The sequence below is a fragment of the Triticum urartu genome, chromosome 1A (genome assembly GCF_056163025.1).
Source record: "Triticum urartu cultivar PI428250 chromosome 1A, HENAU_Tu73, whole genome shotgun sequence".
Taxonomy (NCBI): Eukaryota; Viridiplantae; Streptophyta; class Magnoliopsida; order Poales; family Poaceae; genus Triticum; species Triticum urartu.
The window spans coordinates 319127068-319199156 of record NC_141873.1 but is presented as its reverse complement, the minus strand read 5'-3'; the positions used below and the strand labels follow the sequence as shown (position 1 = coordinate 319199156).

The 72089-nt window shown below is 45.9% G+C and overlaps 1 protein-coding gene across 2 annotated transcripts; it reads right to left on the bottom strand.

The window, feature by feature from the left end:
• Positions 1–51626: 51626 nt before the first annotated feature.
• On the bottom strand, positions 51627–57336 carry LOC125509273 (uncharacterized). Of its 2 annotated transcripts, XM_048674204.2 has the most exons (8): positions 56532–57336; positions 56223–56420; positions 56023–56148; positions 55850–55905; positions 55447–55570; positions 53061–55121; positions 52353–52462; positions 51627–52233 (listed from the first exon to the last, which is right to left on the bottom strand). In XM_048674204.2, the coding sequence occupies exons 1-8, from the start codon at positions 56604–56606 to the stop codon at positions 52050–52052; spliced, it is 2934 nt and encodes a 977-aa protein (XP_048530161.1). In that variant the 5' UTR covers positions 56607–57336; the 3' UTR covers positions 51627–52049. The 2 variants fall into 2 exon arrangements, with proteins under 2 accessions (XP_048530161.1, XP_048530166.1); XM_048674209.2 differs by lacking the exons at positions 55850–55905; positions 56023–56148; positions 56223–56420; positions 56532–57336 and adding an exon at positions 55657–55806.
• Positions 57337–72089: the final 14753 nt, after the last annotated feature.

Sequence of the window (72089 nt, the reverse complement as noted above, 5' to 3'; positions counted from 1 at the left end):
AGTTAGTAGCTAGATGGCTTCTTCTCTCTTTTTGCATCTCAATACAAAGTTATCCCCCTCTCTTGTGGAGATCTATTTGATGTAATCTTCTTTTTGCGGTGTGTTTGTTGAGACCGATGAATTGTGGGTTTATGATCAAGTCTATCTATGAATAATATTTGAATCTTCTCTGAATTCTTTTATGTATGACTGGATATCTTTGCAAGTCTCTTCGAATTATTCGTTTGGTTTGGCCAACTAGATTGGTAGTTCTTGCCATGGGAGAAGTGCTTAGCTTTGGGTTCGATCTTGCGGTGTCCTTACCCAGTGACAGAAGGGGCAGCAAGGCACGTATTGTATCATTTCCATCGAGGATAACAAGATGGGGTTTATTTCATATTGCATGAATTTATCTCTCTACATCATGTCATCTTGCTTAAGGCGTTACTCTGTTTTTAACTTAATACTCTAGATGCATGCTGGATAGCGGTCGATGAGTGGAGTAATAGTAGTAGATGCAGAATCGTTTCGATCTACTTGTCATGGACGTGATGCCTATATACATGATCATGCCTAGATATTCTCATAACTATGCTCAATTATGTCAATTGCTCAACAGTAATTTGTTCACCCACCGTAGAATACTTATGCTCTTGAGAGAAGCCACTAGTGAAACCTATGGCCTCCGGGTCTATTCTCATCATATCAATCTCCATCACTTTAATCTTGCTTTGCTTTTTTTACTTTTCTTTTGCTTTTTACTTTGCATCTTTATACCAAAAATACCAAAAATATTATATCTATCAGATCTCACTCTCGTAAGTGACCGTGAAGGGATTGACAACCCCTAATCGCGTTGGTTGCGAGTAGCTATCGTTTTGTGCAGGTACGAGGGACTTGAGTGTGGCCTCCTACTGGATTGATACCTTGGTTCTCAAAAACTAAGGAAAATACTTACGCTACTCTGCTGCATCATCCCTTCCTCTTCGGGGAAAACCAACGCAAGCTCAAGACGTAGCATACTTCAAGGCCTTTGGAGCTCCTTCATGTGGATCTTTTTGGGCCTCCTTCATGGGATAGTCTTGGTGGGAAAAAAGTATGGACTTGTCATTGTGGATGATTACTCAAGGTATACATGGGTTTTCTTCCTCAAATCCAAGGACGAGACAAAGATCACCTTCATTGACTTTGCCAAGCAAGCACAACGCAAGTTTGACAAAGAAATTTTGGCAATAAGAAGTGATAATGGATCCGAGTTCAAGAACTGCACCTTGGAAGAGTTCCTTAGTGATGAAGGGATTGAGCATCAATATTCAGCTCCATACACTCCCCAACAAAATGGTGTTGCATAAAGGAAGAACCGCACCCTTGTGGAGATGGCAAGGTCCATGTTGGATGAATACAAGTCGCCACATAGTTTTTGGGTCGAGGCCGTCAACACTGCATGTCATGCATCAAACCGGCTCTTCTCCGCACGATATTGGAAAAGACTCCATATGAGCTCCTAACCGAGAACAAGCCAAATGTCAAGTACTTTCATGTATTTGGGTGTAAATGCTTCATCCTCAACAAAAGAGAGCGGTTAGGAAAATTTCAATCTAAAACCATTGAGGGCACATTTGTTGGCTATGGATCAAACTCTCACGCCTATAGAGTCTACAACAAATCCAATGGATGTGTTGTAGAAACTTGTGATGTGGTGTTTGATGAATTTAATGGCTCCCATGGGGAGCAAGTTGATCTAAGTGATGTAGGTGAAGATGATTCTTCTCAAGATATCTTGACAATGGGTGTTGGTGCACTTATTCCAATGGAACAAGACCCTCATGATGATGAAGAAGAAGATGAAGGCCTCACACATCATCAAACTACTTCAACACCCATACCATCACAAGCCCCTATTACTCAATCAATGCCCATAGTCCATGTACAAGATGATGATCAAGTTCCTCTTCATGATAATCATCAAGAACAAGATCATCCTCAAGGGCAAGAACAAGAAAGTGGAATCATTGACAATGAACTTCAAATGCAAGAAGAAGAAGAAGATTTTCCACCACACATTAATGATCCATATGTTGAGGACGTGGATGATGGACATGAAGTTGAACCTCGCGAAACCTTAACCTCCATCATGCCTCGAGTGGCCGGTCATGTTGATGTTGATAAAATCCTCACTGGCATATTGAAAGGTAGAGTCACTCGTAAACAATTAACAAACTTTTGTGCTCACTTCTCTTTTGTGTCTAGTGTTGAGCCTCTCAAGATACAAGATGCGTTGATAGACAACGATTGGCTCATTGCTATGCAAGAAGAGTTAAATAGTTTTGAGCGCAATCAAGTGTGGTCATTAGTCAAGAGGCCAACTACGGAACACAACATCCTTGGAACAAAGTGGATTTTCAAGAACAAGCAAGATGAGAATGGCGTAATCATCCGCAACAAGGCAAGGTTAGTGGCACAAGGGTACTCACAAGTTGAAGGTTTGTACTTTGGTGAGACCTTTGCCCCCGTTGCCCGTCTTGAATCCATTCGCATCTTACTTGCTTATGCTGCTTTCAATGGCTTTACATTACATCAAATGGATGTGAAGAGTGCTTTCCTTAATGGTCCTCTACAAGAAGAAGTATATGTATCACAACCACCTGGGTTCATTGACCCCGATCACAAAGACTATGTGTATAAACTTCATAAGGCTTTGTATGGCCTCAAACAAGCACCTCGTGCTTGGTATGATCATCTTAAGAAGTTTCTACTCGATGATGGTTTTGTGAGAGGGGTGATCGATCCCACTCTTTTTACTAAGAGGGACAAAGGTGATTTGATATTGTGCCAAATCTATGTAGATGATATCATTTTTGGTTCTCCTAACATTCATTTATGCAAGAAGTTTGTGGCATCAATGACCAAGAATTTTGAAATGTCACTCAATGCGGATCTGAAGTTCTTCCTCGGCTTTCAAATCCAATAATTTCAAGCAGGAATTTTCTTGTCTCAAGCCAAATACCTCAAGGATATCCTAGCAAAATTTGGTATGACTGATGCTAGCCCATGTAAGACCCCCATGCCAACCAAAATTGTACTCACTGAAGACTCAAACGGTATCCCCTTCGACCCGTCTAAATACCGCTCTATGATTGGTTCATTGCTTTATCTTTGTGCATCTAGACAAGACATCATGTTTAGTGTATGCATGTGTGCTAGATTTCAAGCTTCCCCTAGGGAAAGCCATCATAAGGCGGTTAAGCATATTCTTAGATATCTTGTTCACACCCCAAAGTTGGGTCTATGGTACCCCAAGGATGCTAAGTTTGATCTCATTGGCTACACGGATGCGGATTGGGCTGGAGACAAAGTGGATCATAAATCCACCTCCGGTGCATGTCAATTTCTTGGATGCTCCTTGGTAAGTTGGTCCTCGAAGAAGCAAAATTGTGTTGCCCTCTCCACCGCCGAAGCTGAATATATTGCAACCGCCAGTTGTGCAACTCAGTTACTATGGATGAGGCAAACTTTGAAGGATTACGGTATCACCTATAGACATGTGCCTCTTCTATGTAACAATGGAAGTGCCATTAATATTGCTGAGAACCCCAAAGATCATACCCGCACCAAGCACATTGACATTAGGTACCACTTCTTGAGAGATCATGTGGAGAAGGGTGATGTTTACATTGCTCATGTTGGCACAGATATGCAACTTGCAGATATTTTCACCAAGCCATTGGATGAAGCAAGGTTTTGTCAACTTAGGCGTGAACTTGGTATCTTGGAGCTTGACAACATTATGTGAAATCTAGTACTCATTCATGCATAAACATTATGTCTTGTCTTGATGTAGGCATATATTTAGGGGGAGACATTCAATTCATGAATATTCTCACCCTACATAATGCATAAATAGAACAAACACTCTCAAAGTTTCATGGTTCTCGAACTATGGGCTTTAATATGATGGAGTGGTGACCATGTGCTCAAAGTCTACATCTTTGTGGTCCTATAGTCCATATGCTCAAACATGGTGACCTCGATCACTGCTTGTACCTTGCATGTATGGATCTTTCATTACTTATTTAAGTTGGGTGGTTATTTTTATCTTAGTATGACCATAGCTGACTCGGACTTCTACCCATATAAATCGCTAAAAACTCCTTGGTGGAGTCTATATTCAAGTCTTTGTGTTGTCTCCTTGAAAATCCATTCCCCATCCTTCTCTCTGTCCAGTGGCCGGACCTATTTCTTCTGCTCCCTGACCTCCAACTGCTGGATATTCGGGCCATGCCCCGGGTGTCCAGCCTGTTGCCACACCGTATAACAGAGGAGGGGCTCGGGCTTTACGGGGAGTTACTCACTCACTCCCGTTTCCTCTCCCCATCTCACCACACAGCCCGTCGCCGCTGGGGTGTGCTCCGGCGCTGACCTGGCCAGTCTCCGTCGATCTCCGGCCCCGATCTCCTGCCCTCGGACTCTCCTCCTCCCGATCTACGACTCTATCCAATCCATCTCTTGAGTCTCTCGGGAGGGCCTGGTGTTCGGAGGGATTCACCACCGAAGTTCTTCATGGCTCGCACCAAGAACTGCGGTCCCACGCGTCCCGAGGTGTCTTCTCGGGGTAAGAATGTTGCCTCTCTCCATCTCCCTTTTGCTTGTGACCAAAATATGATTAGGGTTGCATTAGTCTCCATGTACATCTTGCCATATCTATTGCTCTCGCGTTTTGGTACTGAATACCTAAGCCTATAATCACCTCTATATGTACTCGGATACTCAACTTAACCATGGGCATGTAAAAAAATTTGATCTACCATTTGGACTTGTCCTATGGTCATAATCAAAAAAATGTTCATCCCATGGTTTAATTTGGCATATCCCTGTTCATATCCTTTGGCTTCTTCTTATTGGAATCTGCTCATTATCCATTTCAGTTGATCGCCGGCAAGGCTCAACCGACTCCGATGAGCATGCTCGGCCTAATAAGAAGAAGACCGCCACCAAGAAGAAGAAGTGGGCACCATCCACCAGTCCGTCGGCCTTGGATCTAGATGATGCGGACTATGTTGGAGAGTAAGAGGATGACAGTGCACCAAGACAGTCTGTTGGACAGTCCAAGCCCGGTACTAGGAGGGTGCTGGTGCCTCAAGTTTGTGGTTCTGCCATGCCCATTACCCATGGTCGTCGCATCTCCATGGAGCTTCCTGACAGTGGAGGTCGCCCCACTCACGACTTCACAACTGTGGGGGCGGGGCAATATCTTCAGTTCCATCGGGATGTCAATCAATATGAGATGGTGGCTGATGCCGAAGATCCTCGGTTACAGACTCGTATGCAGCAGGATCTCTATTCCAGTTTTGTCCATAGGCGTGGCCTTGCTCCTCACTCATACTTGGATCTCAACTTCCTGTGTGATAATCCTGCCATGTTCCTTAACGATCCGGTCAAGATCATTGATGATATGACTCTTGGTCCTGCAATGACCTTCAGGTGTGATTGGAGTGAAGCCGCCATCCTACAGTTCTATGCCACCTATTTCTTTGGTTCAGACAACACTCTCACTTGGATGACCGATGACACCACACTGAGCATCACCTATGACAGGTTTGTTCAGATTTTGGGTCTCTCCGGTGTTGGCCATTGCATCCACAGTATGGATCCAGAGTACAAGCCCAAAGGGATTGATGCTTGCATGCCTCTTGTAAAACCTCCCTCTCAGCTCACTGATGATGAGAAAGCATATCCAGTCAATGAAGTATCCATCTTTCGTGCTCCCTTCTTCATCCTCTATCAATGTGTGCTTCGCACACTCTACCCTAAGAAGGGAGATCGCTCGAGGGCTCGCAACTATTGCATTGACTTGATGGTTCGTATGCATGAGAAACCCACTGAGCCTCTGGACACAGCCAACTTCATTTGGCATGAGATCCGTCTTTGCAGCTTCATTCAGACGCGCTAGTTCCCTCATGCTCCATTTATTCAGGCTCTGATTGATCACACTGCTCCCTTTGGAGGTGGTTAAGCCAACTGTGCACTCCATTTGGAAGCCTCCTCCTCATATGCGCGTGGTAGCTCCTGCTCCTACTCAGCCTAGGAGGTCTGCTGGTGGGAGGACAGCTGCTCCCACTCCGCCCACTGGTTTTTCTGTTCCATCTTCCTCGACTGCTCCTCATGCTCGTTTTGCATCATTCTTGGGTAAGGATCAATCTGCTATCATGAAGGCGATCACTTTCAGCTGTCAGCAAAATCATGATGTTTAGAAGCGCCTAGTCATCTCCAAGAATCTGCTCAAACAGCGCCTCCGTGACCATGGGAGTCCCATTAGTGATGATGATCCTCTTCCCGCGGCTCCATACTCGTCCACTTTCAGCTTTCCATCTCGTGCTGAGTACCCCGAGTTCTTTGATGATGATGATGACATCTGTCGGGAGTGATTGAGCCTGTTTAGTTCTTCGCCCCTTTTTACTTGTTGCTGTCAAAGGGGGAGAAGTAGTATCTTAGTAATATGGTCATGCTATGAGATGTTATTTCAACTTTATGTTGCTACCTATGGTACTTGTTCGTTTGAGACTATGTTACTATTCGTGTGCCTTCTTGTTCGTATGAGACTATGTTATGTTTGTGTGTGGCCATGAAATGTTCTTAGTCTATTTGATGTGTTATGATGATTTCATATGTGCTTGTCTCTCTTTTTTTTCTTATCTCTTTGTGTTACATATGCTATCATACGAACTTTTGTGTGGGTCATCCTAATATACTCATCGCATGCACACAATGAGGGCGAGCTAAAAGCAAATTGTAACTAAACATATTTTGTATCCTTTTTGCTCTCATGATTGCCATTGCTAAGATTATTTATTACATTTATGATACTACATGTATGATTGTCATCAACAAACAAAAAGGGGGAGATTGAAAGTGCAATCATGCCCTTATATTATGTTTTGATGTTAATAACAATCTACATGTAGGGGACTAACAATGGTTGTCAAGTGAATCTCAGGTGTTGGTCCCCGGTTCGTCAAATTGTGTGTGGATCAAGAGTATACGAAGTGGGTTCTCTCAAGGATGAAGTGTTAAAATGATGTTACATTTTGTTTCCTTGAGTATAGGATCCCGCACTATTAAGAGGGGATCGATTGGGTTCGTAACAGACTTGCTCGAGTCAAAAATACTCCTTTCCATAGTTCTTTTTATCCCCTCTTAACTTTGAATCATTCTGTCTCTGTGAGTGCCGGATGTCCGGGCCTCGTGCCGGATGTCCGGGCTGCTCCCCGGATGTCCGGGCCTCTCGAGGAATATCCGGGCCTAGCCATTCCAGAATGCACTTTTGTGCAGTGCTGCTGTCGGATGTCCGGCCCTCTACGCCGGATGTCCGGGCTCCCAGTGCTCGCCGGATGTCCGGCCTCCTTGCCGGATATCCGGGCATAGCTGTCCAGAGAACGTTTTTATGCTGGGCTACGCGCCGGATGTCCGGCCACCTGCCGGATGTCCGGGCCTTCCTGTTATGCCGGATGTCCGGGCTTGACCCCCAGATGTCCGGCCCCTCTGTTTCCTGCTTTGTTTCTGCCTTGCTCTTCAAGTGGCTTGCCAGGACGGATGTCCAGCCCCTAGCCCGAATGTCCGGCCTGCCCGTTCACTTGCACTACAACGGCCATATTTAAGCTCACACTATATATAGCCCTTCTCCCCCATGGGATAGGGTTGACCATTCACTTTGAACAAACCCTAGAACACATTTCACTCTCTCTCCCACTCTTCCACACCAAATCATAGATCCCCAAGGGATTTGAGAGCTTTCGAGAGAAGTAGTCCGATCAAGTGATAGATCCACTCCTTCTCCTTCTTTGCACCAAAGGAATTTGTGATTTGAGCAAGTCTTGAGCTTTTCCCCTTCGATCTTGTTACTCTTGGAGGTTGGAGACTCCTAGGCGGTAGGAGTCTTTCGGAGAGGAATCGACCTTTGTGATTACCCCCGGAAAAAGTTTGTGAGGGTTTGGAGACCACCCCAAGGTCTACCACTAGTGGTTGAGAAACGCCTTTGTGGTGTTGTCTCAAAGGGAGAATAGGGTGAGCCTTCGTGGCGTTGGTGTGCCTTCGTGGTAACATCCACCTCTCTAACGATGACGTAGCTTCCCTCCAAGGAAGTGAACATCGGCATACATCCTCGTCTCCCGGAGTTGTGGTTATTCCTAACCCTAACTCTCTACTTGTGGTTACTTGTCTCTTAGCACTTACTTATATCTATTGTGTTTGTTTGTCTACTTACTTGTATTACTTATTTATCTTGCTTAGCACTTAGTACTACACTTACAATTGTTAGGCTCACTTTCATATTCCGCATTTGTGCCTAAAATTGCTAAGTAACAATTAAAATTTGTAATTGTACCTATTCACCCCCCCCCCCCCCCCGCACACACACACACACACCTCTAGGTCCATCTCGATCCTTTCAATAATATGTCCAAGGAATCCAACTTCCTTCAACCAAAACTCACATTTACTGAACTTGGCATATAACTGATGTTCCCTGAGCTTCTCGAGAACTAAACTCAAATGCTCCTTCTGTTCCTCTTCATTCTTTGAGTATACCAAAATATCATCAATGAACACCACAACAAACTTATCCAAAAACTCCATGAACACCTTATTCATCATACTCATGAAATAGGCTGGGGCGTTAGTCAATCCGAATGACATAACCGTGTACTCATATAGCTTGTACCTTGTGGTGAAGGTTGTCTTGGGTATATCATGTTCTCGGATTTTCAGTTGGTGGTATCCTGATCGAAGATTGATCTTGGAAAATACTTTAGCTCCTTGCAGCTGGTCAAACAAATCATTGATCATTGGCAGTGGGTACTTGTTCTTGATCGTCACTTCATTCAATGCACGATAATCAACCACCATTCTCAGAGATTTATCCTTCTTCTCAACCAAAAGCACTGGGGCTCCCCATGGTGACGAGCTTCGTCGAATGTAACCTTTCTCCAATAACTCCTTGATATGTTTCTTAATCTCCTCCAGGGCATCCCGTATGGTCTCTTCGATATTGGTCCGGTGCCTGGCAACAGCTCTATCAAAAACTCAATGTCTCGATCTGGCGGCATGCCTGGTAGTTCCTCTGGAAATACATCCGGGTAATCCTTCACTACAGGCACTTCCTCCTGAACAACTCCCGTGGGGGAATTTACGTGGGTCCTCTTTGGGGTATGCCTGGATACATACTTAATCCTTTTTCCCTCCGGGTGGTGAGTAGAATTGACATACTAGCACAGTCAATGTTTCCTCCATACTTCAATAGCCAATCCATACCCAGTATCACATCCAATCCTTGTGACTCCAGAATTATTAGGTCTGGGGGGAATATGGATGCCAATGTTTAAGGGTATCCAGTTGCACCATCGGCTGGGCATATACTCTGCTCCTGGTGAGCTTACTAACAAGGGTGTCCTAAGGGCTAAGGTGGGTAACTTAAACTTGTCCACAAATCCCCTTGAAATGTATGAATGTGATGCACCAGTATCGAAAAGAACGAGAGCGGTAAATGACTTAACCAAAAACATACCGATAACTGCGTCTGGCTGCTCTTCAACCTCAACCAAAAACATACCGATAACTGCGTCTGGCTGCTCTTCAACCTCCTCCGCGTTCACGTGGTTCACTTGGCCCTTATTGCAAGGGTTGGGCTTCTCCCCAGAGCTTCCATTGCCATTTCCATTCTTGAGTTCAGGATACTCATTGGCATAGTGTCCAGTCTTCCCACACTTGAAACAAGTAACGTGACTTTGGTCCTTCTTGGCGGGTGTGGCTGGGTTAGAGCGGTTCTGATTACTGCCTGCTCCATTCCCGTTTCCATTCTTCGAACCACTGGGGTTATGCGAATTTCCTCCATTGTGGTTATGACCTCCATGGTTATGGGTATATTCTCCCGAGTTCGGGGTAAAACGTGGCTTTTGCTGAGCTCCTGAATTGTACTTCCCTTGTCCATTCTTCCTTTTGCAGCTCTCAGTTTGTTGCTGCTTTCCTTCAATCATAAGAGCCTTATCTACCAACTCTTGGTAGTTGTTAAATGTTGCCACCATCAACTGCACACTCATCTCATCGTTCAGCCCTTCCATAATTTTCTCTTGCTTCGCAGCATCTGTGGCCACATCATCCGGAGCATAGCGAGCTAACATACTAAACTCCTCCATGTACTGCCCCATAGTATGGTTGCCCTGCGTAAGTTGCGAAACTCACACTTCTTCATGCTCATAGCTCCAGTTGAGACATGAGTAGTGTGGAATGCTTGCTGAAACTGCTCCCAAGTAACATTGGCTAAGGGGAAGGTGGTTGTGTAATTCTCCCACCATGAGGCTGCAGGTCCATCCAATTGGTGTGCGGCAAAACGCACCTTCTCAGCATCTGTGCAACCTACAGTGGTTAACTCCCTTCCAATCATGCGTAGCCAGTCATCCGCAACTATGGGCTCGATGCTACTGGAACACCGGCGGTTGTAACCTCAGAAAACGGGCTAAGTTGTCAACTCGAGGTGGTGGCGGTGGGTTATTGTTATTGTTGTTGTTGCCTTGATTCTGAACTAGCAACTGCATCAGTGTATTCTGCTGTTGGATCAACTGAGTGAGCTCCGGTGGGAAAGCAAATCCGAGGTCACGTCTCGAAGGCATCTGATGGGTTTTAGAGGGGAGAGATTAGAATAGAATGAGGTCTAGTGAGAAACACTATCCATATGCACATGAGACAAACACAATCAATATCACTCCAAAACAGTATCAAACAAGGGCCTACAATCGATCTAACTATTGTTATAGTGCTCAGACTACTAATATATACATGGGGGAAATACTACTAATAGCATGGCGGTCTACTAGAAATTTTGATCGGTAGAAGACTCCATGATATCTGTTCCAGCTTCGTCTTCATAATCATCATCACTAGGGTTAGAGTCGGTGTCTTCGATGATGATGTAGTCCTTGGGGTGGCCGTCATCTCCTCCTGGTGCAGGGTCTCCCATGAATACTCCTAGCTTCCTTGTTAGGTCGTTGTTCATCTTCACTAGTACGGTTATTTCCTCCTTGTATCCGTCGTGTGTAGACTTGAGTTCCTCTTCGAGCTCCATGTTCCTCGTCATCAACTTCTTCAGATCTATCATGCTTGCGCACATTTGGTTCTCCTGGCGTTGTATGTGCTGGTTTAACTCCTGGATGTAAGCTGTAATGGACCTGTCTTTCCTGGTGCTGATCATCTCCCATTGCTCATCTCGGCGCCCACATATCTGATAGATGGTGTCCTTAAGATCCTTGTGATAAACTTCGCCGATGCGTCCTATGGCGATGTGGGCTACCATGCTCTTTCCTAGACTCCAGGTTGGTTCATGAAAGGAAAACTCTATGGGCTCAGTTACTGGTGTGAATGTTCTTCCTGGAACTTGAACTTGAATCATCCAACACTCCTCTTCTGGTAAAGTGGAGGTGTAGGTCCCGGTGAAGCTTGGTATTCCAATGTTCAGGTACCTAGTGACTTCCTTCAAGTGTCATCCAAAAGGTGTGTCTTCATCCAGCTGTGCAAACTTGTTCCTCGCGTCCGCCATCCTATAGAGTAGAAAATGGAGAGAAGTCAGAAATGAGTAGAGAAGAGTGACATATGGTTCATATTAGTGGTCGTGTCCTACATTCAGCGTGTGCTCTGATTCCATCTTTTAGCGATCCGACCTCAAACGGCCAAATATCTGTGCATAAGTGTCATCCCTGGATCGGTAATGCTGACACACACATAGTACTTCGAAGGATTTATAACAGAGTAGAAATCACACACTTATTACATTGATAGAGAACTTATTACAATAAATACAGCTTAAGGTCATCTAAGTAAGATAACAACGGAAGGCTTGGAAGATAAAGTGAGTCCATCAACTCCAACGGCATAGCTGAGTGCACGACAACGACCTAGCGCACTTTACTCTTCATCTTAAAAGTCTGCAACATGATATGTTGCAGCCCGAAACGGGTCAGCACATGGAATATGTTGGTAAGATAACACAGTAGAGCAATGAAACAAGTAAAAGCTATCACTACATGCATATATGGCTGGTGGAGGCTCTATGGTTATAATGTTTTTGCGAAAAGCCAACTTTTTTCCTACAACAAAGTAATATATTTTATATAACTATCATGGTAGTTGAAAAACATTGAGAATGGTAAAACCTCATCTCAATCCCAATTAAAATAATTAACATCCCAACAAATTTAATTTAGGGTGATGAGATCCACAGGATAATCCAAGTACGAGATACTCAAGATGTCCATAACCGGGGACACGGCTAACCATGATTAGTTTGTACACTTTGCAGAGGTTTGCGCAGTTTTCCCCACAAGACTCGATCTCCTCCATTGGATTTCTCGCACTACAAGGTGTTTGAGAAACGGATGATCGAGACACAGTCTTTCAGAAGTATTAACTCTAACCCCGGATAGACAGTACCAACCTACATCCTCTACATCTGCTAGCCTACCACTGGAAGAGGTCATGCAACTTACTCCACTATGCTAGAGCCCATAATGGCTTGTGGATGCAAACGGAAGTTTCTAGCATGAATAATCTTATGATCCCTTTGAGCCTGGGTGGCGAACCAAAAAGACAGCACTGGCATATCCCCATGTGCCCGCAACATATCCACCCAGATGTGTGTTTAAGTAGCCACCTTAAGTAAACCATTAATTATTAATCTCACAACTAGCATGGATACACTCAAATCCAATCCATGTCTACGAGCATAGCATGGCAATAAATAGCATAACGTAGAAGTAACTCCCAGGGGTTTGGTAATAAAAGGGCAATAGGTTCTACCTCATCAACTACTTCCCAAAACCCACATGTTAAGAGATCCTACTCATGCAAACTTTGAGGGTTGTAACTAATACATAAAAATCGGGTAATAAAGGGGTATGATCAATGTGTTACTTGCCTTGCTGATGATCCGCAAAACCTAGTGACTCGTAGTAGCACACTGCGCACCCGGAAATTCTATCGCAAACAAACAATGGCATACATAAGCACTCAGGCAAAGATGCAAGGGTAAAACTTCAAATAAGAACACCCAAACTGAAAGTTCAACTGAAGAGGTTCGATTTGCAAAAAGAATCGATCGAATCGAAGCTATGGAACTGAAACTATGGTTAAAAGAACTCTGTAGACAAATCTGCTTGAAACCAAATTTTAAATTTGTCAAAACCTTGTTCAAGTTGGTTAAACATAGAGAGGGGTTTTAGGCGAAGATTTTGGCGTTGGTTTCACTGGATTTGGACAAATGGTTAAGAAACGGCGAGGGTTTGAAGATCAGGAGCTAATTTGCGATAAAAATAATCATGGATAGGTCCCTGACAAAAAATAAAAAGAAAAGACTGATACGTCTCCAACGTATCTATAATTTTTGATTGATCCATGCTATATTATCTAATGTTTTGGACATTATTGGGTTTTATTATCCACTTTTATATTATTTTTGGGACTAACCTATTAACCGGAGGCCCAGCCCAGAATTGCTAATTTTTTGCCTATTTTAGGGTTTCGAAGAAAAGGAATATCAAACGGAGTCCAAACGGAATGAAACCTTCGGGAACGTGATTTTCTCACCAAACATGATCCAGGAGACTTGGACCCTACGTCAAGAAATAAAGGAGGAAGCCACGAGAGAGGGGGGCGCGCCTACCCCCCAGGCGCGCCCTCCACCCTCATGGGCCCCCTGTTGCTCCACCGACGTACTCCTCCCTCCTATATATACCTACGTACCCCCAAACGATCAGATATGAAGCCAAAACCCTAATTCCATCGCCGTAACTTTCTGTATCCACGAGATCCCATCTTGGGGCCTGTTCCGGAGCTCCGCCGGAGGGGGCATCCATCACGGAGGGCTTCTACATCAACACCATAGCCTCTCTGATGAATTGTGAGTAGTTTACCTCAGACCTTCGGGTCCATAGTTATTAGCTAGATGGCTTCTTCTCTCTTTTTGGATCTCAATACAATGTTCTCCCCCTCTCTTGTGGAGATCTATTGGATGTAATCTTCTTTTTGCGGTGTGGTTGTTGAGACCAATGAATTGTGGGTTTATGATCAAGATTATCTATGAACAATATTTGAATCTTCTCTGAATTCTTTTTTTGAGCTTGAATTCTTTTATGTATGATTGGTTATCTTTGCAAGTCTCTTCGAATTATCAGTTTGGTTTGGCCTACTAGATTGATCTTTCTTGCAATGGGAGAAGTGCTTAGCTTTGGGTTCAATCTTGCGGTGTCCTTTCCAAGTGACAGTAGGGGCAGCAAGGCACGTATTGTATTGTTGCCATCGAGGATAACAAGATTGGTTTTTTATCATATTGCATGAATTTATCCCTCTACATCATGTCATCTTGCTTAAGGCGTTACTCTGTTTTCATGAACTTAATACTCTAGATACATGCTGGATAGCGGTCGATGAGTGGAGTAATAGTAGTAGATGCAGGCAGGAGTCGGTCTACTTGTCTCGAACGTGATGCCTATATACATGATCATACCTAGATATTCTCATAACTATGCTTAATTCTGTCAATTGCTCAACAGTAATTCGTTCACCCACTGTTGGGGATATTACTACCAGTATGACCCGCCCAGGAGGGGCCGGGTCAGCCCTAATGGCGGGTTACATAAGAAGCCCGATAAACATTCAAGATGATAGTATTACTAAACACATAGAAGGCCCAAAGGCCTGATACTGTAAACCGCCATATGTAAGGAAAGACTTGTAAAGAAAGGCATGTAAAGGAAGTCACCGAGCCGGACATGATTATGAGCCGGCCGGGACTCTGTAGGCCACTAGGCGTCAACCCGTGTATATAAGGGGACGACCCGGAGGCGGTTTAGGACAAGAAACGACCAAGTCGATAACCAAGCCGGCGAGTTGAGCCTCTTGGAGATCGAAACCTCAGCAATACCAATCCCAACTAGACGTAGGCTTTTACCTTCATCGTAAGGGGCCGAACTAGTATAAAAACTCTCTCGTGTGTCCTTTATCCCGATTAACCCCTTTAAGTTTCCTAGTGCGATGGCCCTACGACTAAGTCCTTGCTCTAGGACATCTGCCATGTCAATTCCACGACAGTTGGCGCCCACCGTGGGGCAAGCGCACGGTGGATTTGAGTTCTTGAAGGGCAACTTCGAAGGGCTCAAGGGATACGCTGTGGGCCGGATGACCAAGAGACGTCACGGCAAACTCTACATCAACGACGAAGGCTGGGGCCCCGAGGCCGGCACGATCGAGTATGGGTACCGGGTCCCCTTCGGCAGAATTCAGGTCTTCATCGGCCGGATCGGCGAGTCAGGCCCTGAGCCGGATGCCCACATCAACCTCATCGAAACGGCTCAGCGCACCGGGTCCGCCCGTGTTCAATCTGTCGTGAAACATGCCTTTGTAGGCTGCATCCATGGCGGTGAATACTCCGAAGGATCGATGGAAGGCGGGGAGACGGCCATCTGCTCTGATACTGCATCATCAACAGGTGAGACGGACTCGTTGTACCAACTGCAAGACGGCATGCTCGGGGGCTGTTCCAATGGCAGCAGTATTCTGGACCCCCTTGAGCCGCCGAATTGGGTCAGAGTCTTCATGGCGGGGACGCAGCCCAGGCAAAACTCCACCGCAGCGGCAGCAGCAGTTACCGGGTCGGCAGCAGCCGGGTCAGGAGACCCCGCGCGCCCCCCGGCTCAGGTTCTAATGGACCTCACGGATAAACTGACGACTCTGTTAACCGCTGCGGTAGAACCGGCGGATAAAGCCCAGCACGACGTAGAAGTGGCACGCGTGCAGGAGGAGATGGTGCAAGCTAAATATAATCTAGCCGCGGAGGAAACCCGGATGGCAGCAGAACGAGCAGCTCTGGATCCTCGTGCTCAGCAGCTTCAAGCAGAAACTTTTCGGCTGTCGGTGGATCTTAATGCATCGAACGAGGTCATGAGGAGGAGGCATCAGAAAACTCAGTCACGTCTGCCTCTAACACTGGATCCAAGGAACTTGTTCCATACACCCGGGGCTGGGGAGAGCAACCCGCCAGAGGCAAACTGGGTCACGACACCCGGTGCACCAGTTCAGCCACGCACCACGGAGCCGCCTCGCATGAATACAGCTCCTCCTCGTTATGTATCGGCACCTCCAGGTCACTTCTCCAACCCTATGGAAAATCTCATCGCAGCGTCGGCTCGTTTGGCAGCTCTCCCAATGGAAGGCGACTCGCCGGCAGCAATTGAAACCCGGAGGGTAAGAGAACTGCTTCAGACAGCTTTGGCCCAGCAGGACGCATACTCCTACAGTCGAGACAGGATTCATTCAACTGCTCGCCCAAGTCGGGGCCCGAGTTACAGTAGGCACATGGAGTCCGCAGAGATATCAAGTAATGATCAACGCCACAACCGGCTGTATAGGCATGAGCCGGTGCGGGCTGGAGCCCTAAACTTGGCGGATCAAGAGAGGATTCGTCAAGAAGCGGAACAGGCGGCTCAGATAGCGGTAGAGCAGGCGGCTCACCAAGCCTTTCCGGCTTATCCAGCAACCTCGGTTGAGGCAGGAGTGGCCACAAGAACCGGAGGCGTACCTTGCATGGTCCCAGCCATACGCAATGAGCAGTTGCCTAAGGATTTCAAGGGGCCTCATAAGGTGCCTAATTACACGGCTGATCTACAGCCGGGGGCTTGGATTGAGAGTTATGAGATGGCTATGGAGCTGTTGGAGGATAGCGATGCTGCAATGGCCAAGTATTTTACCATGATGTTGGATGGAACGGCTCGGACCTGGTTGAAGGGATTGCCACCCAATTCTATCGGATCATGGGCAGAGTTGAAATCACAGTTCATCCAGAACTTCAAGGACATGTGTAAGCAGCCAAATGTTGATTGTGGACCTGACCAATTGCAAGCAAGAGGATGGTGAATCTACAACCCATTGGGTGCGCCGGGTCAAGGAGATAATACATTCATCTGATAAGATGGATGTCGGCTCAGCAGTTTTGATGTTGGAGAAAAATTGCCGCTTTGAACCTCTGAAGCAGAAGTTGGGGCGGCTTAAACGTGACTATAATGACATGGGAACGTTGATGGCAGCTCTTGTCAAGTATGCCGACTCTGATACCACCAAGGACCTGGTGTCTGACGAAGAAAAGGCAACGAAGGGAAAGAAGAACGACAATGGCAAGGGTCACCAGCATAACCCGGCGAATTAGGGAGGTAATAAACGTAAGGCTGATGAATTTGTTGCTAATACTAATGCGCAGGGTGGTAATTAGCGGCGCAAGGGCAGACAACCCCCTCGATCGGGCGGGTCAGGCCCCACCCTTGAGCAGTTGTTGAATGAACCTTGTCCAAAGCACGACACCCGGGAGAAACCAGCCACCCACTTATGGAAGGATTGCACGATCATGAAGGCATTTAAAAATTCAAATGCATTTGATGGGGGTCACGGCCCAGGCGGCGGCTCAGGTGGAGGCGGCTTTCAGGGGCCGGGCGCCGGTTCAAGCGGAGGAGGTTTTCATGGTCAGGGTTATCCCGGTCACCGAGGAGGATATAATCAGCAACACGGCCAAGGGAATCAGCAGCAGCAATCCAGCTATCAGAGCAACCCGAAGCAGTTGAGTAGCGGACAGTATCATGTCTTTACTACCAGTTTATGTAAGAGGGACCAGAAACTCCACAAGAGGGCCATCAATGTCGTTGAGACGGCAATTCCACGTTATTTACGTTGGTCGAAGCAGCCTATTGTGTGGAGCAGAGAGGATCACCCGCCCCGGGTTGATAATCTGGGTCACTTGGCTTTGGTAGTGGCACCTCAGGTTGGTGGGTACAAGTTTACTAAGGAACTCATGGATGGAGGCAGTAGCATCAACATCCTCTACTATGAGACGTTCCGCCGGATGGGATTGACGGATAAAAATCTTAAACAATCCAACACTGTTTTTCACGGTGTGGTACCTAGTAAATCGGCATACCCAGTTGGGAAGATTGAGCTGGAAGTAGCCTTTGGGGATGAGTATGACTCCAGAGCAGAAAAATTAACCTTTGAAGTGGTTAAGATCAAAAGCCCATATCATGCTCTGTTTGGGCGGCCGGCTTATGCCAAGTTCATGGCTCGGCCATGTTACGTATATTTGCAGCTCAAGATGCTGGGTCATAAGGGCACCATTACAGTACACGGGAGCCGGAAGATAGCATTGGAATGTGAAGAAGGTGATGCCGCCTATGCTGAATCTGTTTGTGCAACAAAGGAGTTAAAATTCTACAAGGATCATGTTGACCCGGCGGACATGACGTCATTAAAGAAACCAACAACAGAGCATGAGCCGGAGTTGAAATTCAAATCAGCTGATGACACTAAGATGGTTGACTTTGTACCTGGCGACTCATCCAAACAGTTCATCATCAACGCAAACTTGGATCCGAAATAGGAAAGCGCGCTCATTGAGTTCATCCGTGAGAATCCGGACATCTTTGCATGGAAACCTTCAGACATGCCGGGTGTCCCGAGGGAACTCGCTGAGCACACTCTTAATATCGATCCAAAGTTCAAACCTGTCAGACAGTTTCTCCGACGGTTCAATGAAGAAAGGCGCAAGGCCATCGGAGAAGAGGTGGCCCGGCTCTTGGCAGCCGGGTTCATTGTGGAGGTATTTCACCCTGAATGGTTAGCTAACCCGGTGCTGGTACTCAAGAAGAATGGCACCTGGCGTATGTGTGTGGATTACACATATTTGAACAAGGCTTGTCTGGCTGATCCTTTTGCTCTCCCCCGTATTGATCAGATCATTGATGCTACGGCGGGTTGCACACGGTTGAGTTTCTTAGATGCTTATTCCGGTTATCATCAGATTAAGATGGCAGTCAAGGATCAAGAAAAGACAGCTTTTATAACTCCTTTTGGAGCTTTCTGCTATGTGTCTATGCCTTTTGGGATTAAGAGTGCCCAGGTGACTTACCAGCGGTGTGTGCAGAATTGTCTTCACGATCAAATTGGGCGCAATGTTCATGCTTATCTGGATGATATAGTGGTGAAATCCAGGGAAGAGGAAACCTTGGTCATAGACCTGAAAGAGACTTTTGATAATCTTCAGGTTTACAAGATGATGCTTAACCCGGCCAAGTGTGTTTTTGGAGTGCCATCCGGCAAGCTCTTGGGTATTTTGGTGTCTAACCGAGGTATTGAAGCTAACCTGGAGAAAATCAAGGCAATTACAACTCTAGCCAAACCAACCTGCGTCAATGATGTTCAGTGACTGGTGGGTCGTGTGGCTGCTTTGAGCCGGTTCATAACCCGGTTAGGGGAAAAGGCTATGCGTCTGTATCAGTTGATGAAGAAAACGGATGTTTTTGTTTGGAGCGATGTTGCGAACGTTGTTTTTGAGGATCTGAAGGCACAACTGGCTGAGCCGCCGGTCCTAGCTGCTCCAATTGAGAAAGAGCCGCTATTGTTATACGTGGCTGCCAACTCACGGGCTGTTAGTGTGGCTATGGTGGTAGAGCGCAAGGAGGCCGGCAAAGAGCATCCGGTTCAGCGGCCGGTTTATTATGTCAGTGAAGTGTTAATTGAGTCTAAGCAACGATATCCACATTGGCAGAAGCTTGTTTATGGGGTATTCATGGCAAGCCGGAAGCTTAAGCATTACTTTCAGGGACATCCAATCACTGTGGTTAGCTCTGCTCCTTTGGGAGACATTATTCAAAATAGAGAAGCCACGGGGCGAGTCGCCAAGTGGGCCATTGAGCTTGGGTCTCAAGGGTTGAAGTATGTTCCACATACTGCAATTAAGTCTCAAACCCTGGTTGACTTCATCAATGACTAGACAGAGATGCAGATGCCGGAAGAGAAGCCGAACAACACATATTGGACTATTCATTTTGATGGATCCAGGCAATTGGAAGGCTCGGGGGCTGGAGTCGTGTTAACTTCGCCACGAGGTGATAAATTTTGTTATGTGTTACGGTTGATGTTTCCATGCACTAACAACGCAGCAGAGTATGAAGCCTTGCTCCATGGTCTTCGAGTGGCAAACAAGATGAGCTTGAGCCGGGTCAGATGTCTTGGTGACTCAGATCTAGTGGCTCAACAGGTATCTGGCAAGTGGGATTCCAAAGACCCTCTCATGGCGGCTTATCACCGAGAGGTCGATGCTGTTGCAGGATATTTTAAAGGTTATCAGGTGGAACATATTGACCGTCGAAAGAACGAAGCGGCTGATGCTTTAAGCCGGCTAGGGTCTCGGCGTAAGCCGGTGCCACCCAACACCTTTTTGGATGTTTTGCATAACCCCTCTGTCAAGTTGCCCACAGAAGAAGATTTAGCTGTTCCTGACCCGGAGGCGCAGTTGGTAGCGGCTCTTCATGTCATCCCAGATTGGACGGTGCCGTTCTTGGCTTACATGACCCAGGGAGAGTTGCCAGCAGATGAGACCCTGGCTCGGCAGATAACCCGGCGATCTGAGTCCATGACGATTTCGGATGGAGAGTTATTTCATCGCAGTGTTTCCGGAGCGTTTCAATGATGTGTTTCCCCCGAAGAAGGTCAAGAAATCCTTCGTGAGATCCATGAAGGTGATTGCGGTCATCACGCCGGGTCAAAATCATTAGTGGCCAAGGCATTTCATCACGGTTTTTACTGGTTGACGGCTCACGCTGATGTAGAAGATCTGGTCAGTAGATGTGATGGATGTCAAAAATTTGGACGACGAATGCATGTGCCGGCTCAAGAGCTCCGGATGATTCCAATCACTTGGCCGTTTGCGGTTTGGGGGCTTGACATGGTGGGACCTTTCAAAAGGTCTAAGGATAAAAAGACACATCTCTTAGTGGCAGTTGATAAGTTTACTAAGTGGGTTGAGGCAGAGCCTGTGAGTAAGTGTGATGTAGCCATGACGGTTCAGTTCATGAAAAAAGTAATCTTCCGTTTCGGTTTTCCACACAGTATTATCACAGACAATGGCACTAATCTGTCTCAAGGGGCTATGGAAGAGTTCTGTCAGCGAGAGCACATCCGGCTTGATGTTTCTTCTGTAGCTCATCCTCAATCCAATGGTCAAGCTGAGAGAGCCAATCAGGAAATTCTGAAAGGGCTAAAACCCCGGCTTATGGTTCCTTTACAGCGAACGTCGGGTTGTTGGGTAGAGGAGTTACCCTCAGTGTTATGGAGCATCAATACTACGCCCAACAGGTCTAGGGGTTACACATCCTTCTTCATGGTTTATGGAGCAGAGGCAGTGTTGCCTAGCGACATCCGTCATGACTCGCCCCATGTGGCGGCTTATGTTGAAGCTAACAATGAAAAAGCCAGACAGGATGCGCTTGACTTGTTGGATGAAGAAAGAGACTTAGCAGCGGCACGGTCAGCAATTTATCAACAGGACCTGCGTCGTTATCATAGCCGTCGGGTTAAGTCCGGGACTTTTCAGGAAGGCGACTTGGTGCTCCGGCTCATCCAGGATCTTTCAGATGCACACAAGTTATCCCCGCCTTGGGAAGGACCCTTTGTGGTCAGTAAAAATTTAAACAATGGGTCATACTACCTCATTGACGTTCGAGAGCATGCAGACTCACGTAAGTCGGAAGAGGAGACCCGCCGGCCATGGAACACTGCTCAACTTCGGCCATATTACACCTGAGCCACCGGCTCTCAACATGTACATACGTTCATGTTGTATATACTATGATAAGCAATAAAGTAAGACCATCGGTCTCTTTTCTTTTCACAAACTATACATCTTTATTATTTCTTACTTACAAATGACTATTAAGGAGCTGATCATATTTGAATCAAGTTTAACCTTTTTAGTCCGGCTTATGATCGTATCCGAATCTAGCTGCAAATCTCAAGGTCACTTGGGGGGCTTCCTCTTCAAACATAGGTCGTATTCGAACCAAAGAGAACATAGCTGTCGTAACCCTCTTGATCGGCTCAAGGCCAAACTCACTTGGGGGCTTCTTGATCGTATCTGAATCATAGCTTAACCCCTTTTGAGTCCGACTTGGATCGAATTCGAATCAGGGTTGTTAAAAACCTCTCAAGGTCATTTGGGGGCTTCCTAATCAAACATAGGTCATATTCGAACCAAAGAGAACATAGTTGTCGGTACCCTCTTGATCGGCGCAACGCCAAAGCCACTGGGGCTATATGGTCGTATTCAAACCTTAGCTTAACCCCTTTGGTCCGGTTTACTGATCGTATTCGAATCAGAAACCCCCAGCTTTTTGAATACAAAGTTAAAATTATGTTTATTATCCGTTGCTTGCCTTTTAGCTTTTGTTGTTTCAATATTACAAATAAGATAGCCTGGTTTTCTTCACCGGTTCAATTATTCAACAACACAGCCGCCCGGGTTATTCAAGCCGGTGGCTCAAGGATCCAAAGATACGAGCTACTAAGATATGATGATCATTGAGTATTCAAGAAGTATTAACTTTTCATACATATTGAATTATCAAGTTCACCACCCGGATTATTAAACCCGGCGATCTAAGGATCAACAAGGACAAGTATTTTTCTTGTATTCATAGGAACAAAGTTCAAATATCGCAGAGCCAAACATTAAACGATGCACACATTGACATCTGGAAGCAGATTCACATAGAAGTATATTATGCACGACGGCATAAGCAAACATGCGGTGTTTTAGCAACTAAAGTTATTACAAGGCTTTATAAGCCTATGAAGATGATCATCGTCCCTCCCTCACCGGTTCACCACCTTCTGTTTGCTGGAAGTTGGATTTTGACCAATCAAAGCCTTTCATGGCGACAAATTCGGCTTCGTCGTCAATCAGGCCGACCGGGTCAATTTCCGGGGCAAAGGTATCTTCTCTCACAGGTGGGATCAGATCTGCTACTTTGTATGAAGGAGTGGACATCTTCTTATTTTCACTATCAAAACCCGGCTGGTACTTGTCAACATTGGTGTCATATCCAAGACTAGCGCCTGAGGCCGGACTTCGCGTACACATGCTATGAAATCATCCTGATCAAATGGAGACCCGTCCTCCTTCACACTAGTGTAACCTCTTGCTACGTTCGCCGGGTCTAGGTCTGGCACCCAAGCCTTGGAGCGGCTTAGGGCAGTCAAAGCTCCAGCTCGCGCGCAGGAGCGTTTTACTTCTTGGAATCTAGCCGGAAGGATGGGCAGCTTCTTCAGGACATCGCTAAGCCGGTTGGGTCCTTTATTTGCAGGAGAGATAGCGGCGAGAGCCCGTTGTGCACCAATATACAATTGTTCAACCAAGGTGTATACTGCTTTCTGTTTAATCAACGGGTCTTGGCTCAGATTTTTACTTCGCGGACCTGCATATATTTTTAACAGAGTAAGTTGGCGGATCATATTCCGGTTTGGCAAAAATTATACGAAAGGTCAAATCAGGCAGCTTACCAAAGATAGCAGCGACCATCTGAGACACCCGGCCCTTCAAACTGTTCAGCTCTGTTGAAATTTCTTTCAGAGCTGTTTTGGCTGTCTCAGCTCGTCAGGTCAGGAGTGGTTTCTCATTTTCCCAAGACTTCTCCTTGGTAGCAAAGCTGGTCTTCAAATTTTCCGTTGCAAAAAGGCTCATTTGCAGTTTGGAAGTGGAAGATTTGATTTCGGACTCTTGACTTACTAGCCGGGTCTTTGCGTCCGACAATTGAGAGTTCAGTTCTGACAAGGCATTCTGTGAAACGTACGGTTAAGTCAAGACTTGGTTTCAAATTCAAATATCCAAATTCAAGATTCAAGTCTCAAAGTACTTTATGAGTAAACCACTTTACACTTGGGGGCTAATGTATGTCAAATCAAATTTTTACGACTCTACAAACATATTTAAACTCCCAAGTCCCTTACAAAGTAACAGCACTTGGCACTTGGGGGCTAATGTATGCAGTTCAACACATTTATCAAGGTTAAACCAGAGGATTAAGTATTTTGAACACGATTTTAAATTCTAAAGTACCGAGTCATTGATGGTCAAAATAAACTGGTCCTTGGGGACTATAGGTGAAGTTTTTGTTTCTATCAATATCAGGCAAAGATTCAGAGGTAAAAGTCTTGGACTGTACTTTAAGCCTACAGGTTATTCTGTTTCCCTCATAATCTGAAGACTTGGGGGCTGAAGGAATATTAGTAAACCGGAAACAACGTACCTCATACTTCAACTGAAGCTGCTTGACCATCTCGATCTCAGACTCATGACTGGAGTGTACATGACTGAGATAGCCGGATAAGATATCACTGGCATTGAGACGGTCATAATTGGCAACATCAAAGTGAACCTTCTGCCTCTCCAATGCTTCTTGCTTTGCTGTGCACCGAGCCAACACCGTTGGGTTCCCCGGCTCAACAAAGCGGCTCCAGTAATTTGAACATCTTGAACACGTGGAGACGGCGGGTCGGTTGAGCTTGACGGTCCAGCTGTAGAAGGATTCATAGTGGCTTTGTCAAGGGACGGATCTGGAGGATTTGCTTCATTGACAACAGGCGGGTCTTCTGGGGCGACAGTTAATGGAGAAGGCAGCCTAGCCGGGTCAGATGCTAGTATTGGCGGGTCTTCCGCCGGTTTTGCTGCCTTCGCCTTCTTGGATTTAGCCTGGCCGCTAAGGAAAAAAATATTGCAGGATAGTCAGCATCAAGATACAATTGATCAACCCGGAAGAAAAGAGGATTTCTGATTACCCAGGAGCAGTCTTGAAAGCCAGAAATTGTGTTTGTGATGAGTCGCCTGAGGAACGAGACACCTCCTGAAAAGGTAAAAGAAAGGAGTTAAAAGAAATACAAGGAGCAGGATTCATTAAAACAAGGTAAGGACAGTAATAAGTAAACCTCGGTCGGGCGTATTCGAGGGGTCTGTTGAAGGACGATAGCCGGTTCATCTTCAATCTTAACTTCACGGCGGCTTTCATGTTGCTACTTTTTCAAATTAAAGTTGGGATCCAAGTGAGCTAAGGGGCTAGAAAACCTTACTTTACGGATCACTCGTCGAACTTTGTGTCTCGGTAAGGGCTCTGAGTTGGAGGAAATGATAGTTACCTCTGCTTCCCCGGTCTGACTGGCCCCAGTGTCATCCTGGTAAGGATCAGTGTCAATAAGATTGTTAAAAAGTTGGCCAAGGGAATCAAGGGCTACCTCCGAGTCAGACGTGTCATCAAGTTTCATTAAATCTTCAACAGTGGTTTTCTTCTTCTTCTTCGTTCTCCGGGTCGATTTCTTGGCGTTCATGGCGGCAAGTTTCGCCTTCTTGACAGCTTCGTGATCATATTTCACTTTCCAAAAGTCAGAGTTGGCCTACAAAGACAAGAGGAAGGATCAGTGATAATCAATACGGCTGGACAAAATACAAAGGAAAAAAGATCAGAATATCCTTACTTCTGGTACCGGGTTAAATTTACAGAAGGGATTTAACCCAACAACACTGCAATCTTCATACTTCGCATTCACCAGAACATTTGACATTGTGACAACATCCTCCTCGGTTAGTTGAACCGGGGTATGATGGAGAGAGTCGTCCGGGTCTCCACCATATTCATACATCAACTTTGAACGACGGCTTAATGGAATAATCCTCCATGAGATCCAGCAGCGGGTTAGATCGACTCCGGTTAAACCGTTCCCCAACAAACCATTGATTCTTATGATAGACGGAAGCAGCTTCTTGCGTTCAGCAATGGTAAGTTTATCTGGTAGGGCGAACTTGGTGTCAAGATGATTGGGGCGGTAACCCGGCAGTGGCTTCTCATTGGCGGGTGAGATGTCCTGACAGTAAAACCAAGTTTGGTTCCAGTCCTTTGGGTGACTTGTTAAAACTATGAGAGGGAAAACTGCACCCTGCCAGCGCTGAATTGAGATACCTCCAAGTTCTAAGCTAAGGCCATTGGTGCACTCGTTCTGCCAGTTCAGATAGAAGTACTCTCTAAATAGTTCCACAGTCGGCTCTTGCTGAAGATATACCTCACAGAGCACTTGGAAGTTACAAATATTGGATATGGAATTGGGCCCAATATCCTAAGGATGGAGTTTGAAAATGTGAAGAACTTCTCTGAAAAACTTTGAGCCGGGCGGTGAGAAGCCCCAGTTCATGTGATCAGTAAAGATGATCACTTCGTCGTCTTTTGGATTGGGTCGTTCTTCTTCCGGGTCAGGAGCACGATAAGACATGATGTTTCTTGAAGGCATAAACCCAATGAGGAAGAACTCTTTCAGACGCTCCTCAGTTATGGTTGAGAGGACCCAATTGCAGATGGTGGGTGTCTTTGACGGCATGATGTGCAAGGGACTGGAAAAGGAAAAACAACATGCCGGTTCAATTTACGGCAAAAGGTTGAAGTTATAAAACAAGTAACGGCGGCTTAAACTAAGGGCTAATGACATATAAGGAAAAGAAAGCCGGAGTGGTAAGCCGCCATGACTACAGACTTTCTTAGAAAGCAGATTCAGCTAAGTGTTGGCATAAACAAGTTTCACCAAGCTATCATCATTATTTTTGATCAAAAAGCTGTCCCAAAAAGAAAATATTCTAGACCTAAAAGTCCAGTACAAATGAGTTTATCATCTAACAAACCATCTATACAGGAAAAAGGGATCTACTGCTATCAAAAATGAATGCAAGACAGCTACCGCAGTAGTTCTACATTATCTGACGATCAGGAAAGGGCATCGAAGGTGAAATCTATCAAGAGTCTGTAACAGGCAGGGACGAACACCGACAAACTCGAGAAGCCGTAATGTAGATCTAAGGCAGAGAAGGAAAGGGACTTACAGATGCAGGGCTACTGCGGAGGTTCATCGCGTTTCTCTGGTTAAATCAGGTCAATGCAGCGGCCTAAGGTGGAGAAGACGAGGAGATCTGTGGCGGCACCGGCGGCAGAGCTCGATCAGCAGCAAAACAGTGAGAGGGGGAAGACGACCGAAGGGGGAGAATGAAAAAGACCTAGGTCATGCCTATTTATAAGGGAGTATGCGAATAGGCGGGCGCGAAAATCAAGGAGACCTGAATAATGATTATCCAACTAAACGGACGCCTCGATTCTCGAAAGGCATTAAAAAATAAAAAGATCCGTTGGAAGATGACGTCATGAAAGTTTTTTGTGTTTTTAGAAGATGACGTCACGGTGGGTTACAGAAGTTTTCAGACAGAGGATGAATTCCATCTAAGTATTGAAGATCGACAAAGAACAAAGTTCAAAGTCAACCTGGGGCCTAATGTTGGGGATATTACTACCAGTATGACCCGCCCAGGAGGGGCCGGGTCAGCCCTAATGGCGGGTTACATAAGAAGCCCGATAAACATTCAAATGATAGTATTACTAAACGCATAGAAGGCCCAAAGGCCTGGGGCCGGCTTAAGGCCTGATACTGTAAACCGATGTATGTAAGGAAAGACTTGTAAAGAAAGGCATGTAAAGGAAGTCACCGAGCCGGACACGATTATGAGTCGGCCGGGACTCTGTAGGCCACCAGGCGTCAACCCGTGTATATAAGGGGACGACCCGGAGGCGGTTTAGGACAAGAAACGACCAAGTCGATAACCAAGCCGGCGAGTTGAGCCTCTTGGAGATCGAAACCTCAGCAATACCAATCCCAACTAGACTTTTACCTTCATCGTAAGGGGCCGAACTAGTATAAAAACTCTGCCGTGTGTCCTTTGTCCCGATTAACCCCTTTAAGTTTCCTAGTGCGATGGCCCTACGACTAAGTCCTTTCTCTAGGACATCTGCCGTGTCAATTCCACGACACCCACCGTAAAATACTTATGCTCTTGAGAGAAGCCACTAGTGAAACCTATGGCCCCCGGGTCTATCTTCATCATATTAATCTTCCAATACTTAGTTATTTCTTTTGCTTTTTACTTTGCATCTTTATCATAAAAATAACAAAAATATTATCTTATCATATCTATCAGATCTCACTCTCGTAAGTGACCGTGAAGGCATTTACAACCCCTTATCGCGTTGGTTGTGAGGAGTTATTTGTTTTGTGTAGGTACAAGGGACTTGCGTGCAGCCTCCTACTGGATTGATACCTTGGTTCTCAAAAACTGAGGGAAATACTTACGCTACTTTGCTGCATCATCCTTTCCTCTTCAAGGAAATCGAACACAGTGCTCAAGAGGTAGCAAGAAGAATTTCTGGCGCTGTTGCCGAGGAGGTTCGCGCAAGTCAAGATTTGACTCCCGACAACGAGCCATTTCTGGCGCCGTTGTCGGGGAGTCTACGCAAAAGTCAATATACCAAGTACCCATCACAACCCTTATCTCCCGCATTACATTATTTGCCATTTGCCTCTCATTTTCCTCTCCCCCACTTCACCCTTGCCATTTTATTCGCCCTCTCTCTCTATCCTCCCTCTCTTTCTCTATTTGCCTCTTTTTGCCCGCTTGCTTTTGGTTTACTTGTGTGTCGGATTTCTTGCTTGTCACGATGGCTCAAGATAACACTAAATTGTGTGACTTTACCCATACCAACAACAATGATTTTATTAGCACTCCGATTGCTCCTCTTACCGATGCTGAATCTTGTGAAATTAATGCCGCTTTGCTGAATCTTTTCATGAAAGATCCATTTTCCGGCCTTCCTAGTGAAGATGCCGCTACCCATCTAAATAGCTTCGTTGATTTGTGTGATATGCAAAAGAAGAAACATGTGGACAACGATATTGTTAAGTTGAAGCTATTTCCTTTTTCGCTTAGAGATCGTGCTAAAGCTTGGTTTTCGTCTTTGCCTAAAAGTGGTATTGATTCTTGGAACAAGTGCAAAGATGCTTTTATCTCTAAGTATTTTCATCCCGCTAAGATCATCTCCCTTAGAAACGATATTATGAATTTTAAGCAACTTGATCATGAACATGTTGCACAAGCTTGGGAGAGGATGAAATTAATGATACGTAATTGCCCTACTCATGGTTTGAATTTGTGGATGATTATACAAAAATTTTATGCCAGATTGAATTTTGCTTCTAGAAATATTTTAGATTCGGCCGCGGGAGGCACTTTTATGGAAATCACTTTAGGAGAAGCTACTAAACTCCTAGATAATATTATGGTTAATTATTCTCAATGGCATACTGAAAGATCTACTAATAAAAAGGTGCATGCGATAGAAGAAATTAATGTTTTGAGTGGAAAGATGGATGAACTTATGAAATTATTTGCTAGTAAGAGTGTTTCTTATGATCCTAATGATATGCCCTTGTCTACTTTGATTGAGAACAATAATGAAAATATGGATGTGAATTTTCTTGGTAACAACGCGTATAGAGGAAATTTTAATCCTAGGCCTTATCCTAGTAATCCATCTAATAATTATGGTAATTACTACAACAATTTTTATGGAAATTATAATAATATGCCCTCTGATTTTGAATCTAATATTAAGAATTTATTACTTTGCAAAAGAATTTCAATGCTTTGATTGAAGAAAAATTGCTTAAGATTGATGAGTTGGCTAGGAATGTTGATAGAATTTCTCTTGATGTTGATTCTTTAAAACATAGATCTATTCCTCCTAAGAATGATATCAATGAGTTTCTCAAAGCCATGAGAATTTCCATTGATGAGTGCAAAGAAAGAATCGCTAGGATGCATGCTAGGAAAGATGCCTTTATAAGAGCGTGTTCTTCTAGTTCATATGAAAATAAAGATGAAGATCTAAAAGTTATTGATGTGTCGCCTATTAAATCTTTGTTTTTCCATATGAATCTTGATAATTATGGGACTGAATATGATCCACCTTTACCTAGAAGGCATTCCAAAAATTCGGAGTTTTTAGATCTTGATGCTAAATTTGATGAAAGTGGGACTGAAGAAATTAAAACCCTAGATGTTATTAAACCCACTATTTTGGATTTCAAGAAATTTAATTATGAAAATTTCTCTTTGATTGATTGTATTTCCTTGTTGCAATCCGTGCTAAATTCTCCTCATGCTTATAGTCAAAATAAAGTGTTTACTAAACATATCGTTGATGCCTTGATGCAATCTTATGAAGAAAAACTTGAGTTGGAAGTTTCTATCCCTAGAAAACTTTATGATGAGTGGGAACCAACTATTAAAATTAAGATTAAAGATCATGAGTTCTATGCTTTATGTGATTTGGGTGCTAGTGTTTCCACGATTCCAAAGACTTTGTGTGATTTGTTAGGTTTCCGTGATTTTGATGATTGCTCTTTAAACTTGCACCTTGCGGATTCCACTATTAAGAAACCAATGGGAAGAATCAATAATGTTCTTATTGTCGCAAATAGGAATTATGTGCCCGTAGATTTTATTGTTCTTGACATAGATTGCAATCCTTCATGTCCTATTATTCTTGGTAGACCTTTCCTTAGAACGATTGGTTCAATTATTGATATGAAGAAAATATTAGATTCCAATTTCCGTTAAGGAAAGGCATGGAACACTTCCCTAGAAAGAAAATTAAATTACCTTATGAATCTATTATGAGAGCCACTTATGGATTGCCTACCAAAGATGGCAATACCTAGATTTATCCTTGCTTTTTATGCCTGGCTAGGGGCGTTAAACGATAGCGCTTGTTGGGAGGCAACTCAATTTTATTTGTATTCCTTGATTTTTGCTCCTGTTTAGTAATAAATAATTTACCTAGCCTCTGTTTTGGTTGTGTTTTTTGTGTTTAATTAGTGTTTGTGCCAAGTAGAACCGTTTGGAATACTTGGGGAAAGTCTTGATATCTTGCTGTAAAAAACAGAAACTTTAGCGCTCACGAGAACTGCTGCCATTTTTACTTGGAAAGTGATATTTAGTTAATTATTTTTACAGATGATTAATAGATAAATTCCTCACGTCCAGAAATTTATTTTAGAATTTTTGGGGTTCCAGATCTTGCGCTAGTTACAGATCACTACAGACTGTTCTGTTTTTAACAGATTCTGTTTTTCGTGTGTTGTTGGCTTATTTTGATGAATCTATGGCTAGTAAAATAGTTTATAAACTATAGGTAAGTTGGAATACAGTAGGTTTAACACCAATATAAATAAAGAATGAGTTCATTATAGTACCTTGAAGTGGTCTTTTGTTTTCTTTCGCTAACGGAGCTCACGAGATTTTCTACTTTAAGTTTTGTGTTGTGAAGTTTTCAAGTTTTGGGTAAAGATTTGATGGATTATGGAACAAGGAGTGGAAAGAGCCTAATCTTGGGGATGCCCATGGCACCCCCAAGATAATCTAAGGACACCTAAAATCCAAAGCTTGGGGATGCCCCGGAAGGCATCCCCTCTTTCGTCTACTTCCATCGGTAACTTTACTTGGAGCTATATTTTTATTCACCACATGATATGTGTTTTGCTTGGAGCGTCTTGTATGATTTGGGTCTTTGCTTTTTAGTTTACCACAATCATCCTTGCTGTACACAACTTTTGAGAGAGCCATACATCATTTGGAATTTGTTAGAATACTCTATGTGCTTCACTTATATCTTTTGAGTTATATAGTTTTGCTCTAGTACTTCACTTATACCTTTTAGAGCACGGTGGTGGATTTGTTTTATAGAAACTATTGATCTCTCATGCTTCACTTAGATTATTTTGAGAGTCTTAAATAGCATGGTAATTTGCTTAAATAATCCTAATATGCTAGGTATTCAAGATTAGTAAAAATCTTCTTATGAGTGTTTTGAATACTAAGAGAAGTTTGATGCTTGATGATTGTTTTGAGATATGGAGGTAATAATATCAAAGTCGTGCTAGTGGAGTAGTTGTGAATTTGAGAAATGCTTGTGTTGAAGTTTGCAAGTCCCGTAGCATGCACGTATGGTAAACGCTATGTAACAAATTTGAAACATGAGGTATTCTTTGATTGTCCTCCTTATGAGTGGCAGCCGGGGACGAGCGATGGTCTTTTCCTACCAATCTATCCCCCTAGGAGCATGCGTGTAGTGCTTGGTTTTTGATGACTTGTAGATTTTTGCAATAAGTATGTGAGTTCTTTATGACTAATGTTGAGTCCATGGATTATACGCACTCTAACTCTTCCATCATTTCTAGCCTCTTCGGTACCGTGCATTGCCCTTTCTCACATTGAGAGTTGGTGCAAACTTCGCCGGTGCATCCAAACCCCGTGATATGATACGCTCTTTCACACATAAACCTCCTTATATCTTCCTCAAAACAGCCACCATACCTACCTATTATGGCATTTCCATAGCCATTCCGAGATATATTGCCATGCAACTTTCCACCATTCCGTTTATCATGACACATTCATCATTGTCATATTGCTTAGCATGATCATGTAGTTGACATAGTATTTGTGGCAAAGCCACCCTTCATAGTTCTTTCATACATGTCACTCTTGGTTCATTGCATATCCTGGTACACCGCCGGAGGCATTCATATAGAGTCATCTTTTGTTCTAGCATCGAGTTGTAATCATTGAGTTGTAAATAAATAGAAGTGTGATGTCCCAAGTGAGGAATTAAAAAAAATAGAAAGGCCATAAAAAAGAAGAGAAGGTCCAAAAAAGAGAGAGAAAAAGAGAGAAGGGACAATGCTACTATCCTTTGCCACACTTGTGCTTCAAAGTAGCACCATAATCTTCATGATAGAGAGTCTTTTGTTTTGTCACTTTCATATACTAGTGGGAATTTTTCATTATCGAACTTGGCTTGTATATTCCAACAATGGGCCTCCTCAAGTGCCCTAGGTCTTCATCAGCAAGAAAGTTGGATGCACACCCACTTAGTTTATTTTGTTGAGATTTCATACATTTATAGCTCTAGTGCATCCGTTGCATAGCAATCCCTACTCCTTGCATTAACATCAATCGATGGGCATCTCCATAGCCCATTGATTAGCCTCGTTGATGTGAGACTTTCTCCTTTTTTGTCTTCTCCACATAACTCCCATCATCATATTCTATTCCACCCATAGTGCTATGTCCATGGCTCGCACTCATATATTGCATGAAAGTTTATAGGTTTGAGATTACTAAACTATGAAACAATTCCTTGGCTTGTCATCGGGGTTGTGCATGATGAGAGCATTCTTGTGCGACGAAAATGGAGCATGACTAAAGTATATGATTTTGTAGGGATGAACTTTCTTTGGCCATGTTATTTTGAGAAGACATAATTGCTTAGTTAGTATGCTTGAAGCATTATTTTTATGTCAATATGAACTTTTATCTTGAATCTTTCGGATCTGAATATTCATACCACAATTAAGAAGAATTACATTAAAATTATGCCAAGTAGCATTCCACATCAAAAATTATGTTTTTATCATTTACCTACTCGAGGACGGGCAGGAATTAAGCTTGGGGATGCTTGATACGTCTCCAACGTATCTATAAGTTTTGATTGCTCCATGCAATATTATCTACTTTTTGGAAATTACTGGGCTTTATTATCCACTTTTATATTTTTTCTGGGACTAACCTATTAACCGGAGGCCCAGCCCAGAATTGATGTTTTTTTGCCTATTTTAGGGTTTCGAAGAAAATGAATGTCAAACGGAGTCCAAACGGAATGAAACCTTCGGGAACGTGATTTTCTCACCGAACATGATCCAGGAGACTTGGACCCTACGTCAAGAAATAAAGGAGGAAGCCACGAGGTAGGGGGGCGCGCCTACCCCCCCAGGCGCGCCCTCCACCCTCGTGAGCCCCCTGTTGCTCCACCGACGTACTCCTTCCTCCTATATATACCTACGTACCCCCAAACGATCAGATACGGAGCCAAAACCCTAATTCCACCAACGTAACTTTCTGTATCCACGAGATCCCATCTTGGGGCCTGTTCCAGAGCTCCGCCGGAGGGGGCATCCATCACAGAGGGCTTCTACATCAACACCATAGCCTCTCCGATGAAGTGTGAGTAGTTTACCTCAGACCTTCGGGTCCATAGTTATTAGCTAGATGGCTTCTTCTCTCTTTTTGGATCTCAATACAATGTTCTCCCCCTCTCTTGTGGAGATCTATTCGATGCAATCTTCTTTTTGCGGTGTGTTTGTTGAGACCGATGAATTGTGGGTTTATGATCAAGATTATCTATGAACAATATTTGAATCTTCTCTAAATTCTTTTATGTATGATTGGTTATCTTTGCAAGTCTCTTCGAATTATCAGTTTGGTTTGGCCTACTAGATTGATCTTTCTTGCAATGGGAGAAGTGCTTAGCTTTGGGTTCAATCTTGTGTTGTCCTTTCCCAGTGACATTAGGGGCAGCAAGGCACGTATTGTATTGTTGCCATCGAGGATAACAAGATGGGTTTTTTATCATATTGCATGAATTTATCCCTCTACATCATGTCATCTTGCTTAAGGCGTTACTCTGTTCTCATGAACTTAATACTCTAGGTGCATGTTGGATAGCGGTCGATGAGTGGAGTAATAGTAGTAGATGCAGGCAGGAGTCGGTCTACTTGTCTCGGGCGTGATGCCTATATACATGATCATACCTAGATATTCTCATAACTATGCTTAATTCTGTCAATTTCTCAACAGTAATTCGTTCACCCACCGTAATATACTTATGCTCTTGAGAGAAGCCACTAGTGAAACCTATGGCCCCCGGGTCTATCTTCATCATATTAATCTTCCAATACTTAGTTATTTCTTTTGCTTTTTACTTTTCTTTTACTTTGCATCTTTATCATAAAAATAACAAAAATCTTATCTTATCATATCTATCAGATCTCACTCTCGTAAGTGACCGTGAAGGGATTGACAACCCCTTATCGCGTTGGTTGCGAGGAGTTATTTGTTTTGTGCAGGTACAAGGGACTTGCATGCAGCCTCCTACTGGATTGATACCTTGGTTCTCAAAAACTGAGGGAAATACTTACGCTACTTTGTTGCATCATCATTTCCTCTTCAAGGAAATCCAACGCAGTGCTCAAGAGGTAGCAAAGACTAACGAACGAGCGTTCGCTGTCTGAGCCTAACCGGCGAACAACGTTCATTAAAATGAACGAACGGATGAACGTCCGCTAAATAAATAAACCGACGGATAACCAAACCGATCTATATAAAAAACAGATCTAGGGTTTTCCGAAAAAAAACCAAGACGATTTTTACCTAACCGAGCGAAAAGACCACCGTCGGCGGCGGCTAACTCCGGCGGGGCTCCGACGGTGGCGGTGTCGGCGGGCGGCGGCGGCTAGGGTTTCGGGCGGTGAGGCTGGCCTGGCGGTCGGGCCTCGCCTTTTAAAGGGGCCGACCGGGGAAGTCCGGCTCGGGCACGGCCTGTAGGTCGTTTTTTTTAACGAACGGAGTAAAATAAATGAAAGAAATACCAAACAAAGTCCAAAAATCCTGAAATAAAATTTCACGGTCCTCTAATAATATTTCGGATAAAGTGAACATTTATTTGGGCTAAGAATGCAATTTTGAAAAATGCATATTCTTCCTAATTTAAGTAAACTAGCAATAAAATCTGAATAAAAATATTTATTTGATTTTAACATGTTTCCCCCAATATTTTATTTATTTTGGAGAAGTCATATTATCTCCTCTCATATATTTTAATTTGAAATATTTTTGGAGAGGAGAAATAATTAAAACCAAAATGATCCCCTTTTTCAATATTTGAGAAAATTCAAATATGAAATAGTGAAATCCCAACTCTCTCCGTGGGTCCTTGAGTTGCTTAGGATTTTCTAGGATCGCAAAACAAAATGCAATAAAATATAATATGCATTGATGACCTATGTATAACATTCCAAATTAAAATTTTGGGATGTTACACCCGATGTCGCCGCCGCTGCGTGCCGCCGCCACCCGCCGAAGCCGCCCCGCCCGCGCCATTCGCCGGAGCCGCCATTGACCGCCGCCGCCCGCCGTTTTTTTGCCGGTTTTAGGTATAAAACCTAGATCGGTTTTTTTAGGTTTTGTCGGTTTTCTTTCGGTTCAACGAAAGATCAGTTTTTTTTCCGAGTTCGCTAATCAGCGAGCGTTCACTCAAACGCCACTGTTAGCGAACATATTCATTCGTTTGTCCCTGATAGCAAACGTTTGTTCGATAGCTTTATTTTATTTTATTTTATTTTACGACCAGGGACCTATCCGTGATTTTTTTATCGTAGATTAGCCCTCAAACCCTCGCAACTTTTTTACTCGCTTGACCAAATCCAGTGAAACCAACGCCAAAATCTTCGTCTCGATCCCCTCTTTCCAATTAACCAACTTGAACATGGTTTTGGCAATTTAAAATTTGGTTGCAAGCAGATTTGAATTCGAACTTCTTTTCACCGCAGTTTGTTTTTCGTAGCTCCGATTCGATTGATTTTTTTGCAAATCGAAGCTCTTCAGTTGTACTGTCAGTTTGGATCTTTTCATTTGAGTTTTACCCTTGCATCTTATGCTTAATTGTTTATGTATGCTATTGTTTGTTCACGATAGAGTTTCCGAAGTGCGAAGTGTGCTACTACGAGTCACTAGGGTTTTTAGATCGTCGCCAAGGTAAGTAACACTTTGATCATATCTCTTATTACCCAATTTTATGCATTAGTCTCAATCCTCAAATATTGCATGAGTAGGATCTGTTTAACATGTCAGTTTGAGGAGGTAGTACCTATTGCCCTTTTATTCAAACCTTGTGAGGGAGTCCTGGATTAGGGGGTGTTCGGGTAGCCAGACTATACCTTCAGCTGGACTCCAGGACTATGAAGATACAAGATTGAAGACTTCGTCCCGTGTCTGGATGGGACTTTCCTTGGCGTGGAAGGCAAGCTTGGCGATGCGGATATTCAATATCTCCTACCATTGTAACCGACTCTGTGTAACCCTAACCCTATCCGGTGTCTATATAAACCGGAGGGTTGCTCCGGTTGTAGTCCGTAGGACATCAACTCCATATACAACAATCATACCATAGGCTAGCTTCTAGGGTTTAGCCTCCTTGATCTCGTGGTAGATCTACTCTTGTACTACCCATATCATCAATATTAATCAAGCAGGAGTAGGGTATTACCTCCATCGAGAGGGCCCGAACCTGGGTAAAAACATCGTGTCCCTTGTCTCCTGTTACATCCGGCCTTGACGCACAGTTCGGGACCCCCTACCCGAGATCCGCCAGTTTTGACACCGACATTGGTGCTTTCATTGAGAGTTCCTCTGTGTCGTCGCCTTTAGGCCCGATGGCTCCTTTGACCATCAACAACGATGCGGTCCAGGGTGAGACTTTTCTCCCCGGACAGATCTTCGTCTTCGGCGGCTTCGCACTGCGAGCCAATTCGCTTGGCCACCTGGAGCAGATCGAAAGCTACGCCCCTGGCCATCAAGTCCGGTTTGGAAGCCTAAATTGCATGGTAGACATCCGCGGAGATTTGATCTTCGACGGATTCGAGCCACAACCAAGCGCGCCGCACTAACTCGCGGGGCATGATCTAGCTATGTCACCGAACAGTATCCCGGAGGCCGCAAATGCACTAGCTCTGACCCTTAATTTGGAGCCAGTTGTGTCAATCGAGGATGAGCGGTTGCACGTCACCTCGGGGGCTGTGATCTCAAAGGCGATCGAGCCGAACGCCGGCCCCACACTCTGCGTGACTCACGACTCCGAGGATCCGGACTCCTCTCCGGAATCCGAACCCCCCGCGCCCCTGCCGATCGAATCCGATTGGGCACCAATAATGGAGTTCACCGCCGCGGACATCTTTCAGCACTCACCTTTTGGCGATATCCTGAATTCTCTCAAGTCTCTCTCTTTATCAGGAGAGCCCTGGCCAAACTGCAGTCAGCGAGGATGGGATACGGACGATGAAGAAATTCAAAGCCCACCCACCACCCACTTGGTAGCCATTGTCGACAATTTAAACGACGTGCTCAACTTCGACTCCGGAGACATCGACAGCATGGATGACGATGTAGGAGATACCGATGAACCAACGCCCATAGGGCATTGGACAGCCACCTCATCTCACGATGTGTACATGGTGGATACCCCTAAAGGAAGCGACAACGAGGAAAAAGGGGATGGAACGGGAGATCGACCCCCCGAAAAGCAATCAAAGCGTCAGCGTAAACACCGACCCAAGCCCCGCCTCGATAAAAACCCAGCCATAGAGCAGGATGAGCCGGTAGATGACGAGCAGGCCTTAGAGCAACCGTCCGAACAGGGCAATACGGATAGAGAAACCGAACATCCCTCCTCCGGCGAAAACGGCATTCCGGACGACCTTACGCCGGATAAACCCATGGAGCAGAAGAATCTCCACAAGAGACTCGATGCAACTGCACGCAGCCTGAAAAAGCAGAAGCGGAAGCTAAAAACAACGGAAGATGCACTCCGGATTAGATGGAGCAAAGTAATCAATACCGCAGATAAATACGGCGACGGTCGCCGCACTGAAAGCTATCCGAAAAGAAAGCTACTGCCTGAATTCGACGAAGAGGCCCTAGAGCCCTCGCATTCAAAAAATAAGAAAGCCACACGGTCGGATAGACGACCCCACAAAGCGGCAAGCGGCGCCACACTTAAATCGGCATGCGACCCACCTAAGTATTCGCATCATGGCCCAGTTAGGTCCATTTATGGGCCAAGAAAGCAAGCTCTCGTAAGCAATGCAATAAAGCCATCATCAGAATCCGGCACACCCAAATACAGGGGCGCCGCACACCCCCTATGTTTCACCGATGAGGTCCTGGACTATGAATTTCCAGAGGGATTCAAACCCGTAAACATAGAGGCATATGATGGAACAACAGACCCTGGAGTCTGGGTCGAGGATTATATCCTCCACATACACATGGCTAGAGGAGATGATCTCCACGCCATAAAATATTTACCCCTTAAGCTTAAAGGGCCAGCCCGGCATTGGCTTAAAAGCCTTCCTGAAAACACAATTGGAAGTTGGGAAGAGCTCGAGGATGCTTTCCGAGCAAATTTTCAAGGGACCTATGTCCGCCCTCCGGATGCAGACGATCTTAGTCACATAACTCAACAGCTGGAGAATCAGCTCAGCAGTTCTGGAATAGATTCCTCACTAAAAAGAATCAGATAGTCGACTGTCCGGACGCCGAAGCCTTAGCAGCTTTCAGGCATAACTTCCGAGACGAATGGCTCGCCAGACACCTCGGCCAAGAAAAGCCAAGAACAATGGCCGCACTAACAAGCCTCATGACCCGCTTTTGTGCAGGAGAGGACAGCTGGTTGGCAAGGTGCAGCCCCAGTGACCCAAGTACATCCGAAACTAGGGATGAAAACGGAAAACCGCAACGCAACAAGGACCGTCGCCGGACTAAGGAAAAAAGTCCGAAGAGCACGGTAGTCAATGCCGGATTCAAAGGTTCACGACAAAATCAGACAAAACCACCCCTCCAGGATAATAGGGACGATCCATCCAACTTAAATAAAATCCTGGACAGGATATGTCAGATACACAGTACTCCCGGGAAGCCTGCTAACCATACCCACAGAGATTGTTGGGTTTTCAAACAATCCGGCAGACTCAATGCCGAACACAAGGGGCTCGACACACCAAGCGAAGACGAGGACGAACCCCAAAAGCAAAGCACCAGGAAACAAAAGAACTTCCCACAAGAAGTAAAAACAGTGAACTTACTTCACATAACAAAACGTGCGGCGCCCATAAAGGTACGCACCACACGACCTATCCCCAAAGGGTCCCGCCACTGGTTGTCAAAACCAATCATCTTCGATCAGCTAGATTATTCTAGAAATATCAAGAATGCAGGCTGGACTGCCTTGATACTCGATCCAATAATTGGCGGACTCCGGTTTTAAAATGTCCTTATGGACGGCGGCAGTGAAATAAAACTGATATATCAGGATACAATCCATCACATGGGGATAAACCCAGCAAGAATCCGCCGCAGCAAAACCTCCTTTCAAGGGGTAACGCCTGGTCCAGACACCCATTGTATGGGTTTTCTCCGGCTCGAAGTTATATTCGGCTCTGCCGATAACTTCCGCCATGAAAAGCTGACCTTCCATGTCGTCCCATTCTCAAGTCGCTATCAAGCACTACTGGGACGCGAAGCTTTCGCCCGCTTTAACGCAATACCGCATTATGCATATCTCGCGCTTAAGATGCCCGGTCCATGAGGCATCATCTCTTTGAAGGGGAAGCACTAAAGTGCGCCTCCCCAAGCGGAGGACTGTGCGGCCGCTTTGACAGCCCCACAGTAAAATGGCCTCACCGGCCAAAAAACTTCGAAATAGGTCATTAAAGACCACGAACGCGGATAGACGAGTTCGGGACAAAATCATCATTGATGCAGGCTTAGTGGCCATATACCCCCACTAGGGGCTCCATGCATATACAATAAGAGACAATAAAGCTCAATTTTATATATTTTACTTTATACTTTGTTTATTTTAAACTTTTGTTCGGCACGACCCGTTTTCAACTCAGTTCCTCTCTTTTACAGATGAACGTCGCGCGGCGCCCGTCCAGGATACGGCACAACGGAGACACAGGCGCAGACGTGCAGTAGGGACCCGTCCTAAAGGATTCTTTTTAGATTAAGACCCTGCGTAAACCTTTTTTACTGTCTCTTGTTGCTACACATCCCCTGGTTTTTTCTGATATAACCAAAGGAGGAGGCTGGCGTCTTGGCATGTGGCCACATCAGAATTTTTGCACATACCTGGACACTAGGGGCTTTTTTAATAAAGAGTGTTGTTTCGCCCGCACTCATAAAGACCGAACACCTTAGGGAGTGTTCGGCGTCGCGAGTTTTGGCATTATATGCATCAGCTCCGAATCATGTCTTTGGTCAAATGTTGGGTTGCCCGGCTCCTGAGTTCGGCTACCTTACGTTCCGCTCTATCGGCTAAGGTAGCACCAGGAGAACTACTGCGATTGTGCCCCGGTTCGGCCGGGCGAGCACCTCAGTAGAGAAAGCCGAAAACTGACTGTCATGATGTAGTGTGAGACTGGTCAGCCACTCAATGACCTATCGGAATCTATCGGATTCCTCCGCTTTAACGAAGGGCCGCTTTCCGGTCAGGCACATACACGCCCCGAACTCGGGCGAGCGCAGTCGCCACCAAGGGGCTACCTAAATAGTCTCACTGTCAAGCTCCTATGGCTAAGTGAAAGTGCTAAAGCATTATAGTCCGGTTGCCTGGCCCGCTGCGCTATCACCTCCTTTGTAGGACCAAGACGTTGGGTTAAGTGTGAAAATGCGTCTTCTGTGAGCACCCCCGCACTATGTGCGTGGGGGCTGAAGCCAACGACTGCCATCTTTCAGATTTTGTATATATATATCTTAAAACGGCCGCACAGGAGGTGTTCCCAATACTTGAAGGCACAAGTATAAAAAGGCCACTACAGTTTATCAAAATATTACTTTATAATTACATATGCTATCATAACATAGCATCTTTCGAGCACTGCGTCTCTATTACACGAGCGCCTTCAAGGACTTCCTGAAAATAGTGCTCGGAGGGTACTCAGCTTTTGTCCGAATCTCAGGACGCAACAACGGTGGTCTCCATCTCTGCCCAGTATGTCTTGACACGGGCAAGAGCCATCCTTGCGCCCTCTATGCATGCTGACCTCTTCATTGCATTAATACGCGGCACCGCGTCAAGGAATTGCTGCACCAAACTGAAATAACTCTTCGGCTCCGATCTCCCTGGCCACAGATGACCCATGACGTACTTCATGGCGAGTCCAGACAACCTATTCAGTTCGGCCCATTGAGCCGAACGATCGTCCACTGCCAGTGGACGCTCTGGATTGTGAAACTGCGACCAGAAAAGCTTTTCCACTTCGCGATCTTTCTGATCTCGAAAGTGTTCGGTCGCATCAGCAGCACTCGCTGCCAAATCTAGATAGGTATCCTCCACACTCCACATCCGGTCCAACGGAGCAAACTTCGGATCGCAAAATTTCCTTCGCAGCATAAAGGGCTTTCCAGCCGCAATCTGTTCGGCCTGATGCAGCTCCTCCTTCGCAGCTCTCATCGCAAAGCGCGCGTCCTTGGCATTGGCAGCGGCCTTCTATAAGTCCGTCTGTTTCGCCTGGTCTTCTTTCTCAAGAAGTCTGCAACGGTCTGCAGCACTCTTTAACTTTTCGGCCATCTCGGCCATCTCTTCCTTGCTTCGGCAATGAGCAGCCTATTCGGCTCTCAGCTCTTCAAGGGCTTTCTTGGCAGCCGCATCACTTTCTCTGGCTTGTTCTTTAGCTCGGGCAAGTTTTGCCCTAAGACTCTCCACGGCGGCCGCACCGTCTGCGTCAAGCACACACATCGCAAGACACTGGCATAAAACTCTTCTTACCTGATGCCGCCTGAGGAATTACATACTGTGAGCCTCATCAAGCCGCTTGTTGACAAGCGCGATGTCGGCATCTGCCACGTCCAGTTGCCGCTTTAGTTCGGCAAAACCATCAGTTCGGCTCGATTCCGAACACCCTGCCGCCTACATTCAAAGGCGACATCTTAGACCTGGGATTATGATCCTCCGCGTGCCGTCATTTCTTGACGACGCGCAGAGTCTCAGGGGCTACTATCTACACAGGGCGCATCTTATTCATGCGCAACTGACAAAAGTGTACATTATCTAATGTACCTCAAAACCCGTCAGTAAACTTTTGACGGCCTCATGCAATCCGCTCTCTGCGGATGAGATCCTTTCAATCACCGTGCCCATCAATGCACAGTGCTCCTCCGAGATAGAAGCTCGCCCCAGCAGAATTTTTAGCTCCTCCGGCCGAGCACCAGACAGTGCCGGACTTGTCCCACGACCTCTTTCGAAGGTCGGACGCGGAGAACCTCGGGGGGCCACATAGCTATCTTCCGCCCCTGCCGGATTCGGAGAAACCCTTCGCGACGACACCTCAGGGTCGCCCGCCTCGCTAGGCGGCACGGCAGGGGGAGGCGTCCCGCTCTCCATCATCTCCGGAAGGAGATCCCCCGAAGACGAGCTCTGCTGAGAAGGGCTGAGGTCCGAGCTACAAGGTAAAAATTCGGTTAATCTTCTCAGATATAAATCAAGGATTTCCCTCATCCCTCAAAAGGAAAATCTTTCTCTACTTACGGCTCGCTAGAGGGCTGATCCCCTTGAGGGCGTAGTCCGGCCGAGGAACTCCCCGGCGTCGGACCCTCTGACGAGGATTTTTTTCCCCCGCTTCGAGGCCATGGTTTCCGGGTCATCAGAGGTGGCTCTCTTCTTCCCCTTAGGAGAGGAATTGTCGGTTCCCCCCTTCGGAGCAGCCTCCTTCGAGGAGGCCATAGTTTCCTTGTCCTCCCCCTTGCTTCTCTCCAAAGACATTATCTCCAGCATCCTGACCAGCACGGGATCCGGCCTGGTTTCGGGAAGGGGAGCCGGACACCTGATCAGCTTTGCCTTCGCTATCCACTCCTATTTAAAAGGACGGCTCTTTTAAGAGCAAGTTTATGACAATTATACGGATAGAAGGTCCGAGCACAAGGTTGCTTACTTGAGTATCCGGGCGATTGCAGCTTAGGCTTGCGTCCTCGGTTCAATCCGGACACATCTCTTGTGATCCGAAGAACAGTTTATACATCTCCGCGGGCGTTGTGCCCATGAAATTCTGGAGAGCTCGCGGCCCCTCTGGATTAAACTCCCACAGGCGAAGGGAGCGACGTTTGCCGGGCAATATTCGGCGAATCAGCATGACCTGCGTCACCTTGACCAGGCTGAGGTCTCCTTCCAAGAGATCCTTAATGCGGCCCTGTAACAAGGGTAGTTCTTTGGGAAAACCCCAATCTAACCCTTTGTTGACCCATGACGCTAGCCGTGGTGGGGGACCCGAGCGAAAGGCAGGAGGCGCCACCCACTTGGTGCTCCGGGGAGCGGTGATATAAAACCACTCTCGTTGCCACAAGCCTAGCTCCTCTTGAAAAGAGTCCTCGGGCCATGGAGCATCAGCATTTTTCCTTATAACAGCGCCTCCGCACTCTGCGTGCCGTCCCTTGATCATCTTCGGCTCCACTTCGAAGGTCTTGAGCCATAATCCGAAGTGAGGGGTAACACGGAGGAACGCTTCACACATGACAATAAACGAGGAGATATGGAGGATGGACTCCGGAGCTAAGTCATGGAATTCCAGCCCGTAATAAAACAGCAGTCCCCTCACAAAGGGATCCATTGGGAAGCCCAACCCCCGAAGGAAGTGAGACATGAACACCACGCTCTCACCGGGCTGGGGACTGGGAATGACCTGCCCTTGAGAAGGCAACCTATGCGAAATTTCGCCGGTCAGGAACTTAGCCTCCCTCAACTTTAGTACGTCCTCCTCCGTGACGGAGGAGGGCGTCCATCAGCCTTGAAGGTCAGAACCGGACATCGTGAAGGTCCAAAGCGCCTGGAATCTGGAGCCTAGGGTGTTGGAACTCGAGGCGACGGGCGAACTCGCTTGAGATTGAAAAAAGGAGTAAGGCCTTGGTCTCTTTATAAGAGGTTGAATACCAAGATCCATCCCCATAACCGTTCGGGACTCGTCTTTAATCGAGGAAACGTGCTAACGGGCACGGTTGGGTTACCCACGTCCGTATTGATGAGAGTCCCGTAAAAGGGGTACACGATCTCTGCTTTGACAAGACGTGCCAAGGAAACCGCCTCGCAAAACGTGCTGAGGTGGAAAAGTAAAAATGATTCGAGTAAAGGACTTGGCCGTAGTGTGATGACGCACTGCGAAATACGTCAGCAGATTTGATTTGTGTTAATATTATTCTCTCTATGGCAATATGTGGAAACTTATTTTGCAGAGCCGGACACTACTCTTGGTGTTTACAATCTTCTATGAAGGACTTGGAGGAGGAACCCGCCTTGCAATGCCGAAGACAATCTGCGCGCCGGACTCGTCGTCATTGAAGCCTGGTTCAGGGGCTACTGAGGGAGTCCTGGATTAGGGGGTGTTCGGGTAGCCGGACTATACCTTCAGCCGGACTCCAGGACTATGAAGATACAAGATTGAAGACTTCGTCCCGTGTCCGGATGGGACTTTCCTTGGCATGGAAGGCAAGCTTGGCGATGCGGATATTCAAGATCTCCTACCATTGTAACCGACTCTGTGTAACCCTAACCCTATCCGGTGTCTATATAAACCGGAGGGTTGTAGTCCGTAGGACATCAACTCCATATACAACAATCATACCATAGGCTAGCTTCTAGGGTTTAGCCTCCTTGATCTCGTGGTAGATCTACTCTTGTACTACTCATATCATCAATATTAATCAAGCAGGAGTAGGGTATTACCTCCATCAAGAGGGCCCGAACTTGGGTAAAAACATCGTGTCCCTTGTCTCCTGTTACCATCCGACCTTGACGCACAGTTCGGGACCCCCTACCCAAGATCCGCCGGTTTTGACACCGACACCTTGGGAGTTACTATGTTACGCTTATTATACTTTGCTATGCTATGCTCGTAGACATGGTTTGGTTTAAGTGATTCATGACAGTTGTGCGTATTATTATGAACTAAGGGTTTTACTTAAGGTGGCTACTTTAACACACATCTGGGTGGATTGGTTTGTGGGCACCTGGGGAAATCCGGTGCTGTCCAAAGGAGAATCCTGGGGTATCCGTGTGATTTTTCCTATGGTTCGCCACCCGGGCTCAAAGGGATCATTATGTTATTCATGCTGAAAACTTCCGTGTGCAGCCACAAGCCATTATGGGATCTAGCATAGTTGAGTACGTTGTGGGAATCCTTTCCATGATGGGCTAGCAGATGTAGGGGATTGTAGGTGTACTGGTCTATCTATCGGTTAAGGGAACCTCTCCGGAAAGACTGTGTCTCGGTCATCCGTTTCTCAAACATCATGCAGTACGAGAAATGCAACGGAGGAGATCGAGTCTTGTGGGGAAAGTGTGCAAACCTCTGCAGAGTGTATAAACTAATCATGGTTAGCCGTGTCCCCGGTTATGGACATCTTGAGTATCTGGTGCTTGAATTACTATGTTGATCTCATCACTTTACTTAATTAATTTGTTGGGTTGATGATTGTTAATTTTGGGATTGAGATGGGGTTACCATTCTCAATGTTTTCAACAAACTTTGTAGTTAAATAAAATATATTCCTTTGTTGTAGGGAAAAACTAGCTTTATGCAACTGATAACCATAGAGCCTCCACCAGCCATATATGCATATAGTTATAGCTGTTACTTGTTCATTGCTCTATAGTGTTATCTTGCCAACATATTCCATGTGTTGACCTACACAGGCTGCAACGTATTATGTTGCAGTTTTCAGACAAAGAGTAAGGTGCGCTAGGTCGTTGTCGTGCACTCAGCTATGCCGTTGGAGTTGATGGACTCATTTTACCTTCGAAGCTTCCGTTGTTATCTTCATTAGACGGCCTTCAGCCATATTATTGTAATAAGTACTCTCTTTGAGACATTCGATGTAATAAGTGTGTGATTGAACTCTATTATAAATCCTTTAAGTACTGTGTGTGTCAGCATTATCGATCCAAGAATGACACTTATATACAGAGATTTGACCGTTTGAGGTCGGATCGCTACATATGTCTAACAAGTGATTTATCTATTTTCAGATTTGGTCACAACTTTATTGTTGATGCATCTATTCGAAAAAAATCTTATAAGTAATTTTGAAGGACCAATGATGAAGGGTAATTTACTTATGAGCAACAAAATTGTTACAAAGTATATCGGTCAACCTATTGTGCCATTCATAAAGACCGATAGTGACTTATTATTGCAGCCAAAGGCTTCCCCGTTGCTTTACTTAAAACTTATCTCTAAGTGGGTAGCTTTGCTTGTTTCATACTTGGCTTGCACTTGGTCTCAATTGAGACACGTGTGTTCTAACTATTTACGTTTCAAAAACTTAAAGCCAATGTTAAATTCTTTTGAGATATTCGATGCTAATATAATATCTTATGCAAAGACATCGGAGATAGAGTGGAAAACACAATGCATAGCCAAACGAGGAGATTCCAAATCGGTACCATTCGTTTGCTTACCTCCGAAGCCGTTCGTACACCAAGACCGGCTAGAAAACAAGAAGTATACCTTCAACTCAAGCATGTGTGATCAAATATTTGATTTGTTGCTGAAAAATAATTACATTAGAATTCTTGATCACCATGTCAAGCCATCCATCCAGGGGCGAATGTATTATAAGTTGCATGATTCGTCCAAGCATAATTTCGAGGATTGCAACATGTTTCATCAAATAGTTAAATCGGCCATTGATAAAGGATGATTGAAATTTCTTGAAACACCAAGAGATGACCAGTCTATTTCGATTGGTCCTGATGGCAAAACTTTTTGCATCAGCTACTTCAAGCCGATCCATTTAAAGAGAAGGTAAAAATTTGCAGGTGATGAGATCAAGCTTTCAAGTAAAGAAGTTGTTCAAGTGCGCAATGGAAATATTCTTGAAGGCATGGGTTCTATTGAAGTTACAGTGAAGACGCCAAGGACTGGGGGGCAGTAAGCAAATCCTATGATCAATGAAAGCAAACAAAAAGAAAACAAAGACCAAAATAAGCGCAAGGGTAAGAGATCGAAAATAACCTTTGCTGAATTATTAGATAAATATTAAAAGAAGAGTGAAGAGAAAAGTGCTTATCGGTCAAGTAATTCAGAAGCATCAAGATCACCCCCAGGCACAAATCCAAGGATCGGTATTGGCAAAGTGAGACTCTCAATGCAGCATATTCATATCCTTACTTTGGCCGCCAATGCCAATGCCATGGATACCTCCTTATGCTCATGTAAATCCATATCCATCATGGGACAGGTATGATACAAGGGCACATTCTCCATCTTATTTTAGACCGTCTCACCAATACTGTGCAGCTCCAAGAAGATCAACATTTGAAAAATCACACGTCAAAGGCTGTTTCAATCATAAGGAATCGGTCCAGAGCTCATGGAAGAAGAAAGAGGTGGTCAAGCAAGTTTACCGCATGAAAGAGATGGTCGTCAGTGTGCTACTTCAGATTTGATCTCAAATAACAAAGAGCCAATTAAAGTGTTGACATTGGCTACTAAAGTCAATGAGGCAAGTCAATCAAGTGTCAAATATGAAGAGAAGAAGTTGAGAGTGAGCAAGGTAAAAGAAGAATTGCCATTAGTTCAAACAAAATCACAGCCGGGGTGCTCACTCGGCTTATCATATTGGTAAAAGAAAAAATTACAAAAACTTAGTGCACAAGAACTTGAAGAGAGAAACATGGCATGGGTTCCTAAAGAAAGTATTTAAAATAAGAATTATGTGAAAGTATCCATTACATGACGTGCGGCAAAGATGAAGAAGGAAAAGAGTGCAAACTATGAAGGACCAAGCCGAAGGTTTCAACATCTTCGGTCAACACATTATCCATATCCTTCAACTATGTCGTTGATGCCTATGCCATGGAATTCGTCATCAGGTGTGATTGGTTATTTTCAATGGGCTTATTTTAATCCATGGATGCAATATAATTTCTTAAATCTTGAAAGGGTATTATCAAATCATCATATGTGCGATTAGCTTCACTTTTGTTGCTAATCTAAATGGCCGACATATACCTATCGTCCTAAGCACCTACAAATGGCCGATGGAGTGTTGACATAGCGCTTAGAACAAACTTTGTGCAAGTTATTTTTCGGCACACAAGTTTTGCCAAAAAACAGGGAGGCATATGTTGACACCAGATTTTGGCACGGCCAAGACTTACTTAATATGGCCTTAAATGGAGAAGTGATCTACAAAAAAAAGTTTCGTATTGTTGACATAAACATCTTTGAAGTTTGGGTCATCACCATGTGACCTCATCTCAAGGGCCAAAACTATGCTCAAAGTATTAAGATTTTGTACTCAAAGTATTGTTCGGCCAATTAAGTCTCCAAAACGCCCTCATATGAGAAACGTTTTTACACGAATTGTCTTCGTCGCGTCGAAACGGTCAACTTTGATATAAAAATCATCTCAATCCAAGTTCGTATGCAAAAATTAAAGCCATTAGAATACAGCCCTGTCAGAAGGCAAAAAATTGCGCGCCCCACCAGGCACCCTGTATGATGGGTAGCACGAATAATAATCTATTTTGCGCGACTAATTTGACCCTCAAAATGACCTCTGATCAAAAAACGTTCAACATAAAAGTTGTTTGTCTCGTCAAAACGGTTAAGATTGTTTTTGGGCTCGTTTCCATCCGAGGTGGTTTACCACCTTAAAAATTACCCGTAAGGTGCAGCCAGTTTAAACCAAACAGTTTTGAAAAGTTCGGACAAAACCAATCCAAATTTGACTAGGGTTTTGGACGTGAATCCAAACATTTTCCTTGCACGGGAAGTCCAGCCGCCTCTTATATACCTAAGGGGTGACGGCCAATTGAACAACACACAATCGAACAAATCAATATACTAGCTTTACCTTTACTTTTATCTCTCTCCCTTGTTCTTCTTCCTCCTCGTTCTTCGTCCGTTCTTTTTCTTGTAAGCAGGTGAACCTCGAGGCTCTAGGGGCGATCAGGTCGACCTAGGGCAGCCCATAGCCGCCGCGCGCTATGACGGGGTCCCTCCCGGGCGTGTGGGGCTTTGGGTCCTCAAAAGCGTCCGCCGGATTGCTTGCGTACCACGCTTTCGGATGGGTCTCCTTCAACTTGAGCTACGGTGCATCATCCTCGACGTTGGAGATACACGGTGATGTGTTCATGTGCGAACAACACACACATCACTTGTTTAAATGGCAGTGATGTGTTCATCTCAGCGCATACATACATGCATGCATGCATGCATATACATACATACATACATGTCGGAATATGTCACATGCTTGTGGCTAACGAATCCATCACATCCTTGTGCGTGGACGGTGCATCCAGATGGTACCGATCACCTTACATGGGCTGCTACAGCCAGAGAAAAAACGATTGACTGACAGAAACTAAAAAATGAGACGTTTCTCAGAAAAAAACTAAAAAATGAGACACCTGACCATTAGCAAAACCAAAAAATGAAAGGAACGTTGCATGAGCGTCTTCATCTTCTAATACTCGTACAACACATGAAATTAGATCAAGGGTTTTCACGCAATTCCTTCCGCAAGGAAATGACAAAAATGCCATCACTGCCAGGTACAACCAACATGCTTGGCTGCCCCTGGGAGGGTTGTTCTAGTCAAGGTGGTTCTCACTGCCATAGCTATCTACAGCATTACTTCGCTGATCCTGTCAGCAGAGGTGATGAAGCGTATTGATGCCTTATGACATGTATTCCTTTGGGCTGGTTGTGACAAAGTCACTGATGGCAAGTGTAAAATCAATTGAGACAGAGTTTGCAGTCCTAAAGCTATGGGCGGCCTGGACGTCCTAAGCCTTGACAAATTTGCCACTGCCCTCCACTTGAGGTGGTTTTGGAACGAGTGGGCGGAGCAGCCAAAGCCATGGGTTGGGTTAGGCACCCCTTGCATGGAGGTTGACAGGGACCTTTTCGCGGCAGCAACGAGGGTCGTGGTTGGAAACGGAGATAAGGCTTGCTTCTGGACGTCCCCCTGGCTTGATGATCTCAGGCTGATGGACATCGCCCCTAAAATCTTTGAGATCTCCAAAAAGAAAGATTGCTCTGTCAGGAAGACCCTCACTAATGATCTATGGATTTCGCAAGTTGACATGGCAAATGGCATTACCGCCGGGCACATACAGGAGTTTACCATCCTTTGGGAGAAGTTGGATGGAATAACCTTAGATCAAGCCACGAACGACACGATCATTTGGAAACTTATAGAGCGCGGTATCTACTCCACTTCATCGGCCTATTCGCTACAGTTCGAGGGGCGCACCTCCACACCACTTCTAAAGACCGTTTGGAAAGTCTGGGCTACACAAAAATGCAAGTTCTTCGCTTGGTTGATCATTCACAACAGAGTATGGACGGCAGATAGGTTACAACGGAGAGAGTGGCCAAACTGCGGTTTGTGTCCCCTTTGTAGCCAAGTCCACGAGTCCGCGGCGCATCTCCTATTCCAATGCCGATTCTCGGTTGCAGTTTGGAATACGGTAAAGGCGAGGACCGGACTGAGCAATATTGTCACGGCAGACTGGACGACTATGCAAAGTGTCAGGCATTGGTCGACTGAGATGGTGCTTACGCGCTCGCCTAACGGAAAAGGGATGGCCTCCCTCCTTATGCTTATCTCTTGGGAAATTTGGAAGGAGAGAAATGCTAGGGTCTTCCGGAACGTTTCCGCGTCTTTGATGATTCTCGTGGAAAAAAATTATGGATGAGGCGGCCCTGTGGGCTTTGGCGGGTGTCATAGGGCTTGATGTAATTTTACACCGTGAGTAGTTGCTTTATCTTGGCCATTGTATGATTGTTGTCCTTGGACTTTACAACTCTCTCTTAATTAATGAAATGGCAAATCCTTTGCCTTGTTTCAAAAAAAGAAAAAAGAAAACTGGCACCTGGGATGACGAAGATGGGACGCAAGAGCGCAGGGAGACGCTGCGCGCAGCCGCAGACAACCGTGGTGATCTGCCGAGCCGCCTGGACGGAGATAGGGAGAACCAAGGAAAACAAGGAAGCAGGGCCTGCCGCAGCCCCAGCAGCGGTCACCGGCGGCCACGGCGGGAGGAGCACTGGGAGGCGGTGGCGCCGGGAGATCACCGAGAAAGCCGCCCTGACGAGCGACCCAGGGGTGATCCGAAATTTCCGTGCAACTTCGGCCAGATAGACAGGAACATCGATAGGCTGCGAGTCCAATTTCAAATCGTCAGTTGCTTCAAAAGAAAAGGTTCAAACTGTCCCTTCATTTCCTTTATCTCTCACTTTTCTTTCTTCCAGCACAGCCAAACATGAGGAGAATTATACAACACCACACACACGCACACACACACACTCGGCTCTTTCTAGAGGCACAACAACTGACACATCCTGCACACATCAATGCCGAAGAGGAAAAAACACATAAACATTATTGTGTGGGGGAGTGGATCTACATGCTGTGTATTGTGACAGGCCAGAGGGCCCTTGCTACCAGGGCCCTTGCCTGGCCTCTGCAAGCCTCTGGATGATGATGCTCCATACAACTCACCATCCAGCTGCTCGCCTATACAAAACCCTCCTTTGGGGAGGGGAGGGGGGGTATCATCACCTAATCCTGAAGCTACATGTGGGTGAGTGAGCACTGAGCAGGCAGCAGCAGCCATGGATCATCTCAGCGAGTTCTTCAGCGTCCGCACCGTCATCACCAGCTGCTGCCTCTCGCCTTCCACCTCCGCGAACTTGAGGCTTATCTCCGAATACCGCTCGTGCAGCTCGTTGAGCTCTTGCTGCATCGCCTTGTTCATCTCCCTCATAGACTCCAGCTCCTTTGAGGACTGCTCAGCAGCGGCCCTGGCAGCGAGAAAAATCGACAGCAGCAAAGTATGTCAGACACTTCTGCTCCTGTATAACTGGAGTTAAAAGTTAAAGCTAAGAAGACCGATCGCGGTAATCTAATTTAAGATGATAACCTCGTGTCGTGGCCATTGCTGTGTCCGTTGGAGCTTGGCGCGGCGTCACCGTTACCGGTGCTGAGGGTGTCGTGCTTGATGCGCTTCGAATTAGCGTGCTGGTTATTATCCTGCAAAGCATAACATGGTGTGTCACTTTTGAGGCACCAAAGTGTATGATTGCAGCATGAGCATTGCTATGAAAAGGCCCAACAGATCCATGCACTGAAATATCATATTCTCACTGGTGGGGGCCTCCATTCAAAGCTGTCCCTCTCCTCTAGGAAGCAGGTTGTACAGCATAATAGTGGATATAAGTAGCTAGAGCCAGATTTATCTTCCCATGTGCAACAAAGCACGTAATAATGGAAAATCTCTACACAGTGACACCTACTTATTCGTGTTGACAACCCACAAACTCATGGGTTTTAAGACTGTGCACTGTCCAGCATGCTGACTTTAAATACAAAAGGGAAGGTACACCTACTGGTTTAAATGAGAGTTCTTGTGGAAATATTCTATGATTTTCTTTGTTCAGGATGAGTTTTTGTTGGTTGGTTGTTTGTGGAAAGTTTTCAGTTGTTGATCTATCTATTTACATATGCCTTCTTCGTTACGCATATTACGCATATGAGAGAAAGCTAGCATGAAAAGTAAGTACAGAAAGTAAACTAATGAAACTATTACTATGTCATGTTGCTACAAATATATCTGGTTTTCGATATTTACCGTCGTATCTGAAGTGACACCATTTTCCTTGGCACCTTCCCTGCTTTCAAGAGCTCTTCTCAGCTTCAGCACCTGAGAAGCAAGGTTGCTTTTCTCAGCCTCCTTTGTGGACAACGAGTTCTTCATATTGTCGTACTGGAGTTTCAACGATCCAATAGTTATTTGTAGCTTCCCTATTGTCTCATCCCTTTCACTCTTGGAGCGTTTCAGAGTGTCTAGCTCCTCCAAATATGACTGCATCTGGTCCTTGAGCAATGCAAGCTCTTTATTGAGCAAAGTAATTTCAGCAGTTTTGTCTTGCAAGACCATGTCCTTTTCACCATTTGCCGCCAATTCCATGTCTTTCTGCTCATTCCTTTCCACGAGATTGTCTCTCTCAGCTGATAGCTTGTCAATCTTGGCTTTGAGCTGTTCAATTTCTTCTGATAGATCATTTAACTTTGACTCATCACTTCTCTTCTGGTTCTCGAACTCGTCGCTCTTGCTCTTGAGCTCCACCACTAGCCTATCTATCTCATTTGACTTGAAATCCACTAGGGTAAGTAACTGCTGAATCTTCACCCGGTGTTGTTCTTGGACTGATGCGGCATCTTCGTGGGCCTTCTGCAGTAGCTCTTCCAACTGGCTCTTCTGCAGCTGTAGTTCTGCAGCCTCTTTTCTTGCTTGCACAAGCAGCCGTTCATTGGCACTGAAAGCAGAAGATACTTGTGAAGATAGACTCTTGAATTCCTCCTGAAGTCGCTCGGCAGTGGTAGCATTGTTCCACCGCGCCTTCCTCAGAGACTCCTCGGCCTTTATGGCCCTCTGCTCTTGCTCAACCTTGGCAGCCAGTACTTCTGCTATATCAGCCTCTAATCTTTGAGATTGTTCCTGGAGTTCATTCTCCAGATTCTCGACATTGGCCTCAAGATCACTTATTATAGACAAATGTGCTGAACACTCATACTGCATCCTTAGCTGCTCTCTCAGTTGTGTTTGTTCAAGCCTCGAAGAGATGTCATGGTTCTCTTGCTTCAGAATCTCATAATCAAGTGCAAGCTGCTCCATTTGCATCTCAAGATCCTCACGGTCTTTCTTGTACAGCTCGATTTCATCGCTCAGTTCAAGAATCTTCTCTTGTAGTTCCGAACTAGTGATGCCGTCACTCTTCTTCACCAATGCATCCAGCATAAGCTCGTCCTCCTTCTCTTGGTACGAGCTTGTTTCAGACATGTCCATCTTGTGTCCAGCACTGTGCACATTTGACAGTGCATGCTCATATTGTGCCTCCTGGGGATCCTCTACTGTTTCTTCTTGCAAAATGGACATATCTCTGTTCTTTTGCTCCAGCATTTCATCGAGATCCTTCACAGCCAGAAGCAGCTCAGAGTTGGATTCCTGCATTTTCTGTAGCTGTACACGTAGATCTGCGTTTAAGTTCTTCTCATGGCCCAGCTCTTGCTTCAGCTCCTCAACCTGAGACCAGGGATCTTCCCCGTCTGACAACCGTTTACCTGATCCATTTGCATCATGGATCGTCTTCTTCATCCCTCTAAGGCCTTCACATTCTCTTCTGAGTGCATCCCTCTCATCCCTCAAGCTACTCATTTCCTTGGAAAGATCTTGCCCTCGCCTGCTCTCTTTCACAATTTGCTTTCTGAGTGTCTGCAACTCCATGTCTGAGACATCCAGTTTACGTGTCAAAGTCCCTATCTCACTTCTCAGCTTCTCTACATCATCCTCTGCACCTCTCAACCCCGTCTCACCCGAGTTGCTCGTCGACCCATCAGTGCTAGCATCAGGAGCTGAGCTTCCTGACCAGTCACCAGAGCTCAACGGGTTTCTCGAGGTAGCATTGTTGGCAAAAGGCGAGAGGACATTGGTCGCATCCTGAAGAAATGTGCTATGCATGTTGGCACTGGTTTTGGGAGTGAATCTTCCTGAGCTCCCATCTGAACCCGACAACGAAACGGCGTCAAAGCCATTGGCATTGTGGAGGTGGCTGGCTGGCTCAACAGATGCCGGCATATTTCTTCTCAAGGGAAACCTCATCCCTGGTGGTTTGCTTATCACCAATCCATCCTGTACAAGAAAGCTATCAGTTACTATCTGATGAACATAGGGAAAGATGATCTAGTGCATGCATTGTTCAGTTCTAAATTCTCCCCCTTCACTACAGGATAGAGAAATTCAGATCTCAAACAAAAAGTGTCACACAGCAAATGTGTCCCCAGAAATGATCAACCAAACAAACGTAGCTTCCCTTTTTCTTTGCAATATGCTTAGCATGCCAAAAGCTCTCTTTCTTGGCCATCAACAGAAATGAAACAAAGCAATGCAATGATGATGGATCAAAAAAGGAAAGCTCTCAAGGACTCTTCCCCACTAGGCCTCACTGGTTACTTACATGCACAGGGCTCATCGAATCGGCAGCAAGCGACCTCGCCTTCTCGGCTTCCTCGTCCTCGCACCGGCTCAGCTGGCTCTGCAGCGTCCTCCGTGGAGAAGACTTTGCCGTGTCGCCGTTCTCACTGTCGCAGCGAAGAGCAAGAATCAGTAACCAATTACATAATGAACGCGTGAATCAAAGCAAATGCACCATGCCTGAGGCACACACCGAAATGCAACAGGCACAGGCACAGGCACAACCCTCAAAGTGCAAACAGCCACAATGCAGCTAGCAGCAAATGTCTAAGTGAATCTGGTTGATGTGAGATGAGATGAGACGAGATGATCTCTTAAAGCTCAAACCAGGATGCAGCGGATGTGTCTAAACTAATCCCCAACCAACGCGACGCAAGGCGACCTACCTCCCGTCGTCACCGCACCCACCGCCGGCACCACCCACCACCCGCTGGATGGTCACCTGTCACAGGAAACAGCAGCAGCAACCATCAAAATCAGGAGCCGCGAGCGCGTCGCCGTCACAGGTCACAGGAAAACGCCGCAAGCTTTTTAAAGAGGTGGGGGGATGGGTGCTCACGTGCAGCAGCGCGCCGGGCGCGGGGCTGCCCTTGAGGAGGAGCGTCACCGCCGACGGCTTGAACGCCTCCGCGTAGTCGGCCATGTTCACCGTCGCCTCCCCGAGCAGCGCCGCCTTGGCCGACCCCTGCACGGCATTGCCGAGTCAGAACAAATCGAGCGCGGTCGCTTTCGATTGATGATTAATGCGGGGCCGCTTACGGTCTCGTAGACGAGGAACTGGTAGATCTTGTCGCCGGCGGCCGCCTTGCCGGAGGGGAGCTTGGTGGCCTCGAAGATCGGTGCGGGCCAGCGGCAGGCGCCGTCGGCGACCTCCGCGCGCTCCGTCCGCGCCGTGGGCCGGCCGACGTCCTGCGGCGTCACCACCACCATCATGGACTCCCACCCCAGCTCCGGCACCTGCAGGAACACGCGCGCTCCGTCCGTCACGCCTCAAATCGAACGCGAAAACCAAGAACCGAAACCAAAAGACTCTGCTTCCTCCAGAGCGAGCGGGGGATCGTGGCGTGCCTGGGTGGCGTGGAACTGCAGCTTGAACACGGCCTTGGCCTTGCCGGCGCCGCGCCACCTCGCCGACTTGAACATGCCGGCGGCGGCGGGTGCTGCGCCCGAGAGGAATCAGCCAAGCAAGCAGCCAACCGCCCCCCAACAGAACCAGACGAAATCTTGCTTGCTCCTCTCGGCCGGCCGGCTAGTCCGTCACGCCTCGATCGGCAGCGGCATTGCAATGCCGTGCGCGCGAATCCAGTGACGCCAGGCTTGGCATTGCGGTGCGGTGCGGGTGGTGGTTAGTTGGAGCGGCGAGAGCAGCACATGGAGGCAGGGGCGGAGCACGCATAGAGAGTGGGAGGGAGGGAGGGAGTGGCCAGTGGGTGACACCGCAGCGCAGGCAAGCAAGAAGGCCGGGGCAGGGGCGGCTTTGGGCAAAGGCAAGGCAGGGGCACACCACCAGTGGACAGATCTAGTGAGAGAAAGGAACCCAGCCGAGCTCTCTCTCACACACACGCACACACTACAGCTCTGCTTTGCTCTCTCTCTGATTTGGGGGTTTAGGCGCTAGAGAGAGGGGGGGGGGGGGAGAGAGAGAAAGAAAGAGAGAGGAGGTGGGAGAGAGAAGGTTCGGAGTCTATAAAATGGTGGTCAATTGATTTGGGGAAAAGGGCAATGGAGATTTATTTAGCTAGAGCGAGGTGGGAGGATGGCGACGGATAAAAAATCTGGAGCTGCCATTGCTTGAGCTTCACAGCTGCGGTGCGCCGGCAGGGAGGAGACCGATCACACTGACCCTCTGGGCCGTGCTGGGCTGTGTCACTGGGTGGACCTGCCGAAGGCAATTCTTCTTCTTCTGCTTCTGTGAAATAAGCGTGGACGTGTGAGCGACTTACTTGAGACCTACCACTAATTCAGCTTCTTTGCTGGTTTAGCAAACGGGTTAGTGAGGTGAGGTGCGTGTTGGAGTGTTGTCGATGTTTGTTTGGTTTTTTAGAAGAAAGAGGGTTGTCGATGTTGATGTGAAACCGTGAGGCAGACGGTGCGATCTTGCTTTCGCTGGTGCACGTCTCATGGAACCTGAATTATGGAACCGCCTGTTTTTGCGTATGTTTTAATAAACCCGTGAGAAAGACGTCGCGGGTGTTTCCACAAATGTTTTTGGTTGGATTCAAATGGATGCCCAAGTGGTGTGTTGGTGAATAACACGTTGGGTTTGTCTTCATAGAAACAAAAGGATGAAATTATATGTGATGTCGTTGTATATGTGGAATCATTAAATTTTTCAACTAAACTCCACGAAACCTATGATGTCACTGTAGCGTGTTGCTACTGAATGGCAAAATCATGCATATACATGCATCTTCTTTTTTTTTTAAAGAAAAGCAAAGCTTTATAGATTAACGACGTACGGGCATATCGCCCGACACGCAAGCAGCCACTTCTGACGTATTGGAAGATGCATGGGATGGAGCGAGTGATACATGCATCTTCCAATATATTAGCATCAACAAATCAATAAGTACCCTAGCCAATATCTATCGCAAGCCTCCTATGTGCAATTGCCCATCGCCCTCTCGTTGATGCAATGCTTATCACTAGCGATGCCTAAAATTCATCGATCAATAGATCCAAGCTATGATGTCACGGTAGCGAGTTGCTACTGAAGGTTCAAGTCGAAATAGGATTTTTACCAAGGACTACCTCAATTCCTCACAACCCTCATAGTGAGGCTCTCTTGGTTTTCCTAGATCGAATAACAATTATGTTGCTTGTGTTGATGCCCTTTTTTGATGCATTGCTTTGGAGTACCTTCTTATAGCAAGATGGTTGGTCTTTAACTTGTTCGTGTGGGTGATAGGGAGGCTACCCTGGATCTGTCGGCATCGAGTCTCGTGTGCCTATGATGATGGTGGCGACCAAACTTTGTTCGATTCATGGCCATTGTCATCGACTGTCCATCATGTGTTGTGGAGGTTGTGTATTTTTTATTGCGTAGCAGTGAAGTCACCATGTAGGTTCGATGGATTACAAGGATGCCTCACAAAAGGAGTTACTGGAGCATTGTGACCTCCGATCGCCGCGATGGGTTTTGTCTCCACAAGGTGTGTAATTGGGAAGTCTCTCTCTCTCTCTCTCTCTTGGTTCATGGTGATTGATGTTTGTAGGACCTTTTCGCAAGCGATGAATGTTGATGATAATGTTACTATAATGCATTCATGGGATGTCCTTCATGGTGAGTCAAGTCTTCGATGGTGGCCAAGTCAGCCCGAGTGTCTATGTTCTGTTGTGGGTGGACGTGACACACATGTATTGATTATGGTTTTGCATGATTTTACTCTAGCTATAATCGGGTTACTCTTTTGTGCTCATAGACTACCGGCAAACATTGTGCAATTAACGCATAGGGGTCACGATTCAAGACCCTATTTCTAGATTGTGCTAATATGCAACCATTTTCGTTGCGAATAAAATGTGGCTACATATCAAAGTGCATTTGTCCCTGGGAGACTCATATCAGACAACACCATCTTAGCGTATGAAATGGCGCATTTTATGAGAAGGAAAAGATGGGGGAAGGATGTCTACATGGCATTGAAACTGGATATGAGTAAGGCCTACGACAAGGTGGAATGGCCCTTCCTCTCAGGCATGATGACACGTTTGGGCTTTGCTGATTGTTTTGTACAACTTGTGATGAAGTGTGTCACTACGGTGTCTTGTATATTTCGTAATAGAGACATAACAAATGTGGTCACTCTGGGGCGTGGAGTAAGACAAGGTGATCCAATTTTGCCATATCTTTTCCTCCTGTGCGTTGAGGGTTTTTTCCGAGTTATTAAACAAGGCAGACAGGGAAGACGTATCTGTGGCGTGAAATTAGCACCGATCGCTCCAAGGGTGAACCACCTGTTGTTCGCCGATGACTCGCTGCTGGTTATGGAAGCTTCTATCCATGGTGCATAAACAGTTAATGCTATCCTACAAGCCTATGAGGAGTGCTCGGGTCAAATGATCAATAGAGAGAAATCTTCGGTCCTCTTTAGCAATGCTAGTCAAAGTTTCAAAAATCTGATCATGCGGAAGCTTCACTCAGGAACCGAAGCAAATGGTGGAAAGTATCTTGGACATCCAACTTACATAGGCAAGTTAAGAAATAAGTGTTTGTAGTATGCAAAAGATAGTATTGTTGTCCGTCTTCAGGGGGTATGGACCAGTGCTTATCCATGGCAGGGAAGAGGTTTATGTTAAGGTGGTAGCCCAGGAGGTACCAAACCTATGCCATGTCATGTTTTGACCTCACCAAGGGCCTTTGTGGTGAAATCAGCCCAAATCATCTGTCACTATTAGTGGAACAGGCAGGACGGTGAGAATAAGATGCATTGGGTTAGCTGGGGAAAATGATGTTACCGAACGAAGAGGGAAGGGGGTCTAGCTTTAGAGACCTTCATTCGTTCAACATGGCACTACTAGCGAAGCAATGCTGGCAGCTCATCCATTCCCATGAATCCCTGTGCGCACAAGTTCTTCAAGCAAAGTACTTCCCTGATGGTGACATTCTAAGAGCTGAACCAACTAAGGGTATAAGCTATGTTTGGAGAAGCATTTTAAAAGGAATAAAGGTACTCAATGAGGGGCTCATATGGCGCGTCGGTGATGGCACTAATGTCAGAATCTGGGAAGTTCCTTAGATCCCAAAAGGTATCACGCGACGTCCAATATCTCATCAAGGCCAGATGACACTTACTCGGGTATCAGAACTCATTAATCCTGGGACTGGCACTTGGAATCCTGAGCTAGTATAGAGTTGCTTCCATTCGGATGATGTCCCGACCATCATGAGCATCCCCATTTGTGACCAAGCAGGAAACTTCTTAGCATGGCATTTTGATTATAAGGGCCTTTTTTCTGTAAAATCAGCATACAAGGTTCATGTTAATATGCTGAAAAGAGAAGTGCGTCGACAATAGGACAAAGTTCATTACCTGACGGGATAGATGTAGACATGCTTCAGGAAATTTGGAGTACCAGATGCCCACCAAAGGTGCGCCACTTCCTTTGGAGACTTGGCCACAACATCCATCCCATGTACATGAACATAAGTAGGAAGGGGATCAAACTCGACACTATATGTGCCATATGTGGATGGTACTTTGAGGATGGTGGACATCTTTTTCTGCAGCGTATGTTTGTGAAACAACACTAGAGAGATTTACTACTAGAAGAGGTTAGACTGAAGCTTGGCGGTCTGAATTCGGCAAAACAAGTTGTCCATGTCATGCTAAAACTACTAGAGGAGCAGAAACTAATGACGATTGCACCATTATGGTCCTGGTGGACGGAGCGGAATCGAGGCAAACACAGAGAGCATAGACTGAGTACAGACGAATTTCAATTTGTTGTAAGGCGCCATGTAAACAAAGGTTCTGAATTACTAACACCCAAACAGATTGCTTGACAGATCACATGCATCAATGGAAGACACATATTCATACCTAGTGAAAATAAACACTGACGGAGCCTTCCATGCAGAGACATGATAGGGAGATTGGGGTTTTATCTATCAAAACTCAAACGGTGAAATTCAGTTTGCAGCAGCTTGGTCGGTGTCGTGGGTTTGTCACGGCAGATGTCCCCGTGAAAGGACTTAGTTGTGGAGCCATCGCAACGGGTTAGCTTAAAGGGGTTAAACCAGACAAGGGAACACGGGAGTTTATACTAGTTCGGACCCTTCAATGAAGGTAAAAGCCTACGTCTAGTTGTGATTGGTATTGCTAGGATTTCGAAGGCCAGGGAGCGAATCCGCTTTGTCTGGCTTTCGAGTTGTTGTTGTCTGTCCCTAAACCGCGCCCGGGTCGTCCCTTTATATATATAGGTTGACGCCCGCCGGGCTACAGAGTCCCGAAGCCGGTTTATAAACGTATCCGGTTCGGCCTCTCTCTTTCTATCTTACTATACAAGTTACATGACTGGGCCGGTTTACATTTACATACTGTAACTCGCCTTTGGGCCCTCCGTAAAGCGCCAGCATCTTTACATCTTCATGGGCTTCTAATCTTTAAAGAGTGAACCCGGCTACCCAAGGACGGTTTACCTCCGGTAGTAATATCCCCAACATTAGGCCCCAGATTGGTTTGAACTTGTTCATGTCAATCTTCCACACTTTAGAAAAAATCTTCTCTCTTGTCTTCATTTTTGATCTTGTAAACCGCCGTGACGTCATACTTCAAAATTACGATAAACCGTCATGACATCATCCATCCGTTGATATGGAGATTTCCTTCATTTAATATATATCCAGTTGTCGAGGCGACACCTTTATTAACTTATCCATTTTTCGGACTCCTCAACTCCCGCACTTGCCATTTTTCACTTCGCCTTATAAATAGGACCGACGGGTCATTTTCACCGTTTCCCCCCGTGCCTCTTCGCATCGTCTTCCTCGCGCCGCTCAGCCTCTAGAACTTCGCCGCCACCGTCGACCGTCGTTTCTGCTCCAACCTCGGCCGCTGCATCGCCCTGAACGCACCAGAGAACTTTGGCGCCCTTCCGCTTCCTCACTAACTCCGGTAAGTTCTCTGCTTTTTTCACCATAGATCTGTTCTAGGGTTTCGATATTTCCTCGCAGTTCTTCTGAAGTTCATCAGTGTTATTCTTCCATGTTCTTCCTTTAATAGATGGACACTTCATGCTTGATACATCTCTTACCGTAGCTTACCTACCATGATCATCACAAATCTTTATGCGCAAAGAACTGATCTATCTGTCAAAAATTGCTTCAGTTCTGCACCCCTTCCAGATCCAATTACTTTTGCTTTTCTGTCTTATCTCTAGATCCGAAAATTTTATATCACTGTGAAATATGTTTCTCCTCGCACCAATATAAGCGATTTGATATTGTATAAATAGTCTATGCCATTAGCCCTCTGATAAACCGGAAGAGCATGTTACCTTCATAATTACGCTCCGGTTTAACAGTGTCTGATCAATCCTGCGCCAGCATTACCTTCTTTCTCATCATACTAGTCTCCGGGTTGTACCATTTATTATATTAGTACATTTCTTACTCCCTTGTCTCTTGTGTATGATCATGCATAATTTATAAATCGGCCTTTCATTTTCAGTTTGTTCGCTTTGCAATGGCCAAACAGTTCACTACCTGCAACTGGGCTCGTTCCCGGGTTACTGAGGCTCAACTGGATGAGATGGTTAGCATCGGCTCTCTGCCTAAGAAAACGGAGATCAAATGGCGAGCCCCAGGAACTGAGAATCCTCCAACCCCAAGACAAGGCGAAGTGGTAATCTTTGTTGACCATATAAGCCGTGGTTTCAAACCACCAGGGTCCAAATTTTATCGAGATGTGCTTGCCAGCTTCCAACTGCATCCACAAGATATCGGTCCTAATTCAGTCTCCAACTTATGCAATTTCCAAGTCTTCTGTGAAGCCTATTTACAGGAAGAATCAACTGAAGAATTGTTCCGGGATTTCTTTCACTTAAACCAGCGCACAGAGTTTGTGAATGGCCCAAATACAGAGCTTGGTGGTGTTTCGATTCAAAAGCGGAAAGAAGTGGAATTTCCTCATGCCAAACACCATAGCCACCCAAAGGAATGTAACCAAACATGGTTCTATTGCAGAGACACTTCGCCTGAAGATGAGAATCCCCTCCCCGGCTTCCGAGATCATAGATTATCCAATACTCACCCAATGCCACAACGCCTGAGCTCCTCAGAAAGGGCAAAATATGCTCCTCAAATCGCCAAACTCCGGACTTTTATGGCAAACGGTTTAACAGGTGTAGATTTTGTACGCTGTTGGATATCCTGGAGTATCTTGCCGCTAAGCCGGCGTCCCGGTTTAATGTGCGAATATACCGGTGAGGTTGACGATCCTCAACGCCACTACAACATCCAATTATCTGAGGAAGAAGTTACTGAAGGTGTAAAGAAGATTCTGAATGAATCGGAACTGGTCTGTAGTCAAACCGGTCAGAGTCCCTTCTACACCAAGAACAAACCGCCTGCTGTAAGCATTACACTTCCTCTTCATCTCTAATATCTTTGACTTATACAAGCTGTAACCCTTCTTCTTTATATGTATAGGGTGATGACCCTTCTGGAAACGGAAATCCATAGAGAAAGCTCCAAAACCAACTGGAGACAAAGTGGCCAAGCCAACCCGCCCGAAGACCAAAGCCGTAAAGCGGACGTCAAAGCGGAAAACGGCTGGCCGGATTAATATGGAGCTTGATGATGATACTGATGACCCAGAAGCTGAGGTAGAACTTGATTCACTTGGCTCTCTTTTTATGCATCTTGTTAAAAATGATCTTCCTCAGGAGGCCGAAGCTAGTCAGGCTGAGGACGTAGAGGTAATTACCCTTTCCTCCGGTTCAGACTCTATGCCAACACAAAAAACTCGCCAAACAATCCGGAAAGTAAGCTTTTCTCATCCTCTTGCTCACTTGGATCCAACATTTATTTTGAAGACTCAACAGCATGAGGCTCACCGGACAACTCGGCACAGTGGCCAATAGGTCACCTCTACCGGTTTACCTGATACTCCGGTTCGGAAGCGTCGGTCTGAGGTCTCTCCTACTTCTGACCATTCTTACCCCAAGGCAGGTTATTTCAGATAGCCTCTTAATCCGTCTGATTCAAATTATCAGGTGACACCTCCTTCCTCTTCTGGTGAATCGACAGCAACTCAACTCCCCCCTTTGAAAACTGTGGCTGGGTGAGTTACAAAAAACCTTTCCTTTCAATGCGCCATACATCTTTTGAACATGATGTTAACCCTTTTTATTCTGTTTGCAGGGCCAAAGCCAGACCCAACAAGAAAGCTCGGGTCACCAATCCGCCAGAAGACCCTGTTGCTGAAGAAGAAGAATCGAGAGTTGAACCGGAGCAAACAGGTGAACCGGAAGGCCTCCATCCTGAAACAACTTTTGATGATCCGCCCCTTGACGGCCAACATACTAACGAACCCACAGATGCTGAGCCTGCGCCCCTGATGCTGAACCGGCAGAACCAAACTGGGCTAATCCAATGAAAGATACTGAAATTCCATCATCATCCACCCAAAATCCTGAAGGCCAAGGCGATGACATTATTATTACTGGAGCAGGCCACAGTTCTCCTGGTCATCCCGTCATTTTGGCTCAGCATAGCGCCAAAGAAGAGCAAATTGCCAGGGATAAAGGTAAATGGAGCAGCGACTTATCCAACTATGCTCATCTTAACGCTGATGAGCTTCATTCTGGCTTCTTGAACCGTCTACACTCAAACCGGGATTATGAAGCCGGTTTGGTGAATTTGATGAAAGAACGATATGAGGTAAATTCTTCTCCCTTGCACATTGATTTATAGCTGAAATACTATTCCAAGTAGCCCCCAAGAGCCGTTTTATGATTATCAATCATAAACCGGGTCTTTGCAACACTTTAAGCATCCCATCATTAATCCTTGCCAAGGCGTGTCTTCAATCATAGATAAAACTCATGTTTGAAAAATGAGATAACATTCTGTAGCATAGCCCCCAAAGGTCGGTTTAACTTGGCAAGTTAATCCGACTTGTAATCCATACCGCCACTTAAGAACGAAAGTACATTAGCCCCCAAGTGTCAAGGATAATGCTTGCATTGTTCTGGAGACTTGCATAGAAGGTAGTATTTGAGAGCAAATAAGCATTAACCCCCAAGTATGAAGTGGATAACTTGTTATATGCTTTATACTTAGTGCATATATATGTTGTTTTGTTGAAGATACATTCAACGTTGCAGGCTGAACTGAGAAGCAAAGATGCCAAAAACTCTGACTTGCAAGAAAATGTGAAGTTGCAACAAGCCGAAGCTGCAAAAGCCAAAGAGGAGCTGACCCAGGCCCTGGCCGGAATGGAAAAATTGAAAGAATCCTTCAATCAAGAGCGTGCTGCATGGGAAACCGAAAAAGCCGGTTTGACCAAAAGAGCCGTAGATGCCGAGGAAGCCCTAAAACCGGTGGCTGAAGAACTAGCTGGTTTGAAGCGCCAAATCAACTCTATGACCTCTGCTATCTTTGGTAAGTATCTGCTTAGGTATGTTGCATCAGGCAATGAATCTTAAAACTGACCACGATGTTGACAAAATCTTTGGCAGGAACTCGGATCACTCATCTTGGTGCAGATATGCAGATGAAGCTCAAAGCGGCATACACATTGGTTGAGCAGCTATACTCTGGATCTCAGCGAGCCATTAGTACAGCAGCCTATAACAAACCGGCGCCAACGTTGATTAAGGAAACCCTTGAGAAGCTGGGCATGTTACCGGCGCGTATTGCCGAGTTGAAGAGAGCCGCTGCAAGAGCCAGAGCATTAACTGCCCTTATTCGAGCCAAGGCCTAGATTCCAGATCTTGAAGCGGAGGATATCATTAAAGGGTATCCAGGTGTTAAAGAAGACGGTTCAAACTTTGACAATGATGATCTTCGGCGGTTGACTAAACAGATGCGGCCAGCGGCCAGCAAATTAGCTGAAGACACCAATTTGTCCCATTTTCGACCGTTTTATGATGCAGAAGGGAAAAGACAGCCGGCCGAGATCCATGAAGTCGAAGAACTTGTGCCTCCGATTCGTAAGCACACTTATGCCCCTGATATTAACCCTTCTGATCTTATTCATGAAGAAGCAGTATTCCGAGCCTTAACCGGAATCGATTGGTCAACGGCTGATTTCCAGCGGCTGGGGAGGGATGAAGAAGTGCGTGCACCAACTGATCCGCAACCATCAAACCGTCGTGAGGAAGAGTCTTGATCCGGTCGCCGGTTTATATGGCTACTGTGAAAAACAATGGCACTGTTGAGCCGCTTTATAGCTTCATGTAATAGGATAGCTGAAACTTTGTTTATCTGCCATGCCATCGAGCATGCTTCGTAGCCCTTTGTGACAATCTATGCCGCCCTTCAGGATATATTTTATGCATAATCGATGATGACTTGCCTTCATGGGTACAAAAAACTTAAAAGTGTCTAGCGGTTTACTGCTAAACATGTCATAATATCCAAGAAGTATATAGTACTTGAGCTGAATAATCAAGTGTTTGTACAAAAATAATGTACAGAACATACCTCCTTGAGTGAGAAAACGTGCATACAGCAAAGGTGTTTAACACCAACCCGATATGTTTGATAATCTCATCTTTCATAATGCCGGTCTATCTATTAAACCGGACCGGTATACCTACCGGATTTTCGTCATAATACTGGTGATCTAGTCAAACCATACCGGGTCAGTGACCACCCGTTTATAACTGATCATGAGCCAACAGCTGGTGGTTGGAAAGCAAGCCGGATCAAGGATGCCGGTTTAACAAAAAATACTTATGATTGTGAACAAACAAAATTCAAATAGGAAAATATGCGAGGCTTTTTACGAGCTGCCAGGCTCCAAATCAAGGCTTTTCATGGGCTGCCAGGCCTCTGAGTTAAACCATTTAACAAAGCCTTTTAAGATGGGCCTCCAATTAACCAACCACCATTTTAACTATGACAAGTTCAGGGTCTGTAAAAGATTGACTTGTCAAGCGTTCGATGGGTCATGCCAGGATTACCTGGATAGGAGTGGCTTACTTGATGAAGGCAGGTTAACCCGGGGTTTTAGGTGAATACACCAGGCTTCCAAGCCGTGGCTTGATAGCCAATTACGAGGGTCCTTTCAAACTCTTTGTTGCTTTGCAAAAAAGAGCCCCCAAGTAACTTTGTGAGCGATGCTCAGCGTGTGCCTATGTTTGAGTTTGTACAGTGCACAATACTCTCTTTGGCTCCACAAATTTGTCATTGTGTGGCTGAAAAGCCTATCAAGAGGTGTAGCTGTGGTTCAAACATGACCAAGCCCCCTAGTGATTTTATTTATCTTTATGCAGTTGCTAAATCCGGTTTAACAAAGACTCCGCTTTGACCGTTAACTTGTAAAAGCACACATATGATATAAGAAAGAACAGATACCCCGCTTATAACGGAGGCTCCGGTTTATTATATGGTATATACACTGTCATAAATATGTACAGGTGAAAAAGCCTATGGCTTCAAGTATAGTAAGGTCGAAGGAGAGCTATGTTCCATGGCCGCTTTGTCTCCTCCTCCGATTGACGTGAGTCTTCATGCTCTCGAACATCAATGAGGTAGTAGGATCCGTTGTGCAGATTTTTGCTGACCAGAAAGGGTCCTTTCCAAGGGGGGATAACTTATGCATATCAGTCTGATCCTGAATGAGCCGGAGCACCAAATCACCTTCTTGAAAGGTTCTAGTTTTAACCCGGCGGCTGTGATAACATCGAAGATCTTGTTGATAAATTGCCGAACGCGCTGCTGCAAGATCCCGCTCTTCATCCAACAGGTCCAGAGAATCCTGACGTGCCTTCTCATTATCAGCTTCAACATAAGCTGCCACACAAGGCGAATCGTGACGGATGTCACTAGGAAGAACTGCCTCTGCTCCATAAACCATGAAGAAAGGCGTGTAACCCGTAGATCTATTGGGTGTGGTGTTGATGCTCCATAACACAGAAGGTAGCTCCTGACCCAACAACCCGGCGTCCGCTTTAAGAGAACCATAAGCCTTGGTTTGATACCCCGCAGAATTTCTTGATTTGCCCTTTCCGCTTGACCATTAGATTGGGGGTGAGCCACTGATGCTAGATCAAGCCGGATGTGCTCACGTTGACAGAATTCTTCCATATCTCCTTTTGACAAGTTAGTGCCATTATCTGTTATAATGCTATGTGGAAAGCCAAACCGGAATATCACCTTTTTGATGAATTGAACCGTTGTGGCTGCATCAACTTGCTGACTGGCTCTGCCTCTACCCATTTAGTGAATTTATCAACTGCTACTAACAGATGGGTCTTCTTGTCCTTGGAGCGCTTGAAGGGTCCAACCATATCCAGCCCCCAAGTGGCAAACAACCACGTAATTGGAATCATCCGCAACTCTTGAGCCGGAACGTGCGCACGGCGGGCAAATTTTTGACATCCATCACATCTTTTGACTAAATCCTCCGCATCAGCATGGGCGTCAACCAGTAAAAACCGTGGCGAAAAGCTTTAGCAACCAACGACTTTGAACCGGCATGATGACCGCAATCCCCTTCATGAATTTCTCGCAAAATCTCACAACCTTCTTGATGAGAAACGCATCGTTGAATCGCTCCTGAAACACTGTAACAATGTAACTCCCCATTGAGTATGGTCATGGACTTGGAACGCCGGATTATTTGTCGAGCCAACGTTTCCTCAGCTGGTAACTCGCCCCGGTTCATGTAATCCAGATATGGGATCGTCCAATCCAGTATGGCATGCAAAGCTGCCACCAATTGAGCCTCCAGATCAGGAACAGCCAAATCTTCTTCGGTTGGTATTTTGACTGACGAATTGTGCAACACATCAAGAAAAACATTGGGCGGAACCGGTTTACGTTGGGAACCAAGACGACTTAAAGTGTCTGCCGCTTCATTCTTCCGCCGGTCTATATGGTCCACCTGATAACCTTTAAAGTGACCAGCCACTGTGTCCACCTCTCGTCAATATGCAGCCATGAGTGGGTCCTTAGAATCCCAAGTGCCAGACACTTGCTGAGCCACTAGATCTGAATCGCCGAAGCACTTAACCCGGCTCAAATTCATCTCTTTAGCCATCCGAAGACCGTGGAGTAAAGCCTCATATCCAGCTGCATTGTTAGTACAAGGGAACATTAAACGGAGGACATAACAAAACTTATCACCTCGTGGGGAAGTTAATACGACTCCAGCCCCCGAACCCTCTAGCTGTCTGGATCCATCAAAATGAATAGTCCAATATGTATTATCTGGTTTCTCCTCAGGTGCCTGTATCTCCGTCCAATCGTTGATGAAATCTACGAGTGCCTGGGACTTGATCGCCGTGCGGGGTATATATCTAAGCCCGTGGGGTCCAAGCTCAATGGTCCACTTGGCAATCCGGCCAGTTGCCTCTCTGTTTTGAATGATGTCACCCAGAGGAGCTAAACTAACCACTATGATAGGGTGGCCCTGAAAATAGTGTTTGAGCTTTCGGCTTGCCATAAACACCCCATACACCAGTTTCTGCCAATGCGGATACCTCTGCTTTGACTCAATGAGCACCTCACTGATATAATAAACTGGTGGCTGAACCGGATACTCTTTGCCAGGCTCTTTGCGCTCTACCACAATGGCTACGCTGACAGCCCGAGCATTAGCAACCACATATAATAATAAGGGCTCTTTATCGATCGGTGCTGCCAGTACGGGCGGTTCCACGAGCTGTTTCTTCAGATCTTCAAACGCCTTATCAGCTGCCTTACTCCAGACAAAGTTACCTGTTTTCTTGAGCATCTGATATAAGGGAATGGCCTTCTCTCCAAAGCGGCTGATAAACCGGCTCAAGGCTGTAATCCGGCCGGCCAGACGTTGCACATCGTTAATACACGCCGGTTTAGCCAAGGACGTAATTGCTGCAATCTTTTCCGGATTAGCCTCAATGCCTCTGTTTGAAACCAGAAAGCCTAAGAGCTTGCCTGTCGGGACACCAAAAACACACTTCTCCGGATTGAGCATCATCTTGTAGACCCGGAGATTGTCAAAAGTTTCCCGTAGATCATCTATCAACGTCTCCTCCTTTCTGGATTTGACCACAATATCATCTACATATGCATGGACATTGCGCCCAATTTGCTTATGAAGGCAATTCTGAACACATCGCTGGTAAGTTGCCTGGGCACTCTTGAGTCCAAAGGGCATGGAAACATAGCAGAAGGCTTCAAAGGGAGTTATAAAGGCTGTCTTCTCCTGGTCCTTAACTGTCATTTTGATCTGATGATAACCAGAGTAAGCATCCAAAAAACACAAACGGTCACAACCCGCCGTGGCATCAATTATCTGATCAATGCGAGGGAGAGCAAAGGGGTTTGCAGGGCAAGCCTTGTTTAAATCTGTGTAGTCCACACACATGCGCCAAGTGCCGTTTTTCTTAAGAACCAGCACCGGATTGGCTAACCACTCTGGATGAAAAACTTCAACAATAAACCCAGCAGCCAACAAACGGGCGACCTCTTCACCTATAGCCTTGCGCCTTTCCTCGTTGAAGCGGCAGAGGAACTGTCGGACCGGTTTGAATTTCGGATCAATGTTGAGTGTGTGATCAGCGAGTTCTCTCGGTACACCTGGCCTGTCAGAATGTTTCCATGCAAAGATGTCCCGATTCTCACGGATGAACTCGATGAGCGCGCTTTCCTATTTGGGATCCAGGTTAGCACTGACGCTGAACTGTTTGGATAAATCACGAGGGACAAAGTCAACCATCTTAGTGTTTGTAGCTGATTTGAACTTCAATGATGGATCATGTTCCGTGGTTGGCTTTTTTAAGGAGGTCATGTCTGCCGGATCAACTTGCTCCTTATAGAATGTTAACTCCTCCGTGGCACAAACATGTTCAGCATAAACCGCATCGCCTTCTTCACACTCCAAAGCAATCTTTCTACTTCCGTGTACTGTGATAGTCCCCTTATGACCTAGCATTTTAAGCTGCAGGTAAACATAACATGGCCTTGCCATAAACTTAGCATAAACCGGCCGCCCAAACAGAGCGTGGTACGGACTTTTGATCTTCACCACCTCAAATGTCACTGTTTCTGACCTTGAATCGTAGTCATCTCCAAAAGCTACCTCCAAAGCTATCTTACCAATAGGATATGCAGACTTACCAGGCACCACACCATGAAATACCGTATTCGACAGTTTAAGATCCTTATCTGTCAACCCCATACTGTTGGGGAACGTAGCAGAAATTCAAAATTTTCTACACATCACCAAGATCAATCTATGGAGTAATCTAGCTACGAGGGGAAGGAGAGTGCATCTACATACCCTTGTAGATCGCTAAGCGGAAGCGTTCAAGTGAACAGGGTTGATGGAGTCGTACTTGTCGTGATCCAAATCACCGATGATCCTAGTGCCGAACGGACGGCACCTCCGTGTTCAACACACGTACAGCCCGGTGACGTCTCCTACGCCTTGATCCAGCAAGGGGAGAAGGAGAGGTTGGGGAAGACTCCATCCAGCAGTAGCACGACGGCGTGGTGGTGGTGGAGGAGCGTGGTACTCCAGCAGGGCTTCGCCAAGCACCGCAAGAGACGAGGAGGGAGAAGGATAGGGCTGCGCCAAGGAGATTGAATCGTGTCTCTGGCAGCCCAAAACCTCAAGTATATATAGGGGGAGGGGAGGGGCTGCGCCCCCACCTAGGTTTCCACCCCTAGGGGTGGCGGCCAGTCCTAGATCCCATCTAGGGGGCGGCCAAGGGGGGAGAGAGGGGGCGCACCACTAGGTGGGCCTTAGGCCCATCTGAGCCTAGGGTTTGCCCCCTTCCACTCTCCCTTGCGCCTTGGGCCTTGGTGGGGGGGGCACCAGCCCACCTGGGGCTGGTGGCCCCACTTGGTGGACCACCAGGACCCTCCTGGTGGTCCCGGTACATTACCGATAAAACCCGAAACTTTTCCGGTGACCAAAACAGGACTTCCATGTAACACCCCGGATGTAACTTTCCCTATTTGTA

Excerpts from the sequence above, each read along its gene's own strand:
- LOC125509273 (XM_048674204.2), bottom strand. The coding sequence starts at position 56,606 with ATGTTCAAGTCGGCGAGGTGGCGCGGCGCCGGCAAGGCCAAGGCCGTG. Across the intron at positions 55,906-56,022 it reads CGCCCGGCGCGCTGCTGCAC|GTGACCATCCAGCGGGTGGT; the intron begins GTGAGCACCCAT and ends TTCCTGTGACAG. Across the intron at positions 52,463-53,060 it reads GTGTCACTTCAGATACGACG|GATAATAACCAGCACGCTAA; the intron begins GTAAATATCGAA and ends TATGCTTTGCAG.